This window comes from Glycine soja, chromosome 14 (assembly GCF_004193775.1).
Source record: "Glycine soja cultivar W05 chromosome 14, ASM419377v2, whole genome shotgun sequence".
NCBI lineage: Eukaryota > Viridiplantae > Streptophyta > Magnoliopsida > Fabales > Fabaceae > Glycine > Glycine soja.
The window spans coordinates 47,810,326-47,873,906 of record NC_041015.1 but is presented as its reverse complement, the minus strand read 5'-3'; the positions used below and the strand labels follow the sequence as shown (position 1 = coordinate 47,873,906).

General features: G+C 32.8%; 7 protein-coding genes and 2 pseudogenes across 9 annotated transcripts; 5 read left to right on the top strand and 4 right to left on the bottom strand.

The window, feature by feature from the left end:
- The first annotated feature begins 12,803 nt into the window (after positions 1–12,803).
- LOC114385047 (L-type lectin-domain containing receptor kinase VIII.2-like) lies at positions 12,804–15,312 on the top strand. The gene has a single exon (XM_028344986.1). It carries the CDS (start codon positions 12,880–12,882, stop codon positions 14,926–14,928), a length of 2,049 nt encoding a protein of 682 aa, XP_028200787.1. The 5' UTR covers positions 12,804–12,879; the 3' UTR covers positions 14,929–15,312.
- Positions 15,313–19,019: 3,707 nt separating this feature from the next.
- LOC114383582 lies at positions 19,020–19,954 on the bottom strand. Its single transcript, XM_028343277.1, has one exon. The coding sequence runs from the start codon at positions 19,604–19,606 to the stop codon at positions 19,232–19,234; it is 375 nt and encodes a 124-aa protein (XP_028199078.1). The 5' UTR covers positions 19,607–19,954; the 3' UTR covers positions 19,020–19,231.
- A 6,948-nt stretch (positions 19,955–26,902) lies between these two features.
- On the bottom strand, positions 26,903–29,259 carry LOC114384162 (annotated as a pseudogene).
- Positions 29,260–30,439: 1,180 nt separating this feature from the next.
- Positions 30,440–41,540, top strand: LOC114382957 (annotated as a pseudogene).
- Positions 39,430–40,033, top strand: LOC114384161. Its single transcript, XM_028343820.1, has 2 exons — positions 39,430–39,652; positions 39,879–40,033. The coding sequence occupies exons 1-2, from the start codon at positions 39,430–39,432 to the stop codon at positions 40,031–40,033; spliced, it is 378 nt and encodes a 125-aa protein (XP_028199621.1).
- A 3,409-nt stretch (positions 41,541–44,949) lies between the features above and the next one.
- Positions 44,950–46,488, bottom strand: LOC114384496. Its single transcript, XM_028344166.1, has 2 exons — positions 46,092–46,488; positions 44,950–45,639 (listed from the first exon to the last, which is right to left on the bottom strand). The coding sequence occupies exons 1-2, from the start codon at positions 46,251–46,253 to the stop codon at positions 45,049–45,051; spliced, it is 753 nt and encodes a 250-aa protein (XP_028199967.1). The 5' UTR covers positions 46,254–46,488; the 3' UTR covers positions 44,950–45,048.
- Positions 46,489–49,242: 2,754 nt separating this feature from the next.
- On the bottom strand, positions 49,243–51,344 carry LOC114383699 (probable ribonuclease P/MRP protein subunit POP5). Its single transcript, XM_028343425.1, has 3 exons — positions 51,082–51,344; positions 50,738–50,875; positions 49,243–49,756 (listed from the first exon to the last, which is right to left on the bottom strand). The coding sequence occupies exons 1-3, from the start codon at positions 51,257–51,259 to the stop codon at positions 49,608–49,610; spliced, it is 465 nt and encodes a 154-aa protein (XP_028199226.1). The 5' UTR covers positions 51,260–51,344; the 3' UTR covers positions 49,243–49,607.
- A 2,159-nt stretch (positions 51,345–53,503) lies between these two features.
- LOC114385001 lies at positions 53,504–56,514 on the top strand. Of its 3 annotated transcripts, none has more exons than XM_028344905.1 (3): positions 53,504–53,713; positions 54,430–56,069; positions 56,154–56,514. In XM_028344905.1, the coding sequence occupies exon 2, from the start codon at positions 54,503–54,505 to the stop codon at positions 54,938–54,940; it is 438 nt and encodes a 145-aa protein (XP_028200706.1). In that variant the 5' UTR covers positions 53,504–53,713; positions 54,430–54,502; the 3' UTR covers positions 54,941–56,069; positions 56,154–56,514. The 3 variants fall into 3 exon arrangements, with proteins under 3 accessions (XP_028200706.1, XP_028200708.1, XP_028200707.1); XM_028344907.1 differs by having other exon boundaries at positions 56,151–56,514; XM_028344906.1 differs by having other exon boundaries at positions 54,430–56,073.
- A 1,493-nt stretch (positions 56,515–58,007) lies between these two features.
- On the top strand, positions 58,008–60,262 carry LOC114384444 (thaumatin-like protein 1). Its single transcript, XM_028344115.1, has 3 exons — positions 58,008–58,724; positions 59,397–59,664; positions 59,782–60,262. Exons 1-3 carry the CDS (start codon positions 58,229–58,231, stop codon positions 59,957–59,959), a joined length of 942 nt encoding a protein of 313 aa, XP_028199916.1. The 5' UTR covers positions 58,008–58,228; the 3' UTR covers positions 59,960–60,262.
- Positions 60,263–63,581: the final 3,319 nt, after the last annotated feature.

Sequence of the window (63,581 nt, the reverse complement as noted above, 5' to 3'; positions counted from 1 at the left end):
AAGAAACTCATCAAGCATCGTCCAATGGAGATGGCCTAAGATGCACAATCACATGTTTAATGCCAGTGACTGACATATCACAGCGTTCTTTTGTCAATGTCTCACACCTTTTTTGTGTTAAACATTGTTGCCTCGAGTTGTCTCTATGCTGAGTATTTGTAACAAATTTTGTTACGCAATTGAACCCACCCCAATGGCTATAAATACAAGTGTATAACCTTAGAATAAAAAAGAATAGATTGAAAGCCTGATTCAATCAATTTGAGTTATTGAGATCCTTATTGAAGATTCATCCAATCTAAAATGAATAGAATTATTTATCTTGTTTAATAGTGATAACACGTGATTTATAATATACTTCTTTCCATACAAGGTTTGTAACATGTAAATTTTTTTTATGATAAAAAAACACTGATTAAGACTAAGAGGTGTTATGCACTCTTTCTCAAATGTTACAAAAAGGCCTGTAAGCATTGTTAAATAATAATACTAAATACTATAAAAAATATTGCTTTCTAAAATAATATAACACTATAATTATGTAAATTTAATTTACTTTTTTATACATTCTAAAATTTGATGAAGATTTTATAGTATTATATTAATAAGTTAATTAATAAATTATTAAAATTCCAAACCATACCAAAACAAAACAAAAAATATTAATTTAGCTTAGCTTAAATTTAACATTGCATTCAAATCAAATAATAACCACTCCCTCTCATGCCCTAGTGATTTTCCTATATCTGCTTTGCATTAAGCTGTGAGTTCAAACAGGGCATTAAAACAAAATTCAAATCAAGGTTGATTTTATATTATTTTGTTTCAGATTACTTTCTATATAAAAGCCAAACAAAAAGAAAAAGCTAAAAAAACAAGAGTGCCCCACAACATGAATGCTATTCATTTCTAGGGTATTGCTATTTGCACTACCAATTTTACTTTTATTAACAACACTACCCAATAGGTGCACTTTAGCCCTATCCTAAAATTGCCCTTTGACAAATTGCACAGCAAAAACTAAGTGGGAAAGATGATTTTCATCATTTCACATCTTAGTTCTAAAGGTCTCATGGAGTTGTATGCAATGGTTGACTGATCTCTAGAAGAAATCCATCTTTGCCCTATTGCGTAAATCAACAAAACTAAGACATTTCAAAGAGATAATTGTTTTGATGCATGGATTAACGACAACAACAAGCTCTAATACAGATGATAACTCCATTTAGTCATGTTTTTAATTGATGAGATTTATGTTAGCTGTTGTTGTTTCCTGAATTTAATCGAAATTTTGTTTGTTATTACATGACTAGGCATGTATCATATAAACATAAAAACAAAGCAAACATAAAAGGCTAAAAATAAGTTCATAGAAAAAGCATCATAAGTCGAATACATAATAATAAAAACAATAATAATACAAAATGACAAATGTCCTCAAGTGCCCTTGCGACCACCTTTTCTTCCACCTTTGTTGGCTTTCTACAGCAGAATCCCTCCTCAGCTAAGCTACATCCAGATGCAAGGCCCTCATGTGCCATCAACATAAGTTGTTGTATGGCCTGATGATTATTTGTACCTTTAGGTGCAACTTTCATATCCAATAGTCTCTACGTGGATGTTGACATTATCTAGAATCGATCCTACACAAATATTTAACAATACAATTAGTAATTATCTTTTCATTAAAAATAAAACAAAATGATGAAAATATTGTTTGCATTACCTAATAGGAGTAATAAACTCCAGATACATAATCTAGCATCTAACCACCACTAGGTTATGGCTGAGGTTAGGGTGGAATACGTACAAGACTATGTGGTGGTTCTCCCTCCTATGGTGGAATCATGTGTGGATGTAAATGTTTGTAATGCTAAGGTAGGTAATCAGGAGTGTAGGCCCATGGAGCCTCATGTGGAACAACCTTGCCCATCACCACCACATGTTGCTCCCACTCAGCCCATGCCTCACAACACTTCTCATATGCAGTAGGGCGCTTAAAGGTGGGTCCAAGGGAATCTTCTTTATGTACCCGAACTGCCTCAAAACCCTTTTCATAGATACGATCATATGCATGTCCAACCTCTGATGTAGCCATAGTATAATGTCTAATCCTCAAAAGGTCTAAGGTCTTTGTGTGATGCATATGGGGACCAAACAACATCAGTCATCTGTAGCCGATCCAACAATGCCTTGGTCCCATCAACCTTGCTGGTACCCTTTAAGGTAAACCACCTAGCCCTAGCAGTTTCTCACAGTCATAATCCAACACCTTCTCACTACAAGGAATGGTCGACAGATGCTTAAACACTCATGCCTATAAAACATGAAATATAATTTTAGCATCAAGTAGTACAAAAAAAAACAATTATGTCTACAAAAAAAATTGTTATTACCATGAGTAGACTCATATAACTTCTCATCTACTTGTTGTTATACTTTCAAGCATATGACAGTTGCCCCCCAAGAGTAGTGATCCAGATCACTAAGGTACTACAGGTAGCAGATGTGTACAAGCACTGAGCTTTTCTCGACAAATATGGTATGGCCGAGCAAATATAGCAAATATGCCTTAGCAACCCAGATGAACAACTCATAAGCAACGTAGTGCGATACAACTTCTCTAACAAAGCTAGAGCCATCGTGTTGTCTGATGACATTGTAACATCTACCTCTTAGTCTGTCATAATGCTAAGCTCTGACCTCAATATCCCTTTGATCTCCTTCCTTGTGTAGGTTGTGTTCGTGTGATCAAGGAAACGACCTGTGATAAGAAGATGTAGAAGATGTGACACGTCATCGACGATGATGGTCATCTCTCCAATTGGAAGGTGGAAGAAGGATGTCTCATTATGTCATTTCTTGATAAAGGTGTTGATTACACCTTTATTCATAGACGTGTACCGTGTCTCATACATGCCCTTCATCCCTGACCTATCCATGTACCTCTTCACCATCTCCTAGGTAGGGTAGGCAATAACATTACCACCATGCTTGACCAACTTCAGCTCTTCTTTGGGCTGACCAATCCATACATGCCCAGTTGTGTGGTCCTTATAAAATCGAAGCAAAGTCAAATCCATAAGGCCTCCTTCAATTGGGGTTTGATGACACTGTTAGCAGGTGGTATATGTGCCTTTGCCTTTGGTTATGCATGTGCATCTATCTGTGGCTCTACTTGGTGTTGCTATTGTCAAGCCAACTTTGCATCACGATGTGTTGACGTAGTCACAAGTCATCTTTGTGCCTCAACATCTGAGACGTAAGCAGTAAACTTCATGTGAGCCATTAAAAAAACAAATTAAAATTAAAATTTGACGCATAAAATATTAATTAACAGTAAATTAAATAATTTTAAAAAATTAGCACAAAAAATATGATTCCATTGTATTATTCATCAAATTTCACAAGCGGAATCATATTTTCATTGTGTTTTTTGTTTTGAAAAACTATACAATGGAAGTATGATTTTGTTGTGTTCTGGATTTTGAAACACAACGAAATCATATTTTTGGTGTTATTTAAAAAAAACACACAACGAAAATGTGATTTTGTAGTGTTCTAAGTTCAAAAACACAACAAAGTCGTATTTTCATTGTACATAAAAAATGAAAAAAATTAAGGCGTTCGAATTTTGAAGGGTTAGGGAAGAGAACAAAGATGAGGTAGGGAGAAGAAGGAAAGGGAAAGGGTGAGGGGTTTGGGCAGAGAAGACAAGGGAAGAAGGAAGAGGAATGAGGGAGAGAGGGGAGTTTGGGCGAAGAAAAAGAGGGAAGGGGAAAGGGTTGTTGGATCAAGTGGCCTCGGAATAATTAAGAAGGGGGGGGAGGTGAATTAATTATTAATGTTCCTTGACTAATTAAAATCTATCATTCTTAATGTTACTAGATTTAATTAGGCTTTTACCGCAAAGTTAAGAAAGTAAAGAGCAGTAATTGAAACTTAACCAAAAGTAAAAGCGATAATTAAAAGTGCACAACAAAAATTAAAAGTGTAGGGAAGAAGAAGACAAACATAAGAATTTTATACTGGTTCGGCAACAACCCGTGCCTACATCCAGTCCCCAAGCAACCTGCGGTCCTTGAGATTTGTTTTCAACCTTGTAAAATCCTTTACAAGCAAAGATCCACAAGGGATGTACCCTCCCTTATTCTCTTTGAACAACCAAGTGGATGTACCCTCCACTTGAACTAATCCAAAAGAGATGTACCCTCTCTTGTTCTCAGTTACAACAACCCAAGTAGATGTACCCTCTACTTGTACCATAAAGGATCTACCCTCCAATGTGTTAAGAAAAAGTTCTCAAGCGGTTAGTTCTTTGAATCTTTGTAAAGGGGAAACAAAAGATATCTCAGGCGGTTAGTCCTTTGAAATATTTTGTTTAAGGGAAAGGGAAGAATAAAAAGAATTCTCAGACTGTGTCCTTTTGAATTCTTTGAAAAGGGAGAAGGGAGACACAAAAGAATTCAGGCGGTTAGTCCTTTGTTCTTTTGGAAAAGGGAGAAGAGAGACACAAAAAGAATTCAGGCGATTAGTCCTTGTTGAATTCTTTTTGCCAAAGGGAGAAGAGAATGAAAAGATATAGCACACTTTTGTTTTATGCAGAAGAACAAGGTTTGGAAAACAGAAAACTTAGAAAGCTTTTTGGCAAAGGAAGAAGAAGAAAGATGAGAAGCAAAGGTTTCAAGATATCTCAAAAGTTGTTCAAAGAAGTTCAAAAAAGTTGTAAAAGTTATTTGAATGCAAGTCAAGGTCTTGCTTTTATAGACTCTTCATGTCTGGTCAAGAAAACCATTGGAAGAGTTATAACCTTGAGAAAATCTTGAGAAAACCACTGGAAGAGTTACATCTCTTGACTTTTTATTCAGAACTTGTCACTGGTAATCGATTACCAAAACCATGTAATCGATTACACAATGCATTTTATGAAAAGATGTGACTCTTCACAATTGAATTTGAATTTCAACGTTCAGATACACTGGTAATCGATTAGCAATATATTGTAATCGATTACACCATTTAAAAAAACATTTGGAACGTTGCAAATTCAGTTAAAAGCTTTTAAAATCAAACTTTATCACTGATAATCGATTACAGGAAACTGGTAATCGATTACCAGAGAGTAAATACTCTGGTAACTTAGAAAAATTTGAGAAAACTTTTCTTGTAAAACAAAACTGTGCTATGTTTGGTTTTTGAAAAATCTTTTTTAATACTTCCCTTGTGAAGTCTTGACTTGTTGCTTTTTGGTTTTTTCTCTTGAATTTTGAATTCATCTTCTCTTGAATCTTGATTCTTCTTGATGTCTTTTCTTTAATCTTGATCTTGAACTTGTTGACTCAATCTTGACATCATTCTTTTGGGCTTCTTTTTGTCATCATCAAAATTTCTTGAATCATACTTGATTCATCATCCTGAAGCTTGCTTCTACAAGGGTGGGGGTGGGGAGAATCTACCTTAGGTGCAGTTTTGTCCTTTCACTACCATTTTTTTAAAAAAAAATAGTAATGTCAATAGCAAATTAGATAGTGGGAAAAACAATTTCCTAATTTCTATCCAAATCTTGTCCATGAGATTAATGCCCAACAAGCCATGGGCTAGTTACCGTCTAGGAGTGATATGGGATCAAACTTGTTGGACATAGTTTAGTTTTCAAATTGTATCATGATATTTTAGGTGTAATTCATGAATTGGTTTTCAATTTATATATATATGATCTCTAGATTTTTTTTCTTGTTATTTTAGGAGGACTAGAATCTTGAATGCCTTTTAAATTTATAAATTATATATAAAAAAATCTCTTGCAAAGATTAAATGCATTTTGTAGAATGGTTTTACCTAGATGTTTTATTTTTGTTTTTATTTACCCCGTATTCTAAATTATTTTCAAAAATTCAATATTAATGTTATTATTTGTCTCCTTTGTGTGTTATTTTTGTTAGAGATCACAAATAGTCTCCCTAAAATAACAAATTGATCGAACACTTACTTTTCTGTCAAAGGGTCACTAGCTATGCCAAATGGTTCTTTTGTCAACAACTTATATGCTTCTTTCATGTACATGTGACCAAATAGGAGAGGTACTTGCAAAAGACACTCTAACGCTCAAGTAAGAATTCAGTTCAAAACTATTAATAATATCGAGTGAATACTCAAAAGTGAAGTCAATCCTTTTACTTGGGGGGATCCTCCTCTTATACTGACCTAACTGGTCCTTGGGTCTATGGGGATGCATGTTCCGATTACCAGCTAGATAATATGTCTCTTAGTCTTGGTGCTTTTGACCAAGTAATTACCTTTTAAGTGAATTTATTGACTATAATCTTGGCCAAACGACACTCATCACTTATGTATATTGAAACCAGAGGTGTATCGTACGAAATATGTGAGTATATAGCGAAAGATACTCAACTTCATAGGAATATGTTACACTAAATACTTACATAAGCGTCTTTTAATTCTGTCTGAATACTTATCTATTATATAATCTTTAATGCTATATACCCAAAACTCAGATGACTAATAATAAAACTAAAATGATTTCATGTGAATTAATTGATCACCTGATAGTATTTGATTCCTTTGTGTGACTACTGTACTTGCCCCTTAACTGTCAAAGAGTCTGAAATATATAAGATAAAAAGTTAGTGACACAAATGATAGCATGCATGAATACCGAAGTTTTGAAAATAATTTAAAATACGCGGCCAGAAAACAAAAGTAAAATCATTATTTCTTGACCAACCCAAAAATTATATATATATATATATATATATATATATATATATTAAAAACGATAAAATTAAAAAGCATTCAACAATTCTAGTCATACATGAATTACACCAAAAACCACCATGATATGAAACAATTTGAAAATTAAACTACATCGATCCAACAAGTCAGTTTCCATATCATTCCTAAACGGTGGGTCGAGCCCATGACTTATTCGACACTAATCTCAGTTTGCCGTTTGCCTACCTTACAATCATCTTAATTTTTAAATTAATGGCCTTCCATCATCATCATCCTCATCATCTATAGTCTGATGGGAAGTGTTTGATATGTAATAAATTGAAGAGCTAAAGGAACTAGATTTAATTATGTTATAAGTATTTAAAATTTAATAAGTTATTTATAATTTATATTTTAAATTTTTTAAATGAGACAATATGTCATAAGTGCTTTTATATATATATATATATATATATATATATATATATATATATATAACACAAAAATATTAAAAGCAAAAAAATGCTAGTCACAATTTATCTATTTATAATTTTTAAATACAAAAGTTAAAGTATCATAAACTTTTTTATCCTTGGTTAGAAAATATGAATATTTTTCAATTCACTTGATAAAAAAATTAATTTTATTTATAGTGGATGATTATCACTAATCTAAAAGAATTAATAATTATAATTTGATTTTTGTAGGAGTTAATAGTTATATATATATATATATATATATATATATATTTGGACGAAAAAATAAATGAAATAAAATATTTAATTTGAAGGAAGAAAGGAAAATAAATGTTCAAATTATACGTTTAAATAACATGCATGAAAAAATGATTAGCTGATGTAATTGATTAATTCTTTTAAATGTGAAATTGAAAGTTATAAATGTTACTAAATTTGCAAGTGACATCATCTTCATTGAATTAATGAATTATTGTAGAAGCACGTTTCCCTAAAACCGTAAACGTCAACAGGAAAAATTAAAAAACAAAGACAGAAAAAGCGATCGAGTCAACTTTCTCGTTGCATTTCATACATCTTAATATTACTATAGTGAAAGGAAATCAAAATGGCATAAAAAAATAAAATAAAACTGTAATAGAGAGAAAGACACCTCGTAGAACAAGTACATTTGGTGAAGGTTTTAAAAAAATGATCTCTAAGCACAATTGTTGTCCTACTCATAATAACCTTGTCATAATTGGTGTTTGCATCAATGCCATCTCCATTAGCTTGTTTGCAAATTTCTATAATACGAGAATGGTAACAAACCGCAACCACATGGATTCATTTGACCAGGTTCTATTATTAAATTCTCAATTTCATCTTCTATTACTATTAATTTATCAATTAATTACATAGATTATTGACTACACCGATCAATCAGCAGATACCATAAAATAATAAGCAGACGGTGTTCTGCTTCTTTGTTAATTTGATCCACAATTAATTTTTCTCAATTATTATCATGCACATTTGATAGTTTTTTTTATTATCGGCAAACGTTATTTATTATTTACTTTTGTTGTATTATAATTGTCGTGAAAAAAAATGTTTCAAAATAATTATTATTTTAGGTTTTAACGTAACATTAATTATTCTTTTTCTATTTATATTCTTATAATATTAATTGTGGATAAAAAAATTTATAAATAAATTAATGATAATATCTATTATTTTTCATCTATTTTTTTATATGTGTAAATCAAACTAAGATGATAATTATGTTGAGATGGAGAAAATAGGTTGTTAGTTTAGAGCAGAAACCTATCATTTTTTTCTCCTTCTCTTTCTTCTTAACCTTTCAATCAAGCTTATATTTTCATGCGGGTGTCACGTTGAATAATATTCCTTAGACTCATGTTAAAACTTGTTTGGTCTCTCTCTCTCTCTCTCTCTCTCTCTCTCTCTATATATATATATATATATATATATATATATTATGGTCTTGCTGTCATTTTCGTTCGAGTTACGAAAATGGTATGGTTGTCCAAATACAAAACGAGTGATGTTTTAATTGCAAATAGAATATTTGTTTACATGTGAGTGTGACAGGACATGCACTAATAAGATAATAATAAGTGAAACAAATCAGAACAGTTAGATCATTAAATCAGAGAAATTTTAGCATTACTCTTTCCAAGTTAAGAATATATTTAGGAGATATAAGATTGATTTGATGATAATCTTTCACTAACAAAAATTAATAATTAATATTTATTAATAAAAAAGCTAAAAATATATTTGAATAAGATATATGTGATTCAATGTGTGGGATAAATTTATAATTTACTTTTAAAAAAATGGCATCCATGATAGCTATACATGGTCATAATGTAGTATGTATTGCTTATTTGAAATAAAAATATATTAAAAGAGACATTTTATAATAAAAAAATCACTCAAAAGAAAGACATTATTATTGATATTTAACAAGTTCATTCGTTTGAAAAATTAACCAATTTTTTTAAAAAGTTGGTGTTAAGTAAAACATTTGAGCAGCAAATATACAAGATGGACGACCTTCAACGTCTTAAAAGATAATTATCTCCGAAGGAAGAAAGAAATAAATACATTTTATATTCTCTTTTTTTTTTGTCATGATTTTGTTCCATTGGATTTTTTTAGGAGAATCCCATTGAATTTTATTGACAAGATTTTTAATGAAATAATATATGATAATGTATTAACCAAAGATGTAGTCTTTTTTCTTCATTAGATTTTTGTTTCACAATATTAGTTTAGCAAGATTTGAATGAGACCCGTTACAAAAGTAGACATCTAAGAAATATTATTATTTATGTTTTATCATTAATTTATTTATAAATTTTTTGTCCATAATTAATATTATAAGGAATATAATAAGTGAAAAATAATTAATGTTGCATTAAAAATAAAATAATAATAATTATTCTTGTTATACGACAATTATTATATGGTATTGAAGGAGTATATAATTAAATTATTAAGTTATGGAATAATTATTTTAAAATTTATATTTATGATTTTTAATGGGTTGATAATGGTAGCATAAAAACTTTAATCAGATTATAAATTTTATTTTCTTTAGTATTTACTGCAAGGTCAGAATTCATGCTGAGAGATGGTCCACCTTTGATTTGATGAATTACACCCGATGTCGTAAACAAGTGACCTGAATTTAAGAATGTGTTCCTTAGTCGGTTTGTGATAATTCTTTTGAAGAGATTTTCTTGCATTGTCTCTACCTTTTGAAGAGATGGTCCACTTTTGATTGGATCGACGATATTTTCTTACATTCTCTTAAATTTGAATACTTTATACACCATTACATTAAATACTTTAAAGAAAAAATTTATCATCCATATTAATTATATCTTACTTGAAAAGAATGAGAGTCTATAAGTAAATATAGCCTAAAGAAAAAGAATGAGAGTCTATAAGTATTTGTAGAGTTCTTTTAGTAGTTATTGTTTTTAGTTTTTGAAGAAAGTATCAAAACTAGCTTTTTGTATTTTTATGCTTTGGTTAACAAAATATTTCATTAAATTACATTTTTTTAATGTACCTTTTAATCATTTTTTTTTAAAAAATTCGAACAAACGACCCTTAGTTCGTTTGTAAACTTTGATGTAATTCTTAATCGATAGGGATAAGTTCTGACATCTACACTAATGATAATCAAATTTGAGTTCACGTTAATAACTTTTTTCTTGAGGATACACGTTAATCACATAAGTAAATCAAAAGTGTTAAAATAACATGAAGAATGGTTAGCTGATGTAAGTGAATAGTTCTTTTATTCTTTTAATATATTTCAAGTAAAATCGAAAGTTCTCCTAAAAAAAGTAAAATTGGAAGTTAAATGTTCTTAAATTCGCAAATGACATTGTATTATTGTAGAAGGCTCGTTTCCTAAAACGGTAAACGTCAACAGGAAAAATAAAAGCAAAGACGGAACAAGCGAGTCAACTTTCTCGTTACCTAGCATACATCTAGGCATGGCAACGGAGCGGGTCGGAGTCGGGTTTTGTTTACCCCACCCCAGCCCTCGACTCTCCATTTCCCTCCCCGCTCCCGCCCCCGAAACCGATGGGGGTGTATATTTACACTCCATCCCCGTCCCCGATGGGGTCGGGTTTTTCCGCCTCGTCCTGCTCCTGACATTTTTATGAAATTTTATTAAAAAATATAATTTTTCATAAAATAAAAAATATAATTTTAAATAAAACATAAAATTCAATTCAACACTAACATAAAATTTAATCTAATGGTTTCATATTTCAATGTGTTATATATATTAATAATTAGCGGGGCGAGTTCGGGTACGGGTTCGGGACGGGTATTGAGAATCTCATCCCCGACCCCAAACCCGAATTTGACTATAGGGGAAAATTTGACCCCGATCCTGGTCAACTCGGATTTTTCCCGTCAAAATCGGGACGGGTTTGGGGCGGACCCCACGGGTTCGAGCCCCGTTGCCATGCCTACGTACATCTTACTTCTCTAAAAAGAAAGGCCTTCAACTTACTATATTGAAAGGAAAACAAAATGAACTCGGTGTAAATTTAATACGTATAATAAGTTGGTTAACTTCATAATTATTCTAAAAATCACATTTATTATAATTTTGGATCATTATAATATTAATGAAAAATATCTTGTAAGTTTATTGATAATTATTTAAAAATCTCTTCCATCAACTATATATTTTTTTATATTTTTTTTATCAAGATTGTTGGAACTTGAATATTTTGTTTAAGAAGACCATTCACAATGTGATAATATTCATGATTTTAAAACCCAATTGATTATTTTTATCGAAAATGATCATGTGTCCAGTCCAACACATCCTAAAAGTTAATATGTTCTTAAATTGATTCAAAATCGCGAATCATTCGAAAATCAATAAAACCCAATGGCTTAATTGATTTTATCGGTTTCACTTTAAATTGTTTTTTTAACTTTCAAAATGATGCCCTTTTGATTTAACAAAAATTATTTGATATTGGCAAACTTAAATATTAAGTTGGATTAAATTTGTTATATATTATGATATTTTTAAGTGAACTTTAATTTTTATTATTATCAATTTATATATATTATGTTATTTTTTGTTAAAATATGAAAAAAAATTATTTTATTAAAACCCATTCCACCTCGGTTTAACTCCAATTAAACTATTAACCCTTAAATCTCGAACCAGTGTCTGCTGGATTGGATCACCAGTACAGTTTTGAGAGAACGTTAATAAAAGACAGCAACAAAACCGCATATGCAAGTAGCAGCCTTATTTTGACGTGGTTCTATAATTGAATTCTCTATTCCATTCATCTGCTATTCTCCTAATCGATCAATTATATTGATTATTGACTACATCAATCAGATCCCGTAAAACAATAACCAGACGGCACTCTGCTTGTTAGTTTGATCCACAATTATATTTCTCAATTATTATCATGATGATGCACATATCACAGTGAAGAATATTCCATAGACACGTGTTAAATCTTCTTTGATTTAACTTTATATTATCTAAAATAAAATGCTGTGATCTGGCTTTCATTTTCATTCATATGGGTTACGGAAATTGGTATGGTTGAGCCAAAAACAAAACGTGAGTGGACCAGCCACTCTGAGGAACCAATTTTGCACCTCATATATCTCTATTGTCATATCATACCCCACATAGCAGGTTGCATTGCTTCCCTAATGTGAGTGATATTAATCAAACTTACGTTGATTACCCTCCGTCATTGTCCTCTTCAAATAATTTATATCACATAATTTCAATTATTTTATCATCTTTTAAATCTAAGTGAGTTAAGTCCAAGTCATAATCTAGTCAGATTTGCTTTCTACTGTTTTGGTTTATTAACCTGCTTAAATATATTTTATTTTGATTTAAACATTTATTATTATTCTTCATCTCTTAAGTAATATATGACAAACTAACGAATATTACATTATCACTTGACAAAGTTAGACTAACGGTAAATATTAAAATTAAAAGTTTGAAAATGTAGTAAAATAAAAAAATAATTTTTAGATAGTAATATATATATAAGCCTAATTAACCATTGGCACCTAATTCAATCATCTTCTTAGCTTTATCATGTGGCATTACTACCACCAATATTAGCACCAGCTGAATATGATTGGAATTTCGTTTGTTCTCTGTCATGCTGCTATGGCTTCCTTATCGAATATCTTACTGATGTTTTGTTTGTTCAATCTTCTAGCATACCCAGTTTCAGTTCATTCAGCTGGTGAAGTTCCAATTAATGTGACAAAGCACTTTTCCTTCTATAACTTCAGCTTCAGCAACAACCCCAGATTAGTCCATGATGTGAAGCTCCTAGGCAGTGCCAAGTTCTCAAATGAAAAGGGTGCTCTTCAAATCCCCAATGAATCAGAAGATATAAGACACCAAGCTGGTAGAGGCATCTATTCCTTCCCAATTCGCCTGCTAGATCCAAGCACCAAGACTCCAGCTTCATTTCAAACCACTTTCTCTTTCCAAATGAACAATTCCACTGCCTCTGAGCAAGCTGCTTATGGAGGAAGTGGCCTCACTTTCATCATTGTCCCTGATGAGTTCACCGTTGGAAGGTCGGGACCGTGGCTTGGCATGCTCAATGATGCTTGTGAGAATGACTACAAGGCAGTGGCAGTGGAGTTCGACACAAGAAAGAACCCGGAGTTTGGAGATCCAAATGACAACCATGTTGGCATCAACTTAGGTACCATAGTGTCTACTAAAGTCATCAATGTTTCTGATGTTGGATTGTCCCTTAAGGATGGTTCTGTTTACCGCGCTTGGATCACCTATGATGGTCCTCAAAGAAGAATGGACATTCGTCTTGGAAAGGCAAACCAAGAGGATTATCCTTCCAAGCCCATGTTCTCAGAATCTATGGATCTCTCTCCTTATCTAAATGAGTACATGTTTGTGGGGTTCTCAGCTTCCACAGGTAACCATACACAAATCCACAACTTACTCTCTTGGAACTTCACTTCCACAAGCCAAGCTTTTCTTCACTTGCCTTCATCTGAATCCTGCCAGGGTAAGATCTTACTTGAGAATAGCACTGCTGCCACAGAACCAACAAATTCACAGAAGTCTTCTAAGAATGAACCACCGCGAAGCTTTTTGATTTTTGTGGCAGCTGTGGCATTGGCTCTGGCTCTTTTCCTTGGCTTTTACTTCATCAGCAAGCACAGGAGAAATGCTGCCAAGTTGAACACTTCAGTGGAGACAGAGCTTCACATGCCAAGGCCTCCAAACAAACCACGGCGCTTTGCCTTTTCTCAACTTTCAACTGCAACTCGGTCATTCAGTGAGATAGAGTTGCTCGGCAGTGATAATAGAGGAGAGTACTACAGAGGGAAGCTTTCTGGTGGCAGTCAGGTGGCCGTGAAAAGGTTCTCAGCTCAGTTTCTCAGCACACATGGATCAGACAAGAAGCGTTTGTTGAAGGAAATCAAAGGCATTAGCCATGTTCGCCACCCGAATTTGCTTCCTGTTAGAGGGTGGTGTCAAGACAACCATGAAATCATGGTGGCCTATGACTTTGTCCCCAACGGCAGCCTAGATAAATGGCTATTTGGGGCCGGTGTTCTTCCGTGGACTCGGCGGTTCAAAGTTATTAAGGATGTGGCTGATGGCTTGAGCTTCCTCCATACCAAGCAACTAGCCCACAAGAACTTGAAATGCAGCAGTGTGTTTCTAGATGTCAATTTCAGAGCTGTTTTGGGTGATTTTGGGTTTGTGTTGATGGGTGCAGAATCAAAACACTTTGAGTCACAAGTGTGCCAAGGTGCTGATGTGTTTGAATTTGGTGTCCTTGTGTTGGAAGTGATAGCTGGAAGGGTAAGGGATGAGAAAGAGGAGGGAAATCCAGAAGAGAGGAACCTACTGGGTTATGCTTGGAACTTGCATCAGATTGATGAAAAGGTGAAGCTGGTGGACAAAAGGATGGGATCATTGATCAACCTGGAGCAGGCAATTCGCGCTCTTGAAATTGGGTTGCTTTGCACTCTAAATGAGAACAAAGGAAGGCCCTCAATGGAACAAGTGGTGGATTTTCTTCTCAACATGGATAAGCCTATTCCTGAGCTGCCAAGAACTCGCCCTGTTGCCTTGTTCCCCTATAATAGCGCCAACACGGGACTTTGCAATGCATATTCTTGCACTTTTTAAGTGGAGCCATGAGGTTGCTGAATGATTATGTGGGAGATGTATGAATAAATGTGAAAAAGACCATTTTTAGGCCTGCAACAACGGATTGATTTTCCAAATGCTGTAAGTGCTTAAAATGCTGTGTGTCTGTGAAGATGGTTGATAAATATTGTATTGTATTAGCCTTGGGGATTCATTTTCAGTATGCTTTAGCATCACAGCCTCGATGTAGGATTATTTGTAATTCTGTTTAGGATCCACTTGTTATATGGAAAGTGAAAGATGGTTGATAATGCTAAAAAGGGAAAGTAGAGTCAATCTTATTATTATTGTTATTATTATTTATATAGGTTAAATTATATGAAGCACAGCTCAATTGTTCCCTTCTCGGGGCATTTTCTTTTATTTTTGCCCCCCTCCCCTCCCCAAATTTTTTCAGCCCCAAAGCTATTACTCCAATTATTTCTGTTTCTGGTTTATGCATGAAATTATATTTGGGATAGAATCATGTGTAATAAACAAGACTGGTTGATTTGGAATACTCTAGTGATCATTCTATCATAGTGATATAGCATATGGGTTCGTGCCAAATAGCAGGAATAAAATATAAATAAATATTGTTTGTTAACATGTCATTATAACATTAAAAGAATGCACTGAGAGCTATGCTCTCTGAGTTAGTTCATCTTTCTCCTTTGCATTTTAGTGATTTCTTTCTTTCATTTTTGTAGAATGTGTTGGCAATAAAAGGGTGTATAATGCAAATTGCAATATATTATGCTTATATTGATAACATTCCAACCAGATGGAAGGAACTTCTGCAAGGGTGAACATATATTATTTTTGGTGGTTGACTGGTGGTTTCATCTAGCATTTAAATTGCATGTGTTCAAGTTTTAGAATATTGTGTAAATGAAATGCTTGTTGTGAGATGCTGTTGCATGTTTTCGGTTTTTGATTTGGCTATAATGATTATTTTATTTAGTTCTGCTGTGGTCCTATAATATTGTGTTGATTAGGGTGAAGGGATTATTGTATTTATTTGTTTTTGTCATTTACATATCATTTACATTATTATTAATTTTTCTTGGTTGTATATATGTGTAAATTTTGTGTTGAAGTGCACCATGGTGGATAGTTTGTGAAGTCCCCTGTAATGTACCATGGGGGGCAATGCTGTGTATGGGAGTGTGATTAAGATTTTTGGTCTTACTGGTAGTGTCTTGCTGGAATTAAGGAGTTGGCATATGCGACAATTGACACTATGTGGTATAACATAGGTGGGAAGAGGTTGGATATTGGCTATGAAAAGGATAGTGCTGCTAAAATCAGTTTTGGTGAGACTGAAAATGATGCAAATACTGATTTCGATATTTTTTACAATGTTAACCAGAAAGCAGGGTTGGGAGGGAAAGAAAAAGCTAAAAGTGAAAGAGGTTTTAGAAGGACAAGAGGGAAAAGGAAGGGAAATTCTACGAGTATATAAAAGGGAAAGAAGTGCAGGAAGATGAGAACAAGGGGAAGGGAAACCAGTGCAGGAAGAATAGAAGGGGAAAGGAAAAAATAACAAAAAAAAGAGAAAGACGTAGAGAAGGGAAAATCAAATGAGAAGGTTAATGATGATGTCATGAAGCTGTTCAGAAACAATCAAGGGAAAGGGGGAGGCCTACAAAACAAAACAAAAGGTTCTATGTACACCATTTGAAGATAGTGACATGAGTCAAAAGGGATGATAGTGACTCAGATTAGGGAATGAACATGAATGGACCATGTCGAATGGGCACTTCTAGAGCTTGAATCTGACTCCTCTTGCGGAATGCACTTTAGAAATAAAACCGTGCACACACAATAGTGGATTACTAAAGAAGTTATTAATAAAATATAATGATAAAAGCTTTTTGGTGGGGTCCATTGGAAAACAACAAAAGAGAGTTGTTCCATTGTAGAGATTTATTACTTAGAGTTACTTGTATTGGGAAAAGTATTGTAAGTTGCTGTAATGTGGATGCTCCAAGAAAACAACGGTTGCTAGTTATGATAAAATCAAAATACATATACAACACAATTTAAGTTAATTACAATTTTAACTATTAATTTTTTAATCAGCGTTTGTAAGTGAACTTTAGCCTCTAAAATGTACTCCACTTACTTCAGAGTAGCCAAATCTGCAAAGTTTATGATGATGACAAGTTCAATGTTGAAGTTGAGTATTTATCTGAAGAGTTGCACAGTGGGGGAAACATGGCTTGTTCCAAATGCCAAAAAAGATTGATTACAAATAGGAATTATGCACCTTTTGTCTTGTTTGCATCAAGGGAAGACTTCAACGATGCTATCAAGGCATATATCTAGTACAAAGTGGTAGATATTTTCAAATTCAGAAAAAGGACAACATTAGAGTAAGGGTTGTCTGCCAGGTTGGGAGTGAGTGGATGGCATTCTGTGCCAAGTTACCACCATAGGACACGTGGCAGTTCAGGAAACTTGTGGACACACAATTGGAGTAAGGAGTACAAAGTCTAATTGATCAGTGCAAATTGGTTGAGTAGAGGTGATTTTGTAAGGAAGAATATATGAATGCAAAATACTTGAGTAGAAGTTAAGACTACGAGCATTTGTCAATGTGTCTCTTAGATGCTTTCTAATGCACTCAAACCAAGTAAGGAATAAGGATATACCGTTTGCAGAAACTTTGAGTGTCACGGTTTCAATGAAAAGCTTAGTGAAACCGTACCTCTTCAAATGACATAAATAGAAGATGATTCCTCTGATGAGGTTGAACTTGAGTTCAACAATTGCTACCATAACTGATGGAAGTCCAAATAATCATAAAGAATCAGGATTTTCGTTTGAGTCCGGAAAAGTGAAATAGTATTTGATTTCACAAAATGTGTCATTCTAATGAATTGATCTATATTTTTTTGGGTTTATAGATATTACCGTGAAAATTGAGTTCGGAGAGGGAAGGAAATGGGTTTAGTTTAACTTCAGCTTATTGGTAATAATTAGCATTGATTATGGGATTACAAATTGTTTCAACATTTCTTATTAGTAGACTATGAAAATTAAGAGAATGGAAAGGCAAAAAAGTTATTCAGCCTCACTTTTTATGTTAAGACAAGATTTTCCTCCTTAATAACGCATTGATGTTTTGCCTACACAATAAGCTTGTTGCTTCATCAGTACATACTTAAAAGTAGGGTCTGCAGACGCATCTTAGAACTTGTGAACAATAAATTTTCTCACATGAAAGCTGATCATTTTATGCCCCAAACAAAAGTCAATACGCTCAAAGGACGTGTCCACACTCCACATATTCTTTCACAAGTAACTCGGTTTTTATAACCACCAATTAGAAAAGCAAAAGGGATACTGATCTACAATGGCAGGCTTTTCATTTAAACAATGTACAAATATAAAATTCATAAGCTAATCATATGCAAGTAGGCCAGCTCAATTTCGCAACAATGTAGTCTATCTCAAGTACATTAAACATTGTTAAGGAAATGGAATCTGACAACTACTCTGCAAATAGTATATTCTTACTAGTTTTGAGTGCGCATTAGGAAGCATGTAGGAGACACTTACATTGACAAATGCTCGTACCTACTACTCAAGTATTTTGCATTCATTCTGCCTTAGAGAATTACTAAACAGTCAGATAATTTAGATTTACCATTCACATTTTTGCAGTAATTCTAACATGCACCCTTCAAGTTAGGATGCATTCATGTAGCTTATATGTGTCTTCTGACCCTTCAAAGTTTGTTCCGATCGAGAGGAACCATTACATGAAGACTGGATGACTCATATTTTAAGTCTAACTTAAAATATATATCTAAAACGTGAGCCATTGGATCTTCATCTAACTACAACTCTGATTCATGAATGTGCAAATACAGGGAATCGATTCCCACTTGAACTCATCTTTCTACAGCTTCTGATGACTAACATAATGCAGCAAACATGAAGCACAACAAATAAGAGTCTAAGTTTGATATTATATAAGATTTAAATATTCTTAAGCTGCCAAAAAACTAAAATTCATCTTGATATGACTTTTAAAGTTATTATAATCTCCAACATTCTTAATTATACCACAGTCACAAATAGAAAGCAAGCGTGTTCCAATTAAATTCATAAAATAAACCACACCAACATCATGAATCAAGAAAGTTGTGAAATTACAATAATAAGAATAATCATACATACAATACAAGAATGGCCGTTTGATCAATTTACAAAAAGAACCCTCAAAGAATCCCAAAGAACCAAAACCATAACACCCTCTGATCATGGTAAATACATAAAGAAACCCAATTATCTAAAAAAGACCGAACAACACGGAGAACCCCAACACAATGAGCCAAACAATGTGCACCAAAAGCAGAGCTTGCCCAGGAATCGGCGCCGAGCCACCATTCCCGACTTCACAGAACCCCAATTTCGCAACCTCCACGCCTGCGCACGCCGCCTCTGCGCAACCGCACCAGTACGTCACGCCGTCCGCGCCGCAAACGGGGTCGGCGCGGAAGCACTTTGCCGGGCACGAAGACGGCGTCGTTTTGCCGCACAGGCTGTCCGACGGCAGCCGCAGCACGCCGGGGTCCTCGAGATCCGCCGCCGCCGCGACGGGGAGGATTACGCAGAGCGCGGCGACGGCGATCGCGACGACTAGGAATCGTGAGGATTTCGGCATCGTTGGTTTCTGAGATCGCGAGCTACGAGGGCTCGCCGTGGCGTACTTGAGGACCCAGTTGGGGAAAGTTTCGGGATTTGGAGGATTGGGAAGAAGAGGGTTGGGGAATTGGAATGTGGATTGAAACCCTAATTGAGGAAATTTGGGGGGTTTTGTTTACCGTGTTGGCGACGAAAAAGGAAAGGAAAGGAAGAAACTAGAAAGAATCTTTGTTGTTGTCGCCGTTGGTTGGAGAATGAGCCTAGTCTTTTCCGTTTCTTCTTTTTAACGGACGAAAATCGATTTACACCTAATTTAGGGAAATTTTGAAATTTGGAATTGTGTTAATGCAAATTACGTGTGTTTGGACGAATTTCGCAAGGTCATCAATTATATGGAATTTACCCCTAATAGGTTCGTGACTTCATGTTATGCAAAATAAAATGTGGAAGCTTCCTTTCCTTTTCTTTTTCTTTTTTAAGGAAAGAAAAGTATGTAATTAAAAAATCAGAATTACTTTTTTGGTGTGCCATGTGCATGGTAGCTAAAAGATGCTGAAGGAAGAAGTTGTATAAATGAGCCACCTTTTTTTTTGGGGGGAAAATGTAAATTATATTAAACTCAAAATGATACAATAATAAATGGGGCATATCCCGCAGTTAAAGAAAATCAAAAGTCTCCTTAATACAAGAAGACATATATCAAGATGCTAAAACAAATGCAACAAGTGCACTTATCTATACATAAGAAACTTAATCTTGCTAATAACCTCTATGACAGAAAATTGATAATCTTCAAAAATCAGCTTGTTCCTAGACAGCCAAATGCAGAAGACTGTAATTGCTATAGCCAGACAACGTAATTTTCCTTGAACACCTGATGTGGATCTGCCCCTAATTAAAGAGTCAGTAATGCGCTGTAAAGAAGTGAAACGCCTGCGAAAAGGAGCCAAATCACGAATGTGAGTCCAAACTTGGAGAGATTTCCTGCAAGAAAAGAATAAATGAGCATTTGACTCAGGCTCATTTGAACATAAAGGGCAGAGGGAACCCTTGTTCAAAAAAGCAACTTTGTCAAGAGTAAGCAGCCGATTCCTTTTAGCAAGCCACAAAATGAAAGACATCTTAGGGGGGATTGCTGGGTTCCATATAACAGAACACCAACTAACAGTAGGCTTGACACCTCTAATGTATTCATAGACTTTGTCAACAAGCAATTGTTCATTGGTGCTCCAAGATTGAATCCTCTTTTTGGCATCTTCCGTACTTAACTCTTTAGAGATAATAAAGTCCCTTATTTGAATGATTTTCTTTATCAAAACTGAATCTGATGAAGAAGAATTGTAATTCCACACATCGCTCCCTCTGAAATAGTAATGGTGAACCCACCGAACCCATAGAGAATCTTTCTTACAATGAAAGTCCCACAGGATACAGAAAAGAAGCGCAAGGTTCCAGTCCTTGAGATTAAAAAGGCCTAAACCCCCTTCTTTTTTCGGAGAACAAACTACTGACCAAGCAATCAAGGGCTTGTGTTTGCCAATATCCGCTTTGCCCCACAGAAAATTACGGCACGAAACGTTGATCCGGTCCAGAACAGATTGCGGCAAAGGAAAAATCCCCATCCATAAATTCACAATTCCCTGAATAACCGCTCTGATCAACTCTAACTTACCTGCATAAGATAAAGACTTTTTGCTTCATCCTTGAATCAGGCCAGTAATCTTAGAAAGCAAGGGAGCATAATGACATACATTTAATCTAGATGATAAAAGGGGAACACCTAAGTATCTGAAAGGGAAGTCACCCAAGTTAAATCCAGTAAGCTGCTGAATATGAGAAAGCTCATGAGGCCTAATACCGGCTGAGTATATGGCAGATTTATCAGAGCTGATGGAAAGTCCTGAAACCCTACAGAAGTGTTGAAGCTTGGCAAACATAGTTGACACAGAAGAGATATCTCCTCTAGATAGAAGCATAATATCATCTGCAAAAGCCAAATGAGATAGCTGAATACTTGCACAGTTGGGATGAAATTTAAAATTGGCATCTTCCTTGAGGCTGCTCATATCTCTGGAAAAGTACTCCAAACAGAGCACAAACAGATAAGGGGAGAGAGGATCCCCTTGTCTAAGACCCCGCTGCCCTTTGAAGTGACCATAAATGGATCCATTGACTGCCACACTAAAGGAAGTGGAAGAAACACATTCCATGATCCAAGTACAGAACTAGGCTAGAAAGTCAATGGACTTAAGCATCCAATCCAAGAATTCCCAGGAAATGGAATCCTAAGCTTTATGCAAGTCAATTTTCAGGAGGCATCTCGGAGAGGATCTTTTCCGAGCATATTTGCGCAAAATCTCTTGAACTAGGAAGATGTTGTCCATCATCTTTCTGTTCTTAATGAAAGCAGTTTGAGTTTCCCCAATAATAGTCTCAAGCACTGGGGCTATGCGGTTAGCCAGAATTTTAGATACAATCTTGTATAACAAATTACAGCAAGATATGGGTCTAAAATGGTTAACCTGGGAGGCCTGATCATGCTTAGGAATAAGCGCAATAATAGCATGGTTGAGCTGCTTTAGAATTTTTCCAGTTGTAAAGAATTCATTAACCGCTGCAAAGATATCATCACCAATGATATTCCAAGCCTTCTTGAAGAATAAAACATTGAAACCATCTGGCCTAGGAGCTTTATGATTATCCCTCACAGAAATAACATTCCAAACCTCTTGCTTAGAAGTAGGACAAAGTAAGGCCGCAAAGCAATCGGTGGGAACCTTAGGACCCCTGTTGCAGATCGAAATGGAAGGAGTTTGGGTTAGCTCATGAGCACTAAACAAATTCCTAAAGTGATTCACAAAAGCAAGGGCAATTTCATCTTGGGAGGAAGTGTTATGCCCATCCTCTAGCCTTATGGCAGCAATAAACCGACTATGTCTGTTGCGCTTGATTAAAGCATGAAAGAATTTGGAGCATTTATTAGCCTGCAGGAGATATTTGTTTTTGATGAGCTGAGCAAATTTCATAGACTCCGCTTTTCTAAGCATAATGGTTTGCCCTCTAGTGCGGTTTGCCAGAGCAAGAAGGGAAGGATCCTGAGGATTTTGCTTTAGAGAATTAAGCACATTGTTATATTCAGCCTCAGCTAGCTCTACTCGGTTGGAGATGTTGCTGAACTCCTGCTTAAAAAGATTCTTCAAGGGAGCTTTAAGAGCTTTCAATTTCTTACAGACCTTGAACATGCTACAGCCATGAATATTTTGCTTCCAGCCATCTGCAACAATTCTTAAGAAATTTGGATGATCCACAATAGCATTGTTGAATTTAAATGGAGAATTACCTCTAGGCACTACCAACTCAGTGGTGACAACTAGAGGAGTATGGTCTGAGATAGAAATAAACTCCATAACTTCACAACCAGAATTTCCAAAGGAATTGAACCAGGCCTGGTTACATAAAGCTATGTCCAATTTGCTCCACACCCTGCCATTAGTCCACGTGTACAAGGGGCCATGAGTGTTGATGCTCCCCAACCCCAGGTCAGAATAACAATCAACAAAATCTTGCAACTCATAAGCATTGAGCTCAGTTCCATTGAAACGGTCGGTGGGAGACAGAATGGAGTTAAAGTCACCAATGAGGAGCCAGGGGCAATTCATATTAGCATTGATACTATTCAGATTCATCCAAAGAGATCTTCTTGCCATAATGGAGTGAAGACCATAGATGAAAGAAACCTAAAGGCGCTTGGCAGTGGTTTTACAATCAATAGCACAATGAATCAATTGGGCATTTGACTCTAAAACAGAAAGATGAATCTTATCTTGCTTCCAGAGGATAAGAATTCTGCCAGCATTATGAGAAGCAAAGTTATGGGTGAAGTGCCAGTCACTAAACTTTCTTCTCATGATTTCCTCAACTGAAGCCTTATTCAACTTTGTTTCCAACACAGCCATGACGTTAATTTCCTTGCAGCGAAGGAAGTTCTGCATCGCATGATGCTTCAGAGGCAAATTAAAGCCTCTGATGTTCCAAGAGGCAATGATCATGGATTCGGACGGGAGGAAGCCTCCTCGACCCTAGTTACAACTTTATGATTTCTTCCTCTTTGAACATCAGCTTGCATATCCTCAATACGGGTTGTCTTTATGAGTGACACTTTTTTACCTTTTTTTTGGTGTTTTGTTTTCACCTGAACAAACCCCTCTTCTATAGGATCATCCAACTCAGTGTTCCCTGTTTCTTTGAGGTCAGAAGAATTCTGAAGGACAGGAACATGATTTGCAACTAGAACATGTTTTCTGTGAGGAGGGACAGACAGATTAGTCTGGACATTCTTCGGATTATCAGAGGGGCCTGTTGTATTGGTATGTGGGGGCATTGCTGAATCACCCACTTGTGGCTGGTCCAAGGTGGGGCAGGCTGTGATGAGAACATGCTTATTTGCAGTGAAAGTTTTACAATTAGTGAGGCGGTGCCCAATCATCTTGCAGTGAGTGCAAAAAGAAGGTCTATTTTCATACTCAATCTTTTGCACAAAAGTCTTCCCTGTAGGAAGTCTAAATCGCACTTCATCGATGAGCTCCAAAGAAGCATCAACCTCAACTAAAGCTCTAGCAAAAGAAATAGACCCCTTAGAAGCAGTAAGATGGTCAGATCGAATGGGCGAACCAATCTTGGACAGGATTTTCCCTAAGGCTTGAGGGTTCCAAAGCTCCAGAGGTAGATTTCTGAGTTTAACCTAGACAAGGATCTTGCTGAGCTGTTCATTGCCAAAGTCAAAGAATGCTGGCATAACCTTCAGCAGTAGGGGTCTTTGAAATATGAAGTAAGGGCCTACAGAGAGGACTTGGTTCAGATCGTCTTCAGACTCAAATTTAAACACCAGCCAACCACTTTCATGAGCTGAGTATGAAAACTTGACTCCCCATTTTTGGCAACAATCCAGCAGAGCTTTCTTTCCTGGGAATCGACCAGCCACATAGCCAATAAGGCTATGTCCCCAAGCCTCTTCCAGGGGTTGCAAATCTGTTTCTTCCAACAGCACTTCATCATCAGAGGGTGGAGGGGAGAACTTCATTCCAAAACCTTTGGAAGGACTTCTATTATCTTTGAATAGATTAACCCAAGGAGTGGGAGCCTTATTGTCATCTAACTGCGGTGATGACTTAGAGCCACAGGAGTGAGATGAGTCATCATCAGTGGTTGAATCATTGTCCCCTAAGGTGCAAGAAACCTCTGGGGGAAGATTCAGATTCAGCACTGCATTGCGACAAATTATCAAACACTTGGTGTGTGACATCATCAGTTTTTGCAGAACTTGTCCCTGTCTTTTTTACGAGCACCTTGTCTACAAGATTATCCTGTGAAGCAGTATAAGCATTCTGATTTGCTTGGACAACATCCAAGCAACCAGCCAGACCAGAAGTAGCAGATGTTTGGGATTTACCTGAACCTGAGGTAGTACCCTTCACCATAATTTGCTTTGCAGCTGAGTGCGATTGACGACCCTTGTTCTTCCCCATCAAGAGCAGTTCAAACTGGCAACTATTTCATAGCCCAAGATGAGAAAAAGTGATAGGGCACGCGATTGGAAAACACAAGGAAAAACTTTAGAGACCGAGGCAGTTAAAACTTCCTAGGATCAAAGAAGGAACCCCAGCGTTTGTAGATAGCAAAAACCCACTCCGTCGGTAGCCAAGCCACTGGGCAACACCCAAGGACGGAAGGAACCTTGAGCCACGTATTTTATCATATTTTCGGGTGAATAGATAATTAAGTGTACATTTTTTTAGTTTTTAATTGTGAATGACTGTTCTGTCAAAAAAAAGTTGTGGATGACAGTTTGGAATTTGGATGATGAACAATGATTAATTGTTTATTTTGGGATGGACAAAAAATAACCAAAAGATTGAATTAAATGAAAGTGTAAAAATTGTGTATGATGAACTTCTTTCTTAAAATTATTTACAATGTACATTGAAACCAGGCTTGTTATTTCCACTTTCGGAAATTGCATAAAATTATCATGAATTTGGAAAAGAAAAAACATGTTTAATTGATTTTTTTTCCAATTATATATCGTTAATATATTTTGACGCCTTTATCTTCAACCAAAATATATAAATAAAGAGTTTCTCTGTTTTAAGAAGTCGATTGAAATATACTTTTGACACTTTATTTTATTTTGAAAATAGGTTTTGCTTTTTGTATCTTTTAAAAGAATTTTGGTCCTTCTTTATCTTTTAATTTAAGTCATTGTTATCCTTCTGTCAACGTAAAAACAACATTGGTTTTTTTTTTCCTAGAGAAGAAATAACGTGGTTAATTGCCATTAAATTAAAGGACCAGAATGAATTGAAATATATCAAAACAATTGATTTATCATAGTTCCTAAGATCAAACGCCTAAAACGTTACCTTACAACCAAGAAATCAATCCAACAAAAAGAAAAAATCAACAAAAATCAATTCATCATTCATCGTTGCCCTCCCCCAATGCTAAAGCAGTTTGTAATTTGATTTAAAGTTAACTTTTCACAATAAAATTGATTATGATTATGCAATCTTTTCACATATGATTGATGTGGATATTCAATAAATTAAAGGTACAACGTGAATATCTAATGAACGTACATTTAATAAGAAAAATGGTGCGATAGGCAAAGAAAAAAAAAGGTAAAAGGAAATGAAAAAAATGAATGTATATTTGTATAAAAAAATAATAAATATATTGTCAATATAAATTTTTTTACAATATTAAGAAATCATAAATTATTATTATATGATTTTTAAAATAATTATTATAAAAATTAATAATCTTACTGCATTAACCATTTAAAAAAACTTTTAAAATATCAATATATTATTTATTTATATTAACAAAAATTAATAAAACATTTATTCTATATATAATAATGCAATCGATCTGAAACAGTTATGAATCAAAGCTTCGATCGGTGTCTCTAACTTGTTATACAAGGAGTGATATATTCTAGAAACTCCATCATAGGATATGTAAACACCTAGTATTTGACAATTCTCTATTTCTTTCTGTGTACATATGTAAACAATCCCGGGTGTCAAGCAACATTTTCCTTCTAAAAACAAGTTCCACAATTTCATGAACACATTCATATGGACATTTCTGTTTGTTTCAAAAACTGAACATAACATTAGTGACTAGGGAAAGTACAAGGCAACAAGAAGACAACAAACTTTATATATATATATATATATATATATATATATATATATATATATATATATATATATTGTTATTATCTAGCTTTATTGTCATTGATCTTTCAGAGCCATCATGACCAAAACAAACAATAATGGTAGCTTATTGTTGTGAGCACCCAATTCACAATCAATTGGGACATGAAAGACACCTTGTGTTCATCTACTTGCCAAGCAACCGCAGCCCCCGCACTTTGTATTCCTTTAAAGAACCCATTGTACCTTTATATATAAGTTTCAAACAATAGTTAATTAATTGGTTTCCAATTTTACAACCACGATCAACATGACTAATATTAACTACTTACTTCTTTTCATTGACCAAATGCTAGAAATTAGAAAATAAAGCACAGAGTAGAAAGAATTAAGCAGCTAAGATCATAACGTCATGCACAATTAACCTCTGCAGCTTTGGAGATCGCATGTTCACTATGATAAAAAAATTTATATATATATATATATATAGTTTCATGAGTTAACCTCTAAGATTAAGTTAGGTGAAAATTCAAATTTTAAAACAATATCAAAATTTATCTTAATATTTATTATTGAATCTATTATATCATTTGTCGTCGATCACATGAATTAATGGTTGAATTCTCGAAATGAAAGAGATAGTTTTGAAAATTCCGCATGATATAACTAAAATGACATTTATAAGTGGAGGGTAACTTCTACCTCATCATAACCTTAAATTGAATGACATTAATAACACAAATATCAATAATATTTCATGAAAATAACGGTATTCTTGAACTTATAGACACCACACTTGTGCAAAAATTAGTCTAAATTGATTTACCTGCTTAGAATCATCAGCCAGGGCTCCAATAACCCAATAGACCAAGCTCTGGAACATGGCATCCAGCAACCCAAAGCTAAAGTACAAGACAAAAGGCCCAGCAAAGTGAGACCCTGAGTGCTTAAAATCCAACTTTTCAGGCAAATCATTAATTGGAGGAATACCTAAGCTGATTAGCAAGTCCATCCCCCCCCAAATCACAGTCCCAAGAACACCAACCACTACAACTCCCACCATCCCCCAAACCCTTCTCCTCTCAAAAATAAAATCCATAACATATTAGATTTTATCTTAAAACCAAAATCCCAATACCATCTTAGAGTGAGAGTTATCCCTCACTTATATATTTTAATATGAGATTACTTTTAACCGATGTGGGACTTGTATTATTTCCAACAATATCCAATCCCAACCAAGCCTAACATTTAAGCCCCCCCAGTAGAACACACTGTTCAACCCTCTAGTCCTCAAATTAAACAGTGGTAAGGGTAAAAAAAATTGCTGGACCAAGCAGCTGGAACCATAAGAAGCACTTTCCAATTGGAAAACAACTTGAGAACCTCCACACACTCGGTGGAAACATTGGAGTACAACATGTTGGTGCACCTGCTACCATCATCACGAAGAACCTTGCATGCAGGCAAGATGGCTAATGACAAAAGGGTCCCCAGTAACATGAAGCACATGAAGCCTATGTAGGTTCCATCATTGACAGAAGCAGCCTCACTACGATGGTAGTTCAAGATGAAAGGAATCAAGCCATGCACCAATGACTCCACCCATGTTGAAGATGCTCCAAAAAATAGATATGTAAGTGCCTTTCGTGGGTAATCAGAGAGGAATAGAGATCATAGGCACAAGTCAAATAGAGAGAAAAGTGTTTGGAGATAGCATAAAATTAATTGATTAAAAGATGATAAAATAAGATATAGATACTCCTATTTATATAGATCAAGTTTAATGGCTATGCATTATCATTGTAAAAAGTTTCATACTATTAACCAATAGTTATTGTAAAACTAAACCTGATTATCATATATGATGATTTAAGATTAAATGACAATGAAAAATATCTTTTATAATCCTTCCAGTGTTATACTATTTACTCTTATGGATCTTATAATCGGACTAACTATTCTTAAGAAACTTGTTAAGAGAATAACTAATCACATAATCTAATACCTTTTCCATTGGTTGGAGGATAAGATGTCATTATAGCACCTTGTTCAGCCCATAAGAGGCCTGCTCCTACGCCGAGGAGAGTGCCGAAGATAACGGGGAAGGCTTGGTGGTGGTGACGGTTGTAGACTTGTAGTAGAGGAAGGAGGATGTGTAGAGGACTTTCCAATTAATGCATGATTATCTTGTCCAGAGTATCTTTCTTATTAAGTAATTCATCGATGTGTTCATGTTATGTAGTTAGTATATATGGAGAATGCTAGGCATGCAATCATCATGCATGCATATTCTTTATGTGAGAGAGGAGTTTTCTCATACAAGAACATAGTATTCCATCATTTAATCATTCATTCTATCTGATGTCAGCTCACGTGAATACTTACAAGTTTTTTTGTGGGTATAACTGCGTAAGTCTATGTACTATACTATTGAAATCCGCATACACTCCATTAGTCCATTATATATTTGTTATTAGATTTAAAATACCTTTAGACGATATTTTAATTAAATTAGACGTTGTAATTTTAATTAATGTTATTTTATTAAAATTCAATAACTATTTTATTAAAATAATGTTCATTAAAATGTTTCATTTAATACTAAAATTCATTTAATAAGAGGATGTTAGCCTTAAGATTTGATCTTGTTAACATTTGGAGTATAATATTAGATCTTTGTGTGAAAGAACTATTAAGATTTATCTTTATTTAAAAAAATTATATCCAAATCTTGTAGGACTTACAAAAATGATTTAAGATTTCAAAATAAAATGTAGTGTTGGAATAAAAATTAGAAAAACACTTGAAAGTAATATAATACCATGGGATTCACTAAAAAAAGTAATTAAGATCTTAAAATAAGATATTTTATTGAAGATGATAATAGTAATATGATCCTACCTCCTTGAAATGTTAGGAAGTAATTAAAATTTTAATTATAAGGATTTATTTAACATTTTCCTAATATCAACTACAATTATATATGAGGGTGAAGTTTAATGAGAAATTGGTCTCATTAATTAATCCAATAGACCTCTTGAATAACAAATAATGAATCTTTAGGTACATTCATATCACAATGTTAGATGATTGAGTGTTTAGTTCACAAGATCACGAATTTAAAATAGCATTTCTGAAAAATAGATTTTTCTAATGACCCTACTCCTTTCCTTCTCACCAATATCTTGAATGAAAACTCTGAGCAACATAATTTTTGCTGATAAAACAGACACAAAAATTCTCCATAACCATGTGAATATAGTGGACGATTTAGGGTAAAAAAAAAGGCAAAAATTAGGAACTCAAAACCAAGAGTGACAAGCAAGAAAATTAATTGTTGAATGTATAAAAAGTGTTAAATTAATCCTACAAATAAATTAATAATAAATTGATCTAAAAAATATAATTTATTATCAAATTAATCATTAAATATTATAATTTAATGATAAAAAGATACTATAAATTTAATGACTAAAAATAATTGCAGTTTTTGCTTGAGAGATTGACTTAAATTTAAATTTTTTTATTTTTATGAAGATATATGTAATCTCTCTTTCTACCAAAATGAATATTTATTAAAAAAATATTTATCACTTTTATATTTGATTCCTAAAACTGGTTACGTTAACCAACCAAGCACTGTTGATGTAATCTTCGAAGCTCCAACTGTTGTGGTGTTGCCTCCTCTGCTCCTCATCAGCAACAACACTTTGCAATCTTCAGAACCCAATTGTTAGAAGAATTACCCATATCATAAAAATGCTATCTTTCGCCATAACCACACATGCTTTCCTCGTTATTACCATTAACAAATGAAAGCAGAGACATATGCAAAGGCAAAGGCAAAGGGTGTCACTTTCACTTTCAGCTTCCATTCACCATGACAGCTTGAGAGTGCTCGAATGGGACAAGCTTTGCGACTTGGTCGCTTCCTTCGCTTGCACTTCCTTGGGCCGTCAAGCCCTCAAGGTCCCTTTTTTGTTCTGCCTTTTCTCATTGAGATTTGTATAAAGGAATGATGAAATGATATTATGTTTGATAAAATGATGTAAAATAGAACTTTCATAGAATGTGTTTTATTTTGTTCCGTATAATTGGTTGGAGTTTGAGACCAAGTGTTCATTTGATTTCTGTGTGTTTGGGTGAGAGTTTGCAAAATCGATTTTTGAATTAAAATTGTTTCTGAATAAAATTGATTTTGGAGTTAAGCGATTTATGTTTGGGTGTTTTAATCCTAAAAGTTAAAAGAAAACTCGATAAACACAAAACTATTTAAAGTTGCTTTAACTCAAAATCAACTAACTCATGATCAATTCTTCAATGTGGGACCAAACATGTGAACATTTGTGCTAGATGATATCTCAACGTGATTTTGGATGATACAACGTGAAACCAAACACATAAAGTTGGAAAGAATTGATTTTGATAAAGTTGATTATGCATTTGAAATGTGTTTAAATTAACCTCAATAACATATTTTACATTGAAATGTGTGCAGTGTAAGAAAGTAATTCCCGGTGTTAAACAAATAGGCTATCTAAATAATGAAATTATAGCTTTATTGTATTTTACTCCATTTGTTTCATTCAATTACATTCCACTCACTGTTACTCTGTTAGACATGTAAACATAGTCTTATTCCATATTATGCTGTGGGATATTCATGTGACAGGACCAACTATGGTCTCTGAATCAAACTTTTGAGGAAAGTCTTGCACTTCTTGAGGAAACCAATGCTGCCGTTGAAATGAACAAGCATGGGAGTCTCAGATTGCACTTGGGGCACCTTGATGCTATGCTAGTCCGAAATTAGAGTGTAAAAAATTGTTCTTTTTATAATAATATCGGACAATTGGATACAAGACAGTTTTTCATGTTTCTGTTTCCTTTCATGCCTAGTTGTTGATTCAAGGTTCTTGTAGGTCAAAACTGCCATTCAACAAGCCAGAAGAAGTATACCGGTGAGTGGCTATGAGGCATGGGCTATTGTGGCTCTTCTGCAGTGTGCTGAGACCTTGCCGGGTGATCTCAAGGCTGCAATTAAGGAAGACAAAGATTGGCATAATCGTTTCATGCCACTTACAGAAGTGGTAAATGGTGAAATGAGATTTTGAATGTGTCATTTCGTATGATTAATTTTATTATGTTTCTGGCTTTCTTTACCCACCTAAACATGCTTGCAGATAATGGAGTTTGTCATCAATCGATCTTTAATTAAAGCGATAGAGCAAGTTGTTGATGAAGATGGTTCTATTAAGGACTCTGCGGTCTGTTTCTTATCTCATTCAATTTCCTTTTTCTAACTCTGCATATTGTGACAGTGAATAGCAACTCATTTTATTTGGCTTGAGATGGCATTTATTATATCTTAAATTTTCATTCTTCAGTACATAGCATTCAATGAGAGAGAATACTTCAGAGATGTATCTCTCCTTTCTTGCTGCCATACAGCTGACTGTTACAGACTAGTCCTAGTTGGGATATTTTTGTAATGCATGCTAAATATCATGTTTTTTTTTTCTTCCTTTTGTAGTTATATTTTTTTTATTTATTATTATTTTACAATTAATTCTATCATACACTAAATATGTAAGATGCTAGATTAGTAAATACTCCCTGCCTTATATTTTGACTTAGTAGGTTGCTCCTATGGATATCTATTTGGTCAGACATACTATATAAGTTGTTAGTTTAATTTAAAAGAGTTCATTGTATACATTCCATTATTTAGAATTATTTGTTTCCTATGTTCAGGTACAACAGTTAATAGAGAGCATAATCAGGAGTGAAAAGAGTGAGACATCAATCCTCGTAAGATTCACTAGACTCTAGAAGTATTTCTTTTCCTCCTGTGTGTTTCTTTCTCTATTGATTTTGTGATAATTCGAACAGGAAGTGAATAACTTGATGGCAGGTTGTGTGTAAGAGTAGATTCTGGACAGAAGACAAGTATTAAGGGTCTATTGTTGTCCAGGTGCATAAAATTTGTCGACATAGCTTTGATTATTCATTGTTCATGAATAATGTTTGTCAATGAAGCTAGTAGGTAGGCATAGAATTCCTTTTCTTAATGATGGTATTTATTGGAAGTGGATCCGGAGTCGGAAGTACTATAGAGCCACTGTCTGCTGTTCCTTTAAATGATGAGTTGCAGCGAGCAAGAAGTTTGGTGGTAAAGGCTGAAGCAGATGTGCTTTTGACATTAACCAAAAAGGTTACAACCATGATCTGATAAACATTCTTCAGGTCATGTTCTTTTCTTCTCTTATGATGTCATAATTCGTGTGCAGATGCAGCTGGACCTTGAAGATATTGAAAACACATTGAACAGTTTGGTTGAACTAGATGTGGTAAATACCCTGTAATATTTTTGAAGAGAAGTGGATCACCATTTCTTGTTTCATCTCTCTGTATTCCTCCCTATGTACTTGTTCACCTGTGAGATTTGCTTTTGTTGCCTTTCAAGCAGTTTGTTTTACTGGTTTTCCTTTCAATGGTCATCTTCTTGAGAGTTTGCTTATTTCTCATTTCGTGAATAAAAAAATCATTCACAATTTTTTATTAGAGTTGTAGTTTAATCAACTGAGGTAACTAGCTGTAGCTCCACAAAATTGAAATATACATCACTGGTTGATTAAAAAAATGTCATTAAGTCATGGCGATATAAGTTAAAGGAAAAAGTCTCCCACAAAGGGTCTGGGTTGCTGTTTTCCTCTCCCTAGTTACACTTTAGATTAAATCACTTGAATAAATAAGGTAAGTTGATAAGCATAATTAAATTCAGCAAGTGTATTACAATATTTGGCTGGTAAATTACCTATATTGAATTTGAACAAAAATTATGCATCTGGCACACTTTTTATTGCATCTAGCATCAAAAGAGCTAAAATGGAATTGACTATGCATATAATTACCCTTTTTGCTACCATATAAAACATAAACCATGGTATTGGTGTAAATTTGGGATTTAGTATCCCTACAGAACCCACTTAGTTGCTTACAAATTAAAGAACTTGCTTTGGTAGGTGACCTCCGTTAACAGTTTATATTTGACATCATGATAATCTTGCTTTGTGCAAAAGATGGTCAGTAATGTGGTTCCTATGCAGATTAATGCCCGAGCTACTTATGGTCTTTCATTTGGATGGTCAAGTCCTCATATATTTCTGCCAGATAGGGGTAGCTCTTCTACTGCAGAAGCATTCTTACCAAGGAAGGAAAATCCCTATGGACCATTACCCAGCAAAAGGGAATGGATGTTATATCTTCTAAAAGCTTATCCTCCTTTATTGCTCCAGAGACATAAGGAGAAATTGAGGAAGGCCAAAAAGGATGTCAATATTGCTACTTCAGTTAAGTCACAGATGACATGTGTTGAATTTGAAGGTGGAGGAAGATGGATAAAGAGAAAATAATCTAGAGAATTTAGAGAATGAAACGTCTTTCATATTCAAAAGAAAGTAGTACATAGTTTCTGCATGTCATTCATATATGTAGACTCTTGATAGACACTAAATGCATTTAAACATGAGATGCAAGAAAAAACTATTTCCTAAGTACATTAAATTCCATTATTTTGAACAACACATAACTACTGTTTTCTTAACTATTAATTTGTACCCTCTATTTTCTGCTTTATTTGGGGATGGATAGGAGAGTGGTTGCTTTTCCTGGGCTGGGAATGTTTGATAAAAAGACTTCTGCGTTGCTTGTCAGTAATACTGTGCCCTTTTCAATCAAGAGATGCTTAAAGAATAAAGCTTCCTGACTGTTGCTTATACTGATCAATTACTTCCTTTTACCTCTTATTTTCTTCCCATGGGAAAGCATCAGGAGAAAACTGGACAAAAAGAATATATCATAATGGGGAGAAACATTACTTGGGGGGTTAGGAAGTTGGGCTAGGGTTCTTTCATTGAAACCACCGTATATCATATTTCATCTTATTTTTCTAGACATTTGATATGCCATTTGAAACTTTTACGGCTTTTCTTTACTGCTGTTTACCATGCATTTGATGATCATCCATGATAAAGCACTTCTGGTATTCAGAATGCTGCACTGGACAATGCTCAGCCAGTACCTGTTGATTTTTCGGTATCTCAGAAAACTCGTGTTATAGTTATAACTGGCCCTAATACTGGCAGTAAAACCATATGTTTGAAGACCGTAGGATTGGCAGCTATGATGGCAAAATCAGGTGTGCTCATTGTTTCACTGTGCACATGAAATCATTCAGAGATGGAATAATTGTCTTTATAATCTCCTCATAGTAACTTATTCTTGACAATGGAATCTTCATTTAATTTCTTAGTCTACCATTGTTATTCATGAATAAGCTATTTAGGATTGATTACTGAAGCCATATATTTGCATTAAATAATTTTTCTGCTTACACTTTAAGTACTTGAATTTTTATGCTCTGAACCTGTAATGTTGCAGGTCTCTATGTTCTTGCTTCTGAATCTGCGCAAATTCCTTGGTTTGATTTTGTTTTTGCTGACATTGGTGATGAGCAGTCCTTATCACAATCTTTGTCTACGTTCTCTGGCCACTTGAAACAGATAAGTGTAGGGAATAATGTTTTGATTGTGTAGAATGTAAATGCTGAAGGCACCTTTCAATTTCTTTTGTAGCTTTTCTTTTATGCCTTGATGCATGATAGGGCTGTGATGAAATTTAGTAACTTACAAACATTTCAGTTTGGTTTTATCAGTACATTTTAGATAGAGTTTATCAGGTTATGGTTAAGAGTGACATAGTTTTCCTTTATTATTTTTATAATATAAAAGAAAATTCTTATTTCTTCTTTAATTTTATCTTGCAGAATATTAAATCACAGTCAACAAGCCAGTCGCTAGTGCTACTAGATGAGGCATGTATCTTATGATTTTGATTAACAGTTTAAGTATGTAATGTCATATAAGTGTGTGATGATTAGTACTTTTTTTGCAATTGTTAGGTTGGTGGAGGAACAAACCCCCTTGAAGGAGCAGCATTAGGAATGGCATTATTGAAATCTTTTGCACAAGACATTTGTTTGTTGACTATGGCTACAACTCATCATGATGAATTGAAAACACTAAAATACAGGTAGTCATTGGTGAAAACAACTTTTTAAATAATAATAATAAAGAAAAAACTTTGATTTTTTATGTACTATGTGAAAATATCTTCTCTGGTAAAATAGAGAAAAGTTAAAAAAAAAGAAATTAAGAAATAGAATGAAAATTATTTAAAATCAATTATGTTTATAGTCTAATTGGCATGTACCCATGTTTTCAAGGTCACAAATACCTAAATTTGATCCGTTGTCACTGCAACTTTTACACTATCAACAAATAAGAAATTCCACATTATTAAAGTAACTAAGGTCACTGGTAATAAAAGTTTCTAAACAAGTAGCACCTTTATAGTTCACTGATAATTTTAAACTTGTGTACGGATGGATCAAAATTAAATTAAATCCATTGTTCTGATGTTTAATTTCTATGTATCTTTTCTTTTAATTCATTAAAAATATATTACTCCTTTTTACTATTTTCTCATGAAAAGTACAACACTGTATCCCCTAGTTTTGCTTTGACATTAATGAGTTTTATTCATGAGCAGTGATGAGGCCTTTGAAAATGCATGTATGGAGTTTGATGAAGTGAATTTGAAGCCAACTTACAAGTTTCTTTGGGGTGTACCAGGTAAGAACTCTTTGACTGCTGAATAATAAAAACTAATACAATTTTGTTGATGCCTTCACTTTCGTTCAAATACCCTGTTTTATCTTTGATTTGTCTCCTTCCTTTGTGTTTATTTGTGCTCATCTGAAGCATCTAAAAGAGAGATAAATCTTGGAATATTACAATCCCAAAAAGATGGTTCAGTATGAAGTGCTAAGCCTAAAAAGCAACCCCTTTTTAAGGTTTGAATGGCTAGGAATATCACGTTCAAATGGAATTATACATTTACATTTTTGCATTGCAAATTATGGTCCTTCTAACTGAAATAAAATAAAGGGTTTTGTCAGTGCATACATACCATAAGAAGGTACCATTCATTCGCTAGTAAATTTTTTATTGCAATACTTTCTTACATAATGTAGTCTTAATAGGTGGGTTGTGACAATTATTAGCTATTTTTTTTTCCTCTTATCCAAACAAAAGTATAAATTTATTTTGAATACAATTATCTGATTGTTTCACAATCTGAATTTGGGATATGAATGAGGGGAGGGATTCTATGGCAATGTTATCAAAACTGAACTCGTCGTTGTTATGATGAAGGCACTAGTTCCTAATTCAATAGTAAATGAGATATGGTCAAACTAATGATAATTAAAAGGGAGATCAATTGCATGAAGTTCCCACACCTAGTTCTTTTTTTTTTTGGGGGGGGGGGGGGGGATGGTGGTGTTTCTGGGGAGTGTAGATGCACATAATAGTCTTACCCCCATCAAGTGAAGAGTTGTTTCTATTATTTGAACCCATGGTCTCAAGATCATAAGGAAGAAATTTTATTGATATGCCATAGCGTGCCTCAAAACCGATGATAATTAGATATACTTTTTGCAATAATGTAATATATTAAGCAATAAACTAACATGAATTCATAAGAAGAAATCAAGTTAGGTTAGATTTTAAATTAACTTAAAAGGACCATATTATATACCTTACAAGGGAGAAAAACAATAGCTAGAGTCGAATTGAGAAATAAATGCAAGTAAATATCATTAGTAAAAAAATACATATTAATTTTAAATACTCTTTATATTATAAAGAATTTGCACAGCAAATAACAATTGTTAAGGGAGCAATGGTAAAAAAAACATGGTCAAAAGTCAAAACGTCTCCAATCCTGAACCAACTCAATGGAAGAAATTTAGTGTTTTTGGTGGAATAAAGGTTGAAGTGATCATCAATTAAACCATGAGTGGTTCATTTGCATCTGGTTTAGTGATTCAATTGATGGTTTTTAAACTGAAGTTTTAATTGCTCATCAATTAAACGATGACCACTTTGTAAAATTCAGGATGGTTTGCACCTAATTCAGTGGTTCAATGATTGATTTTTGAACTGATGATTTTAGAGACTGGACCAAACCAGCTGATGGACCAGTATCTGGTTTAACCAGTCCTGTTCAGTTTCTTTTAGCTAAGTTCACAGTATATTCTGTGAGAGCATTGTATTAAATTTTAGGTTCTTAACAGCAAATTGCATATTTCATGGATCATTTTAAATGATAGTCAGATGTAGTAGACACTTAATTTATATACTCAAAATGAGATTTTAATTGTAGGGCACTCAAATGCAATAAATATAGCTGAGAGGTTGGGACTACCATCTGTTGTTGTAGATACTGCTTGTAAGTTATATGGTTCTGCTAGTGCAGAGATAGATGAGGTTTTTGTACTTTGTAATATACTTAATTGTATTCATTATTTGTTAATGGTGGTGCATGGCGTCCTCAGAACATATTTATATTATTGTTTCAAACTTTTAGTGATGAATAGACCATTGATTTTATGCCTTGACTAAAGCGGATATTTTAAATAAATTGACAAGTAATACATTTGTGGTAGTTTTTCAAGGATATCATATAAAAGTTGGAATTATACAGGCTCTGTGCCTCCATCTATTTTGCACCTAATAATCAAATCTAATTCTTTTCTATTTATTACAAATATTTCAATTGTTTCAACATAGTTAATTTTTAATGTAGGTTAATACAAGATTACCAAGACCTATTGGATGAAGCACGTCATTATCTGAGGTGAGACACTTTGCTCTACAAAAGTTAAATACATTGCGTGCTTTATCCCCCATATGTTTGCATTTCACGTAAAATTTAAAGAGAGGTCATTTCATGATGATAATATAGGAATTTATTTCTATATCTAACAGATAATGGATTGTTAATCCATTCAAGGAAAAATGGATCATGTAATCATATTTGCATATTGCTTTTTATTCTTGATAGTTACTATTTTCTATAGTTATTTTCAGGATGCCCAATACCTGTTACAAGGCTTCCATCCGTGTTTTAATAATTGAAGAGTATTTTTTGTTAGACTGAGCACCTATAAAATTTGTGAAGCTGTGTTGTCTTCTATGCAATGGATACCTTGTTTAAACTAGCGAGGATTCATTTATCAGAGCATTGAACCAACCATATATTTAGTGACAAAGTAATGATTAGGAAAAAATGCAAGAGTTTGTGCTGTATATTACTCCTAGATAATCCATTCCATGAATAAATTTTATTTTGAAAACATTATCCAAATAAACTTGCAAGAATGAGGAAGGTGGGAAAGAAATTTTATTATGTCATCTTCCCATTACTTGTAGTATGATGACTAATTGTGTAAAAATTCTTTATAATTGACTTAATTTTCTCAATTGTCTCATGCCACCCGGATACTGAAGTTCTTCTTTTTCTTGGCTGGTACTAATTAATTATTGCAGATAATTATTAATAAGATCCACCATAACTTTGGAGCATCTGTAAATTTTTCATTGGGATTTCTTTTGCTTTTGTTTGTAATTGTTGGCACTCCAGAGGACTTCACAATAGTCTATTGAACACCAGAAGGAAGATCATGGAATATAGTACTAATCTAAGATTTAAGAAGATGAGAGATGTATCCGAGGCTGCAGTGATGGCAGGATCCGTCCTTCACAAGAAAGTGAGGGAATTGGATGCATCAGCTAAGCAACCTTCACAGATCAATAAAACCATTAGCAGCTCTAATTTATCAGCAACCAACAAAAGCCTAACTGTAGCAGAGAACAAAAAACCTACTATTGCTGATAAAAGTGCATCTTCTGTAAAAGCTTTTAATCAATCAAGATCAGGTATATGCAAAGATAATGAAACTTGAGGGAATCAAAAGGAAACCAAACTGTGTTGAGATAATATGTTTTCATGTTTAATCTCTTGCTTCTGAATTAGTGTACAGTTCATTTGTTTTTTCCTAACCTGCTGAAAGCGCACACTAAAGTTGTGCTGTCTAGTCTTATAACTAGGAATAATATCATAGGAATATTGATGCAGTTGTCATTCACGTTATTGATGTTGCAGATAAGTCTGGGCCTCCCAAGGTTGGTGATATGGTGCATGTCTCTTCCCTTGGGAAAAAGGTGACTGTTTTAAAAGTGGATTTATCCAAAGGAGAAATTGTAGTTCAAGCTGGAAACATGAAGTTGAAGCTGAAACTAACTGACATTCAAAGATAATAGAAGTAGGGAAATCATGGCCATGGTCAGAAATGAGTAAGTGTTTTCTTTGTTTACAAGATCTTATGTTGTACCTTTTTTTCTAACTGCAGAATGTAATAATAACCCAGCACTACATGAAAATCCATATTTTCTATTTTCATAGAAATTGTGAAGCATCAAGTTTCAAGAATTAAAAGTTGATTATATATATTACAAATCTGCGAATTGTGTTGTGCCCCTAGTTATAGATGGTCCTTCCTCCATCTCTGTGACGAACCGACATTCTCAAATGCTTAAGTTGTTAAGTGAAGAAACATGAATAGTTTTATATTGAATCTCTAATGCGCTCCCTCACACAAGAGCCCGTTGGGATTAAGGAATGGATAATGCACAAGCCCACCTATCTTGTACTAAATTTTAACTTTTTTAATATTTTTTTAATTAGGATTAAAGCAGTTAACACTAGACCACTTGGCCATTGAGACTTTGATAGTATGTCATGGACCAACTATCCCCAAAAGATTAAGGTATAGATGAAGACATATGAATGATTTTATATTACATCTCTAACATCCCTTACCCTCTGGAACTTCAAAATATCTTTCTAACTTATTTGTTTGCCCTAGAAAAGGGAAAATGTGCATTGAAACTGCTATCATATGACAATGACATGAGATAAAACAAAGCTTGGGGGGGCACTTTCAGTTTCAGAAACTAAAGTTCCTAGACTTCTCTGGATTTGTCAAGAACTACAGTTTTGCAATGTCATCAGCAATACAAATGGTTGGCGTGCTAATTGTGCAAGGTACATTTTTCTTGGTGATGCATATAAAATTACCTGAAATGCAATTTAAGCAACTTAAACTGTTAGCAAATTGAAATAAAGAAACATTACCCTTTTATGGCTTTGTCTCCTTGTCAGAATAAATTAAAACTGCGAAAAGAAGAGGAAAAAAACAAGCGATTCAGTTAAAGAAAGTTATGGGCAACTGATGGTGCTTGCTTAGTGGAAAGAACAATGACAGGTATTCATAGAAAACAAGAAAGGTTTATGTATTCTACCCTTTGTTTCTTTTCACTTCATATAGAAATGAACCCTCCTTTGAGAATTGGTTAGGTGCCCTTTACTTTTGGTACACTATGTCATATGATTACTTAATTGTGCTAATTTGTTTGTATTATGTATTTTAGGCCTTTTGATACTGTTGGAGGTGGAATATCCCTGCACCCTCTTCAAGAATATACTAACGAATTCCTATAATGTCCATGAATTCCTTTAGTTAAAAAAACACCTTCCACCTTCTACCCTCCACCCCCTAAAAATCAATTAATGAAAAAGGAGCTTGGCGTGACGTAGAAATACTATGACTCTGAGTGTGGCAAAGACACTACAACTTGTTTGTTGTATAAAACTTGTTTACTTTTTTTTTTCTAACAGTTTTGTATAGCGTGTTTGGTTCTGTGTCAAAATGTATGAGACATACACTTAGTGTGTTTGGTATAACGTGTACTTCTTACGTTTTCACATCAATCTTAAAAAATGCAAAAATGTTGAATTCAAAACTTCCACCAAAGTTGGTGGAACTTTAATCATCAAGCACTAATGGGTAGTTAAAAGGAAATTGACGAGTGAGAAGGAGCTTACTAGGTTTTGCAGGTGCTAAATGGCATTTCGTGTTGCAAGTATTACTGTATTATAATTTTTCGGTTGCAAATTGCAATCTTGGAATCTTACTGTTATCTTTTCATTTTGGTAAATTATAATCAGATTATTTTTCTACAAAGCTCAAGACACTTTTTGTTAAGGTTTTTTTATTTAAAAAAAATTGTAATAGGAGTGGCGTCAATACTTTTCCCATAAACCAATGAGCATGCAAGAAGTGTAGTATCATACTTTAGTGGAACTAGCATTTTCTTTTGAATTTGCATTATGTTTTGACTTGGCTTCCTAACAAATATTGCACTGAACGAGGTATTCCCACTTTGCATCACACACCACTAGTGAAATTTGCTTTTGTACTAGTCGTTGTACTTTGTGGCATTGTTTATTTGTTCTACATCATACACCACTAATGTTGACGTGCACAGATTCAACTAAACTTTCAAGCTGTTAGCAATATAGACTATAGTTTCAATTTTTTTAATTTGCAAACCTTTGTTGATTATTCTAAATTATACAACGTTACGTGCTATAGTAGCAAGCAGCAACTCCCCACAATATAAAGTTGTGGCATAATATACATTCAGTAAATGTTATATGTATTTTAATATTAATTAGTCACGTGAAAATTGATCCCGCTTCCAAAGTGCAAGAACGAAAGAAAAAAAATAGTACAAAAGCCAGAATATTTTATTCACAATATTATGAATGAGAAATGATAGTTTATATAAATTTCCTTAACATAGTCCTAAATTTACTTATATGAATATTCTCTTCTTTTTAAATGCCATGGAAAGCTCTTTTGTCTTAGGACTTGATAGAGAAAAGGTCCTATCAAATCATTAATCATGAATAATTATGTCCTACATTCCTATTCATCACATCATTCATTTTATCATATACTTCTCTCTTTTTATTCTTATCTATCACTTAAATTACAATAATTATTATGAAAATTTTGCGTGGTACTCGAATTAAATTGGAATTATACGGAAAAAGAATACATCAGTTTTAGCCTGAGTTTACATCTATGGCTAAAGGACAAGGGTGGAGATGCTATTCTTTGCGTCATTTGATGAGAAATTGAGTCTTCTTTGGTAATGAACATTTGGTGTTGACAATATGCCCTTTGTCCGTGTGAAAGCTAAAAACCATTGACCCACAAAAGAACAGAAATTGAGCTACAAAATTGTTCAAAATGAAGAATAGAAATTGGATTATTCATCGTTAGTGCAGTAGAGGAATTTGTCTTTAAAAGTAACACTTTTTTTAATATTTTACAGGTGTATTTAAATATAATTATAATTTATTAGTAAAAGCATATAAAAGAGATAAGTAGATATTTTTATTATTTATCATGAATATTATATTATATTAAATAAAAATAAATTGAAGAGTTAAAATTTGTAAAATTGAGAAAGAAACTATGGAAATAAATTATTAAAAATCAAAATACATTATTTTCATTTTTTTATCCGTGGGAATTCAAGAAAATGTCAGAGGTTTACAATAATTCACACATTATTTTTCAACCAATTGAGTTAGACCCCTTGACTCATTTTCATTAATATAGTGTATCAAAATTCAAAATTAAAAAAAAAATCAAATTAAGATTAATGATAATTACGATAATATTAAAATTCTAAATAAGAAATATGTTTGTTCATATATATGCAATGTCTCAAGATTTAAAATTTAACTCAAATTAAAAATTAAATATAAGAAGTATATTTGAAAAAAATAAAAAACATTTAATCTAGAAAAATTCATGTGGCTAATGATTCTTAAAAATGCTTGCATTGAAGAATAAGATTTTTAATTTTATAATTTAGAATTGAATTAAATTGTATGAAAAATGAAAAGTGAAAAAAATAAAATTATACCCACTCTTAATTTAAATTAAAATATTGTTCTATTTTTTTTTCATTTTCAATCAAAAGTAAATATTTTTTTATTTTTTTATTTCACACAATTCTTTTAACTTTATATTCCACATCTTAAGTTTGAGTGTGAACATGATCATTTTGTTTTTTTTAATCAAACTAATATAATTTACTTTAAATTTTGAGGAAAAAACTATGCACTTAGGATCTAAAATTATTTTACATTATTATCTAATCATAAAATATTATTTCTGAAAAATTTATTAATTTTTACAAAATTATCTTAAAAATCACACAGATGATTTATAATTAAAAAATAGTTTAAAATTATTTTATACTATTATCATCGTTAACTCTTAAAATTAAGTTTGTGTACGTAGTTTATAAAAGTTTACTGATATGAGATTAGTTATATGTCATCAGTATGATTCCTACATTTTTAGTAGTATACAATCGACAGAAATAACTTGCCTACTTAAAAAATAGCATTAATGAAATATAACTTACCTTATATTGACAAATTTTCAGAAACTAGTTTGATACCTTAGAAATTTAAAAGTTGAAAACGATTGACGTGATAATATCAAAGTTTAATTTTTATGCCAATTGTAGACGTCCGGATTGGGTTATTTTTACGCGCTTTTTAAATTGAAAGTTTCTGGCAACATATCACAAAATTAATATTATGTGTGCTATTATATACTATTTTTTTTAACATACAACATCTTTTAAATAATTTTTTGTTGTTATTTTTAAGGAAAAAAATATTTCCTATATTTTAACAAACACAAAATATTTCCTGTGTATCTTCCTCTCTGTTGCATATATGAGGATGAGAGTTATGTGAGAGATTATATGTCAAAATGAAATAGGAGCTTCTTGTTTTTTAATATTAAATGTAATTTAGTATTTATTATTTTCTATGCAAACTTTTAAAACAAAATGATATTGTTTAATTAAAAATGAAAGAAATAAAAACCTCAACATAAACGGAACGTGTTGTGCATTTGTGCTTGTGCAAACATATCCATCTATCAAGTGAAACAGACCAAAGTGAAAAAGATACAAATTTCTTCCTGTATGAGTCTTGTACCAATTACCAGTTTACATGCAATCCAATTCAACTTTACTTGAATTTGAATCTTCATTTCTATTATCAAATACATTGGAAGCTGCATTGTTACACATAATTTACTAGCCTACAAGCTAACCAATACAATCAGCCAAAGGTTAATTATGTACCAACTCCACAAACAAAATAAGTTATGCACGAATAATATAGATTAGTTTTATAATGTTATTTAATCACCAATTATCATCACAAAAATTATTATATATGATAAGTTTTTTATTTATTTTTACAATAAATAAATATGTTAAAGTTATATGAATAATGATTTATAATTGATTGACATTCTCAAAGTTTAAATTTACAAGTGCATAGCCATTAGCCCATTACACTTAACAAGTTAATTAAGCTACTCTAATTACTAATTGGCCTTTCCAATTTCCACATCAACATTGTGTTTGTTCAATTCAACAGCTTCAACACTATGAGTGTCAGAAACTCCAGCACATCCACACTCAAATGTAACATCCAAGAAGTATAGCATGAAAACAAGGGCAACGCAAGAGAAGAACACTGGAATGGGTCCAAAGAGCCACATGAAGAGAGGGAAAGAGAAGTAGAAGGCACGCAAGCCGAGGGACCAGAAGTAACTGCCTCGGTTCACAGTGTTGGCAACATACTCAGCTGTGAGCATTTGGTGCCTAAGGTTTGGAGACACTTTCTTGAAGGGCACGTTGATTAAGATGCTTGCATGGCTATAGTATCTTATGGATTGCACATTCAACAAAAACGCCAACAAGAAACACACCAATATGGAAAAGAACTTTATGGACAAACCAAGCTCACTCCTGTCCCCAAACACCTCATAAACCACGGTTTTTCTCTCATTGCCACTGCTCATTAACACAGCAATGAGAGAACTCAACATTATAGCTGTTGAAGCCAAAAGGGTTGATGCCATTATGTTGTTCCTCAAAGATTGCACTGCTAGAACCCCATTCTTGGACACATCCTACACATCACATGATCCAAAATCAATGTTAGTACTCACAAATATAGAATTTAATTAGAAGAACGCACTCATAGTGTAAAAATCATTTAATTAAAATATACTGAGAGGCTAAAGATATTTTACATAATCGGTGTTAATCTCATACTATCATATTGATTGAAAGTTATTAATTTTTACAATAAATACTTTAAAAATGATAACTAAAGACATGTTTGTTCCTTATTCAGAATTCACGCTTATAACAAAATCACGTCAAAGATAACACAAAAGTAACTATTGGTTGCGTCGAAAATTCACGTCCATCGGTGTTGAATGTGTTTCCAAACACGCCATAAGTGTTATGTTATTGGTTTGAACCCAGAAACATAAATGTTAAAATTAATCAGAACCCATGAATCAAAATCCAAACTTTTTGGCATTTAATTAATGTGACGACATATATACATACATACCTCCATCATGGCTTGGACCCATAAACGGCGATTGATTGCATTGACACCAATGACTGTTTTGGTGGGGTGTTTCATGATTTGGTGGAGGAGCCAGAAATGGTAAGCCAACATCACAAGGAAACCACTTGGGACTAATATGAGATCAAGGACTTTCTTTTCCATTTAATAGCAATGTGTTTTAACCAAAAGGAAATTGCACAAAAGAGATAAAAATATGCACAAAATGGATTTTCGAGATTGAATCTGATCTCCTTTCTCTCTTCTTCCTTTTTGTGGCCTATTGTTATCCAAATATGTGGAAAGATGAAAAGTGTTGGAAGATTGAAGGAAGGAAGAGAGGCCAAGTGCAACACGGGTGTTGCCGTGTGTGTATGGGAAAAGAGTGAAATTGGTATAGATCAATGTCTTTGCACCAAACGTGCAGGGATTTATATGCACGCACAATGTATGAGTTTTTTTTTTGTTTTTTTATAATCCATATCGATTGATTGATGGTCCGTATGATTTTTTTTTAATATTTTTTTTAAAATTTAAAAATATATTTAATTTAGTAGTTATAAAAGATATTGAAATCAAAATTTAAAATATGATAAGATTGTTAGTTTAAGATAATGATTAAAATCAAATTTAAATATATATTTGATTTAGTAGTTATAAAAAATATTGAAACCAAAATTCAAAATTTAAAATATGATAAGATTGTTAGTTTAAGATAATAATTGAAATCAAATTTAAAAATACATTAAATTTTTGTTAATTATAAGAAATATGGAAAATATGATAAGATTGTTTGTTTAAGCCAATGATTGAAATTAAATTTAAAAATATATTCAATTCTATAGTTATAAAAAATATTAAAACCAAAATTTAAAATTTAAAATATGATAAGATTTTCAATTTACAATAATTATTGAAATCAAATTTAAAAATATATTAAATTTTTTAGTTATAAAAAATATGGAAACCAAAATTTAGAATATGATAACATTATTAGTTTAAGGTAATGATAGAAATTAAATTTAAAAATATATTTGATTTTATAGTTATAAAAAATATTGAAACCAAAATTTTTAAAATTTAAAATATGATAAGATTATCAGTTTAAGATAATGATTGAAATCAAATTAAAAAATATATTTGATGCTGTAGTGATAAAAAAATATTGAAACTAAAATTTAAAATTTAAAATAGGATAAGATTGTTAGTTTAAGATAATGATTGAAATCAAATTTAAAAATATATTAAACTTGATAGTTATAAAAAATATTGAAACCATAATTTAAGATTTAAAATTTATTTATGAATCCATATGTTTTAATTTTTTTAAAATTATTTTTTTTAGAAATTTTTTATTTATTTACAAAATTTGATAATTAAAAAAATTTGATATTTAATTGAATGATGTATTTAGATGTTTATTATAATTATTAAAAATTAAATAAATATGATATATAATTGAATGATGTATTTAGATGTTTTTTATAATAATTAATAATTAAATAAATTTGATAGTTTTTTACATATGTAAATACTTATTAAACCTATGATTTTTATTTATAATTTATATATGTAAACAAATTAATTATTATATAAAAATAGTCATCACAAAATTTATCATGTAAATTTACATATACATTAAATATAAATTAGAAATTTTATTATTATATACAGCGACACTAGTTGTTTATAATATAATGTATCTATTAGCTCAGTTGGGTTGAGTGTTCTATTAATAATGTAGGTGACACAAGTTCAACGATGAAAACCGACCAAAAATCATTGTATACTCCTAACAAACCCAATTGATATATATCACCGGAGACTAAATACGCTTTCCAACCACCCTTAACGGAAGCAAATTACACTAAGTGACGGAAATTTTACGAAAAAAAGTGGCGTTGCAGAAATGAAAAAATTATGCTGCTAATTATAACCGAAAATAGGATATTTTTGGCATTTTTGAAAATTGCCCTAGCTGCCCCAAGCAATTCCCTTGGGTTAAGAGGCATTGTTGTTTTTTATTAGCTCATTACTTTTTGCACTTCGTTTTTTCCAACACTCCCTTATAATTTTTCATCACATTTTATTTTAACAATAATTTTTTGATTTGGGTAAGCTTATCCAAAAACATTTTTAGGAGAATAAAATAAAAAAAAAACAAACTTTTCCATAAACTAAAATGCATAAGCTAATTCTTAGAATTTTTCTCATATAACTTCTCCAAAAGATGAAATAGTTTTTACAAATAAAATTAATGGAGAATTAATTTTAACTTTGAAAAAATTCATTTCATTTTTTTTCTTATTTTCTTCTCTAGAAGTGCTTTTACTGGAGCTCACTCAAACATGCCCTATATATAAGTTAATTTGAGCTTATAGAAAAATTTAATTTTTTTTCTTCTTATTTTCTTCTCCAAAAAGTGTTTCTAGATAAACTTATCTAAACAAACCCATATACAATGTTGGTTTTTGCTTGTTCCAAATTTTAGTTTTCATAAGTGAAGAATTAACATTCCAGAAGCTTATGTCTCTTGCATCTTGCTATTTAGTCTTGTGTCAAAGTGGAGGTACAGATCAGATAAAAGAGAAAAAATAAAGAAATATCGTCTCATCTTGAAAGCAAGTTACAGGCAACGTATAGAGAAATGAAGTTTGAAAGTAGCTAACTAAAGAAATAGACAGCAATAAAAACAAAATTGTGAAACACTTCGGAAAACAGAGAGAGGGCACTAAAAAAAAAGTTTGCGCATCTTAAAATTTTATCATCTATTTTCTAAAAATATTCAAATTTTAACACTTCCTTCGTTTAATTTCTAATCCTGTCCTTCCTAACATGATTTAGTATTTCAATATATAACCCACACCTACTTTATTTATCAGCTGGAATCCTTGGAAAAGAATTTTGTTTAATGTATCAGAAGGGGAAGCATTTGCCGCCAAGTGATGCTAATGTTCTAAGGGGTGAGGTGAGAATAGTGAAGTTTCATCTAACGAGTGACAACGATACTTGCTCTAATTTCCTTCAAGAAAAACATTCATTAGAGTTATTACTTATTATAAAAACTAGTAATCTTAACAAATTATAGTACATTGCATCTCTTCCTAGTTCCTATACATCTAGAAAATTGAAGTGAAAGAATGGAAGAAACTAGTTGCAGGCTCAAAAAACAAGTTTCCCTTTGTAATTATGTGTTCCGTAACTAGAAATAATCTAGTAATTTACAATGAATATGCAAATTTACACATTTTCACAAGCCTCTTCTCTCGGTTGAAAGCTGTAACTCTACCATACACTAGGTAATATCACATCAGAAAAATTGGTATGTCAGACACAAACTAAATGGGAGCCGCATCTTCTGAAAAAAGATGGTGCAATGAACTCACGTAGATAACACATACACTATATGATTAGTGAGCTTAAAATTTAACCAATAATCGTAGGCAACTTGTGACTGAACACAAACTAGTTGCAAGAAATTGAGAAATCTGAATGAGACACTCCTCGTAGGCTAAATATTCAGTGCTCCAAAACTTTGATCCGGTCGAGATAGGTATTCATGCGATGAGTATGATCGGCAGAGAATCGATCACCAAGCATGAGTTTGTACTGCTCAAATTTTGACTCCTCACACTTCAAGGCAGCATTTTTACAAGCCCTTATACTTCCTGAACCAAAAGGTAACATTTCATATCAGGATTTACAATTATATGTACAACATGATATATTCAAGTGAAAGAAACGATGGAAATCGTGAATATGGCCAACCGCTAGATGCAATCATATTGATTGAAAAAGTCAAAAGATTTTCGGAGTTTCATTTATATTACTGTAAACATAATGTTCTATAATCAACCCAATATAAAGCATGATACAGTCATGCATCAATGATTTAGTAAATTCCTTATTCCTCCTAATCCTAACTGGGAATTAAGAAAAGCAATGTGTAACTATATCTACATATTACAGAACACATTCAATTTCACGCATATATCAAATTCCTGCAAACCAATTTCCCTCCAAAAGCTTCACTCCCTCTTTACAGGAAGTCTCATCCAAAAACTCAATTTTCTTTCTACAGTCTTACAAGGCACATGTATTTTGTTTTCACTATGTTACAAACTCTATTGGTACCCTGAAGAGTTGACTTTCATTTGCTGGTTTTGTATCATGTTATTTGATAATAAATTTCATCATAAATGATAACCCCATAGCAAGACGGGGTCAATGTATACTACTTTATGAAACATGAAGGCATTCTATTGTAATGTAATGATAAACTCAAGTTGACAGCATAATAAACATGGGCTTTCTGACAAAAGTAGTGTCCTGCATAACACGATTTGAAGATCCCAAATACTAAAACGAAATCTGGACCAATATTCTTTTTGTATGAACACAACACAAATCCCTTGAGATACTAAAATCTATCTAAGGGACTGATCTCTCCTAATAGATTTTTTCAGTACACACAAACCTGAGGATCAAACTCAATAACAACAAGGAAGCAATAGCACTATAGCACAATGCAAAATTACCATAATTTCTCAATATTTTTTTTTAAATTCCAATATATTCCCAGAGGAATTCACAAAAACACAATTAAAAACTAAAAGAACCAATGAAGCAGTAATTCTATTTTTCTTTACCAGATAAATCCAGCAAGTTAAACATGACCGGGCAGTTTCCAATATTTGTGACCATTGTAATGGCAGCCCATACTTTCTGATACTCCTCCCTTGATGCCCTAATTATACACACATTAGTGATTGGATTCACGTACTTAACTGCAAACACACACACACACACACACAAATTGTTAATAAAGGTTTCATAAAACGGTCCGCGACCATGATTTGGGCGACTGTAAATGGAACCGCATCAGCCACATTTTCCGCGACATGAACAAACGCCACAAAACCGCAACGCGATTGCGACCGATATTTAAAAGAAATTGCATAAACATCAAGAAATTAAACACGTTACTACTAACCCTGGAACGATCCCAATGATGAAGCCAAACCACACTCCCCAAAATTCACCAATATGCTGTCTCTTACAGCTTTTGACACATTAAACTGTGTAATTATAACAGACGCATCCCCAACTTTGTCTCTATTAGGGTTCAGAAAAACCTCCATCACCATGTATCTGTTTCTGAACCCCACCATGATCCTTCGCGCACGCTCAAACAAATCCTAGATTCGAATTCTCAGAACAAAATCCATCGGTGCGAGGAAGAAAACTAGAAACCCTAGAAGATAAGATCCGATTGCGAAATACGGGTCGGGTCTTTTGTGGGCTTCGAGTCCGAAGGCCCAATAGTGCGACGTGGGCCAGGTGTGGCCCAGTGGCGCGTTCGCATGTAGTAGTACTGTGTACGGCGAGAAATCGCACGTGCTTACGCGTGTTGAGTTGCGATACGACAAAGAACGAAATCTTCGCGGTGCGACCTTGTTTATCTCTCCTCCTAATACGGTTCGTGTTGAAAAAAATTTCAAGACTTTGTGATGCGTTTACCATTAGAATAGGTTGTTCACGCCTGAACCAGTGTTTTCAAGACCTGATTTTTCTGTTGTTTTTTTCATGTTGCTTCTATTTACTCATTAAAATAAAAATGCATAATAGAACTATTTTAATATTTAATAATGATATTTATAATTTTAAAGGGAAACACAAAAACAACAAAGAAATTAAATTTAAGTTTTCAATAGCCAAATCATTATATACCAATTTTACCCTCATTCATCATCGTTAGATATATAATTAAATAATTGGATGGTTCAGATTATAAAATAGTAATTGAGTTAAAAAAATATATATTAAAATGAAGTAGTTGAGTTAAAAAATATATCAAAATAAAATTACGTGAGTAGACCATTTTAACCCTACCTTAAAAAGTAGTTGAGTTAAAAAGTTGTTTTCACTTTAGATCAGGGATCTAGATTTTAAACAACTTAAATCAAGTACTTATTTAACACCTAAACAACAACTTACTCAAAATCTAATGAATCAAATTGGGAAATTTCCAGATTTTTACATGAACAACTTAAATCAAGTGCTTTCATTGAGAAACGTTCATTCATTGAGGGTAGTGTTAGAAATGCATTTTCTTTTTGTATATGTTTGGGTGGATGATGAGATAACAGTTGCAACCGGAGGAAGAGAATTTACTGAGTGCATAGAAGAAAGATGATAAGATAATTGTTTTTTTAAAATATTATTTCGGGGTATAATAGACATTTTATGCATTGACATTAAAAAATATTTTGTACTTTGAGTTATTGCAAAACCGTAGAATCGTCCGCAGAAACAAACTCAAAAAAAGAAAGCCATTTAATTACTGTTTTTTTTACTTTGTTTCCGATTGTGTTATTGTGTTATTTTGAATTTTATTTTTTTACTTAATTAAATTTCTAATTTTTTTAAAATTAATATTGTGGTTTCATTTCACTTTAAACTTTTTGATATATATATATATATATATATATATATATATATATTTTTTTTTTTTTTTATTTTCTACAGATTAAATTTTGTATTTAAATTTATCAATCAAAATATTAAATTTCAATCCAAATAAAAAAAAATCTTATTTAGATCCTACTTTTTCATATTTTAAATTTTATGATTTTTCTTCAAAAAAAAAAGAAATTATCATTTTTATCAAAATTTTACTAAATGTCTTAATTATAAACTTTAAAACTTTTTTATGTTCCAATAACTCGCATGTATTTAAGCAGAAAAAAGAATTTGGTAAAAATAAAACTAACGAGGAAATTGATTTTGTTTAATTTTAAAATAGAGAAACCTATTTAATTTGAAACAAATTGGAGATCGAAATTACATACAATTTAAATGAAAAGAATTAAAAAGAAATTAAGACAAAAAAAACATAATAAATATTTTTAACTCATTTTAAAATAAGAAAAATGATAAGTTTTTAGTGTAAAATTTTTTTTAAATAGGAAAAGCATAAGTTTCTATACTGTCAGACAGATATATTTCTTTGTGATTTTTAAGATAATTCTTATGAAAATTAATAAAATAATTATGCATAACGATTATTGGATAAGATATCTTAGATGATCTTTATACATACATTCACAAGTATAAATAATTGTTCTTTTTTAATTAATTAATACTTTTTTATAAAATAAAATAAAAAAACAATTGGTGGGTGGAGAAAAAACGTTGGACTTAGATCCGATAGTTAATCCAAAATTGAAGGAGACGCTGCCACCTGACAAGTCCCGACCCGACAGTGACATGATTTTGCATTTGGGTCACAATTTGCCCGAAATTTAACGCGCATTTCCCGTAGTTGGGTTTGTCCTACGTTGGTGTGTCCCACAAGTGCACAGTGTCCATCACTTCCTGTTCCTGGTTTCTATAAATACTCAAACCCATTCTTCCTCATTCCTTGCTTATTTTAATTTTTCTAGCTTTGCTTAGGTTCTGTTTTGCAGACAGAGAGAGAGAGAGAGAGAGAGAGAGAGAGTGTTTCAGAATTTAGAGAGAGAATTTTATTTTGTTTTTTTGGTTATCTTTTTTGGTTTCTCTTACAGCGTTTTTGTAGGTACTGAGGAAGAAAGTTTTGGCAGAATAACTTTGTTGGAGAGAATGTAAGTTCATTTTCCTTCATTTTCCCATCTGGGGTAGGGTCCCCACTTGTCATCCTAATTTCATCTTCTTTCCATTTAATCATGTTTGGGTAAAAACATTTTTTTTATTCATGTGATTTCGGTAATTTATTTATGAGACTAATTAATTAATTATTATTCATGGTGGGGGTGGATAAGAATCAGTATTGTTCATAGGGTGGTTTTAACTTTTATGTGCATGAGAATGATGTATGTGCAGTTGTGCACATATCTGTTCCCTCCACATGCTCACTTCTATAGTTTCCTGTCCCTAAATGTATTATTTATTCATTAATTATTTACGTTTTGTGAATTAAAATTTTATTAAGAATCCATTTGAATTTGCTCTTTTTCAAACTGCTGAATTCTGTTTTTGGCTATGCTTGTCAAAAGCATGTTAAGTTTTTGTGTTTGGTTTTCCTGCTTTCTTAGGCTATTACACCAATGGAATAAGATCTAATCTAATTGATGAAAGCAGTTTTCTTATTTAACCCACCCATGTTATGTTAGAACCTTTTTCTGAAAGGGATTAAGTAGTTACATAAGAGTGTGAAATTTGTTTATGTTGAGGGAAATTACTTTATGAGATTAGTTTGGTTGGTTATAGAAGATGTAAGTCCTTACATTTCTTTAGAGCCAAGCAAGTCAGTTTCTGTTGAGTTTGATTGAATTATGTATTGTTGTGGTGGGCCCTGCAGAAAATTCAGGCAAGGCGTTGAAGTTGGAGAGTATTAGATTGGAAGCTTAGAAGTTTCTCTTTGGACCAAAGAAATGGAGGTATATGGCAATTCTATGGTTGCAGCTCCTTCAAATGTTATTTATCTGTCAAGTATTTTGGGCCAAGACGGCCCAATTACTGGTCACAGATGCAACTGGAAATGTGAAAATGAACATGTTTGTGGAAACATGTATCGCTGCAAGATAACAGGGCTGACTCACATCTGTGATAAAAACTGTAACCAGAGAATTCTGTATGATAACCATAGTTCACTTTGCCTAGCAAGTGGTCAAATTTTCCCCCTTACACCAGAAGAGGAACAAGCAGTGAGAGGTGTTCGCAGGAAGCTGGACACAGAGAATTCGCCCTCCGATAGCTGTGGTTTTAAGCGTAGAAGAGATGCTCAATTTCATCCTTCTCCCTTCGAGAGATCTTTCTCTGCTGTCAGTCCTATCTGCAGCCAAGTTGGAGATGGCATGGATATGAAATAGATATCTATTATATAACTGCAAAGACACTTCTTTATCATTTCTCTTGTCCCTTTGAAGTTTTTTACGTTTTCTATCGGATGAGTATTGATAACAGAACTTGAACAATTATGGATTATTTATTGGTGGACATGATGTGTCCCCATCTTCTGTAGGAAGTCCTTATATTTCTAGTATTAATGTAATGTAGCCTTTAAAGTAGCTTGACTGTTGAATGGGGATCTGAGCAGGGTCTTTGTACACGACACATTTATGACGCTTGAATTTACTTCCGTTTTCTGCTAAACCTAGTGAGAAACTGACTGTCATAGCTGACTACGGAATGCATTCTGGCCTTTTACATTGCTTGAATTTAATTTGGATCTCAATGATGCATATATGAGCAATGTACTTAACTGTAATCCTTTTTTAGCTGACCATCAAGTTTCTAGTGTATCTGTAATCACAAAGCAGCCTATTAATATATTCATTACTAATTTACTATTACTACTGTCATGAACTTGTATTCCTTAATTCTGTATGAACAGAAAACACTTATTTTGTCCTTGATGATAAATCTATTTAGGGTCATATGAAAACCTTGATTTCTGTAGGCTCAGGTTCTCTCCAGTTTGTCATATGAACAGAGTTATTGGTATGCTATCTGGTGAATTGATTTTGGTTTTGCTGCTTGACTCTTCCTATTTCTGTTACAGGCTCAAGGGAGATGATCTAGTTCTCATTTTTGTTCTTCTTAATCATTTTCTGATATCTTTTTTTTTTCTGTGATTTGATTGATGGTTGGCTGTCTGAGGTTAATGTAACTTGTGCAGGTTTTGAAGCATATGCTAGGAAGGAGCGTTCAGAACTTTATTTGTGTTGCATTACTAAATTAATTCTTATGATATAAAATTGTTCTATGTTTGAACATCAATTATTGATAAATATCTTCTCTTCTTGAATGAATGCAGGCATTGCAACTTCTGCTCGAGTTTTTCTTTGGTGAAGTTTGGAGAAGCCAACAGTTATGGGACTATAAAGAGTTTAAAGGCTAAGTAGGAAATCCTAACACTACAGGGTGTCAAGAATTGAGGCAAGAACATTTATGATACTGTACAGATACGGTAGAGACACACTATTCAAAGATGAAAAAGTAGGTATGCCTAATCTTAATTATTAATATACTTTGGAATTGTGGTTGATTTCCATTATGTGATTTATTTACTTGTGTTAGTAGATGTGAGGTGACAAGGGCAAATAAAGGGGGGCTTTATAAGGAAAGGATACTTGTCAGCAGCAGCATCAATCTTTCAAACTTGCATAGTGCTCCTCTTTGTATTCAAGGATTGAAAATAATGACCTGGGATTGAAAATGAATTCTCTCCTAAATGCCATGTTACTGTTTGCCGCCAAATTTTGTAATTGTAATATGTTCTAGGCAGATGTAATTATTCTTTTATCGGTTTATAGGCTGAGGCTGATGAAGGTTTTTATTATGATATTTGTTAAGCTCGAGGTTTGTAATGTTGCTTTCATTTTCTAACTTTTGACATCCTTATTAAACAAAATTATGTAATTTGGCTTGTGATTGGATGTTACATGATGTCTCTCAACTTAGCTACTTTTTTATCTATAGGAAATAAAGAAAGATATTGGGCGGTTTATAATACAAATCTTGCTCAATCAATTAAGTTACACTCCTTTGATTTCCAATTGAGTTACTGATATTTGTATCAGTATTATTAATTATAAATTATAAATCTTGGATAGCAGCACATGTAGAAGGCTATGTGATACCTTTATGCACTCGCTCTCCAAATTCATGAAGATCGCCCACTAACACTTTAGCCCTCCCAGTTGCTTCTATTGAGAAAAATTCAAACTCAAAATATAAGAGTTTATGCTACAAAGAAGAAGGACAAACACAACATACAATCGAAGTATGACGAAAGCCTTATCTGATTTGACAACTCCAACCTTTTTTTGATTCTATTCCTTTTTAAAACAAAATGAACCATTTTATTTTTTATTACAAATCAGAATATCAATTAAAATAATTCAAAATTTCGTGGCAAAATGGTGTGGCATTGGATAGCAAATATGGCAATGTCACGTGTGTATTCATTAGACACGTCAACGAGAGTAGATGATAGGAACGTAATATGGGGTTTTTGGAAAGGTTATGGATTAAAATTAAAAAGTAAAATAAGAAGTAAATTGTTAATTACGAAACCTGATTACCGGTGGAGTAGAGAGAAATGTAAATTCTTTCTCGTAAGTATGGAATTTAAAACTAAAGAAAAATGTGATGAGATTATGAGAAATTGCAATTCTTTTTTATTACATGAGGTTATATTTTCTTTATTAGTATAAAAAAGAGACACTTTGTTCCTCTATGTTGATTTTTAAAAAAGAAAAAGAAAAATAGTAAAGGGATATAGTGAATAGTTTATTTTTTTGAAAAAATGGCATCAGTTCTATCTTGAAGATTTATGAAAAAAAAATAAAAACAGTTAAATATATTGAAAGACAAGTAAAGAAAAAAAAATATATACAAAGGAATAACTATTTTTATTAATAGTTATAAATTACAAGGTTGTCTAAACCAAAAAAAAAACTAATACCAAAATTCCACAAACTTTATTCTGAAGTCTGTGACGTTAGCAATCAGGTGGGTGGAATCAGTCTCCTAACTGTAGTCTTCTTAGTTCCCATTGAAACGTTGATAATAATTTAGCGTATGTTTAAAGAAAATTTTGGTCAAATTCACTGTTGAAAAGTTTGTTCTTTTCTTCAAATGTCAATGTTCTGAAGTAACTACACAGAAGTCAAGCGTTGTTAATATTAAGTGTAGGAAATAATGAAATATGCAGAATTTCACACTGAAGTTTCCCCTTTACGTATTCCCTAGTCAATGTACTTTTTTTTATATGTAGGAGGAATCCTAGGTCACTTCTTTATGGGATCATCCTATGCAACTTTCCTACATGGTCGAATCACAGTTTCTGACACGATTCTTTGAAGGAAATCCATGATATATATTCTCTGGTCATAGAGATTACATAGATATTATTTCCTTATTTGTTCAATTTCCCATGAAACAGCAAAGGCAAAGAATAGCTTCTTAATAAGGCCATCCACAATAAAAGAAATACTAAACCCATGTAGCTGGTATTGTGGCTGAGAATTTCACCAAAGCAACGTAGGATTTTGGTCACAAGTCATATATAGCACACAATTTCTTGATACAAATATGGGGAGGATTGGTCATTCCTGGCACAACACAACCAATATTACTAATCATTGAAAATAATGCCTATAGTGATGACATCCTGGAAGTTCCCAAGCTTTCTAGCTATTTTGTTTACTTTGTTATCTTATTCTTTCTCTTCAATATTCACCATAACCAACAACTGCCCCCATACTATATGGCCCGGCACGCTCTCCGGCGCCGGCTCACCGCCACTTCCAACGACCGGGTTCCGGCTTGACTCGGGCCAAATGATCAAACTCACAAGTGTTCCAGGGTGGTCAGGAAGGATATGGGCTAGGACTGGCTGCACATTTGATGCAACAGGAATTGGTAAGTGCCAAACAGGTGATTGTGGTGGAAAGCTGGAATGTGATGGAAATGGTGCAGCTCCTCCCACCTCATTGTTTGAGATAACACTTGGTAAAGGCAATGATCAAGACTACTATGATGTCAGCATGGTTGATGGCTACAATCTGCCACTGCTTGCTCAACCAAGAGGTGTATATGGAACTGGTGTCTGTAATGCCACAGGTTGTGTCACTGACATCAATAGAGGTAAGAGGTTTTCTGAACATGAAGTCATGTATTATAACTAGGTCCATTAAGTACACCATATACTTATGCTTCATAAATATTTTTGTTCATATCAAGTTAATTTAATCCTTTTATGTAAAATTGTTTTCCTTTCTTTTCATTCATGTTGTTGTTATAATACCATATGGTTGGAGCTACCATGAAATATAGGGATCAAAATAAAAATAAAACTTACCTTATAAGTTTTTTATATGACATGTTATTACTCCAATGGAGGATTTTATCATAGTTACATGCAGTATAGATTAAATTGGAAATAAGAGCAAATTACACCGTAACACTATTTTTTTTTTTTAAATTCACGCGATATTCTTATCTATAGTAGCTCCTTTAATAGTTTGAAATTAATATATTATACTAATACCTTCAGTTATCAAAAAACACATTATAAGAGGGTTAGTATAAAATTAAAAAGACGGGTATTGTGTGAATTTCATAGAAATCACAAGTGATATCAATGTAATTTGCTCCAAAAACAATTATATTTATAGGCACTAAATTATTTTTTCTTTATATATAAAGGCCAAATTAGAAGTAGATACAATGTATAAGGACTAAACTATATTTTAACCATTGCTTACACATGGTAGAATGATACAGCACTTTTTACATTCATAAAATGGAATTTTATAGGTTGTCCAAAAGAACTTCAAGTAGTTGGTGGAGATGGATACCAAGGTGGTGTAGTTGGGTGTAAGAGTGCTTGTGAGGCATTTGGATCGGATCAGTACTGTTGCAGTGGAGAATTTGCCAATCCAACGACATGCCAGCCTTCCTATTATTCCACCCTTTTCAAGCAGGCTTGTCCAAAAGCCTATAGCTATGCATTTGATGATGCCACCAGCACTTTCATTTGCAAAGCTTTTGAATATGACATTGTTTTTTGTCCCAACGGCAATAAGTATATATCATTTCCCATTGGCTTTTCATTATCTTTCAATCTATTACCACATGTTTCCAAAACAAAATCCTTACACTCAACTAATTAAACATTTTATTTTACATGACCACAACACAGGGTTAAAAAACCAAATGGTGCATTTCCTCCACCACCACCATCAATTGAATGGCCTGATCAGAAGGTTCAGCAGCAGGTCCATTCTTCTTCAGATATTCTCTTACCCTGTCCAGTGACATTCTTTCTCTTTGTTGCCACTGTCTCTGTGCTTGCAGCAAAGACTCAGACACTGATATGAGACAATGCCAGAAGAGAATACCATAAGTGTTTCTTGAAAGGAAGAGAGAAACAAAAAAGACAAGGAGATGAAAATTATGAGCAGAGAATGTGGAACACATGAGGATCCTAAGGAAACAAATAAGTGCAGAAATTACTCTTCCAAAACTCCAACAAGTTGGCAGCTGATTAAGAACCAATGGCCATCTACTAGACATCTAGCCATAATTTCAGTTTTCCCTCTATCCTCTCAAGATAACTTGTAAATGCGAAAAAAAATATCTTTGGAATAAAACATCAAGTCATGAAGTCATTTGTTATGTAACCAGGAATATGAGAACCCTCAAAGTTGTTCTTTCATGTGTTATCTGACTACTCTATACTATAACTTTTGACTGTCATCAAATCATAAATTAATATGCATGATAAATTTATTGACTTTTATAATAATTACATTAAAAATATTATTTATCATGATTAGTTATATTGTAACTACACAAAATTAAACTCAAATAAAATAATAGAAATATAAACCTTGAAAATAGAAAGTGGACATTTTACTTAACAGAGTAGTATAAATAAAGAGAATACATGAAAAAAATTAGTATGTAACCAACAGAATTGACTCTGATCTAGCACCAAAAAGAGATAATGGTTCTAATCTGCCGCAAGCTGATTCCGAGAAATTAAGTTTCTATCAAAGTTAAATTGAAAATTCGACCAAAAACAAAACGTAAAACAATTTTTTTTTTCATTCTCTACCATGTAAAACAAGAGAAACTGAGGGAAATTGAGTGAAAATTGTGTGTCAGAATAAGCCGAGAATTTATAATAAATGACATATTTATTGCTGATTCTCAACATTTACTTTATATAATGAGTGACTGTCAATGTAAACTAAATATTTTTATCCTTCTCTATCTCTGCAGCGAGAAAAGGGGAAGGGAATATAAAACAAAACACGGCCATGACCAAAAAAGTTACAGTTAATTCATTCCAAAATTTCCATTTCACTCATCATATAAGAAAAATTACATTTAAAACTAAATACAACATATAACAGTATCAAAGATGTTGCATTAAGAGGAAGATGAACTACATAGCTATCATGCTCAGCGTTTACTCAAACGCCAGGAATTCGGCTAATGGTATCTATCATAAAGTGGTTCTATACGCTCTTGACGCTTTCACTTGCTCATCTTTGTATTGTCTGCAACTTTGAAGAATCTTGGAGCAAATTCAACAACCCATTTGGGGTCTATGACAGTGACCTCGTGCATATATTCCTTAGTTGTCATCACGAGCTCATGGGTACAGATGATTTAGAAAGCAATTTAATATAATTAAATAATAATGGAAGGGATTATGATCAACATAATCATAACTTGAGATTCATTGATTTTTTAAAACACAAATGTAGAATGATCTCCACCCCCACTAATCCATCAATTCTGAGAAGCTCCAATCTGCACATAAACACACATAAGTCTGTCAAGAAAAATGATCATTCATGCAATTTCCTCATAACAACTTTGACCTATAAGCATAGTATCAACTATTTACATATTGACTCGGCTGCATTATGCAGAAAAATTAATTCCACTTTGACTTCATATTAGCATTAGTATTTCAATATAATTCATTTTAGTCTGCATATTTAACAGTTTGAGATTTGCAAATTAGCTTTTAATAGAAAAAATAACATTTGATTTTGACTTGTATAGCTCAAGTTAGGATTGAAGGAACAACTACTTTCATAAGCAACATTATGCAGAAAACAAGTTTTGATTTGGAATAAAATTGGTACTGGTTTACATGGAAACTGAATCTGAAAGTTATATCAACTGATAGCTCTATTTTAAACAAAACTTAATTGGCTAATTGCATACAACTAAAGATTCATTTATGCTAGAAGGTAAAAAATTAGCCTTTCCAAGAAGAAATTTGCAATCTATTTTATCTTTCTCAATTTACCCTTTGAAGTATGGTAAAGTGAAGGGCAATCGTTAAAATAAATGCAACTCGTTTGTAAAGTGAAATCCAACTTCATGTTTCTACTATATCATCCCGAAAGCATCAGAATATATATCATTAATTTACCAATAAATTTTCAGCATACACTCACCTTCTCTCTCTATTGAAACATATCAAACTCAACACTTCCCTGCGCTCCTTTATAAGCGCAGACTGAAGGGAAGCAGCATGACCTAGAGAATCTTAACAGGAGACATATCCATTGAGTATCTGATCTGCCCTTCCAAGAAGGCAGGTTCATCCTCTTTCAATAAATAATAAAATTTGATTGAGAAACCCTAATTGAAATTAATAAAATTTGATTGAGTTACAATCCAAATAAATCTTAATATATATAAATCCACTTTCATTGAACACATTTCTTCCTTTCTAAACTTCCATCTTAGAGGTAGCCTACCTTTTCATCAGCCTACCATATTAAAATCTTCCTAAACCTTCATATTAGTTATAGCCTACAATACTAAAATTGTAATTAACTCCTAACTTCTACATTGTTGGACTACCATTGTTTAGACGTAACCTACCTTTTCATCTACCTAATGACTATTGTTTCCTTCCTATATTAATTAGTATATTAGTTTCAAATTATGGCAATACTTGTGCATATTAAACATGGAAGATTAGACAATTTATTTATGGAAATGCATATTAAACATGAAAGATTAAGAAATATTACTCATAAATCAAATTATTAAAATAGTTTATATGTTAAAATATGAAACATTTGGAAATCCATACCAACATTAATTAGCCATCCTATATTATATGCCTTTTAAAATTAATTAAACTATGAATATAAACTAATTAATTTTATGCATAAACTTTAAAGATATTTTAAAATATGCTTTCTACCCGCTTCAACTTATATTAGAGTAACAGGGTTCGTTAAAAGGAATTTGAGGCTTCAAGTGTATATGTTTCCTTTTTAGTATAAGAAAAAAATATTAAAATACTTTAAATTTTCAATTGAGGCTTCGTAAAAAGTCACGTTGTTGAAGCAAAAATATTTTCAGAGTTCTTTTTACTATGTCTCACAATAGTTTTAACGTTATAAATGAAATTTTTTGTGCATATATATATATATATATATATATATATATATATATATATATATATATATATATAATTGATCCTCTTTATTCATATTTAATGTAAATAAATATTGCACAAGTCATGAATTTTTCAAATTTTATAGGTTTTGGAATGAAAATGTTAAAATGGTAATGCAATTAATAGTAATGATGATCAGAATGACAAATGCACATGGTTCACCATTTGATCTTTATATTTCCCTTTATTCTAGCCTGTATTTCTCCTTCATTTGTTTATGGGAAATACATTTTTGGGATTAGAGCAAAAATTAAAAAAGGAACCCCTAAATTTATTGACAAAAAATTTCATAAATTTATAAATTCAACCATAAAAAAATAATACACAAAACTCTTATATATTAAAAAGTTCACTAAAATGAAGTTAATAAAAAAATCAAATTTTTTAAAAGTTATGGAACCCCTCAAAATGAGAGTTCTAAGTCGTCGATCACCTTACACATGTACCGAGACGACAATGATAAAAAGTGTTGAAAGTGAATCTGCACAAGGGCGAGTTGA

Excerpts from the sequence above, each read along its gene's own strand:
- LOC114384161 (XM_028343820.1), top strand. The coding sequence starts at position 39,430 with ATGAGAGATGTATCCGAGGCTGCAGTGATGGCAGGATCCGTCCTTCAC. Across the intron at positions 39,653-39,878 it reads TTTTAATCAATCAAGATCAG|ATAAGTCTGGGCCTCCCAAG; the intron begins GTATATGCAAAG and ends TTGATGTTGCAG.
- LOC114383699 (XM_028343425.1), bottom strand. The coding sequence starts at position 51,259 with ATGGTGGGGTTCAGAAACAGATACATGGTGATGGAGGTTTTTCTGAAC. Across the intron at positions 50,876-51,081 it reads ATCATTGGGATCGTTCCAGG|TTAAGTACGTGAATCCAATC; the intron begins GTTAGTAGTAAC and ends GTGTGTTTGCAG. Across the intron at positions 49,757-50,737 it reads TAACTTGCTGGATTTATCTG|GAAGTATAAGGGCTTGTAAA; the intron begins GTAAAGAAAAAT and ends CTTTTGGTTCAG.
- LOC114385001 (XM_028344905.1), top strand. The coding sequence starts at position 54,503 with ATGGAGGTATATGGCAATTCTATGGTTGCAGCTCCTTCAAATGTTATT.
- LOC114385047 (XM_028344986.1), top strand. The coding sequence starts at position 12,880 with ATGATTGGAATTTCGTTTGTTCTCTGTCATGCTGCTATGGCTTCCTTA.
- LOC114384496 (XM_028344166.1), bottom strand. The coding sequence starts at position 46,253 with ATGGAAAAGAAAGTCCTTGATCTCATATTAGTCCCAAGTGGTTTCCTT. Across the intron at positions 45,640-46,091 it reads GGGTCCAAGCCATGATGGAG|GATGTGTCCAAGAATGGGGT; the intron begins GTATGTATGTAT and ends TGTGATGTGTAG.
- LOC114383582 (XM_028343277.1), bottom strand. The coding sequence starts at position 19,606 with ATGCCGAAATCCTCACGATTCCTAGTCGTCGCGATCGCCGTCGCCGCG.
- LOC114384444 (XM_028344115.1), top strand. The coding sequence starts at position 58,229 with ATGCCTATAGTGATGACATCCTGGAAGTTCCCAAGCTTTCTAGCTATT. Across the intron at positions 58,725-59,396 it reads TGTCACTGACATCAATAGAG|GTTGTCCAAAAGAACTTCAA; the intron begins GTAAGAGGTTTT and ends GGAATTTTATAG. Across the intron at positions 59,665-59,781 it reads TTTTGTCCCAACGGCAATAA|GGTTAAAAAACCAAATGGTG; the intron begins GTATATATCATT and ends ACCACAACACAG.